Raw genomic sequence first — 72089 nt, 5'->3', positions numbered from 1 at the left:
ATTAGCAAGTGAAATATTTCTAAACATTTCTGGAAAAGGAAAAAGCAAATGAGAGGTTCTGAATCTGGGCAAAGGAAACCTGGAATATATGAGGAAGGAGAAGGGAGCTACAGAGCATAGGAGAGTCTATCCAGGAGAGTCTAGAAAAACGCCAGCCTGACTTCAAGACTCTGAGAACCACAGAACTAAAGCCTGAAAACTGTTAACAGCATCACCCCTAACTATCCCTTCCATATGGTTTGACCAGAATACTAGGCAGATAAGTATTTGGCCAAAAATCAATACATAAACAATGGGCACTTTTCTAAAAGAAACTGACCAAAATAGAACAAAGGGAGCTAGTCATGGCCCTGGGGTCCCAAAGGTCTGGAAGCCCTTTAGCATCCTACTTAAGGATCCCCAGGCTAATGACTGGCTCCCCACTCACTCACCCGAAAAAAGAAAGTCCACCAGTGAACACACACACACACACACACACACAACTTTTTCTATGGTCTTAATTTTAACTATGATGCATAAAAAGTATTATTATGTACTTGGAAAAGAATGCAGCATGAAAATAAAGATTGAGATAATGAAGGAGAAAAGCAACACTGGAGGCAGCACAGATTATTTAGGGAGCAGAAGAGAACTTAAAAAGGAAACTCAAATATTCTCAGACATTATAATCTCATAGAATGAGAATGGGGGCATTGGTTCCCAACCCCCAGAATTCCCCAGGTGAAATCCAAATCTGACCCCTGCATGCAGAGGGCAAGGAGAGACTGAAGAAAGAGGCAGACCACTCCAAGTTGGTAGGTGGCAGATTTAATAAGCAAGAGAATTTACATAGAGGCTTGTCTTTGGTGTCCACAAGATGAGTAGATCTCCACACCTGCCCACCAGAATCTTGAAAGTTTATATAGAGGCCTTAACAGGGTTCATTTGCATATGTAGTCCAAATGCTCTCAGCAACACTTTGCCCTCTCCAGGCGGCATCCTTGAAAATGACTCCTAGTATGGGAAGGAGGGCTGAAGGTATTTACATTCCAAGGACAAGGGAGGGGTAAGAAGCCTCCAATTGCCCGGGGCCAGCTACTGGATCAAATGGTGGTCACATCCTCTCGATGACCTCCTCCAACAGGGGTGTTATGGAAAAGGAGCAATCAGAGAACCCAAAAAAAAAGCACTTAGAAATAAAAATACATAATTGCCAAATTTAAAAATATTAACAAAAAATTTGAATATAAAATAAAGAAACTGTCTCTGAAAATAGAATCTGAACACAAGGAGACAGAAAGCAAAGTCATAAAAACATCAACCCAGAAGTTCCAATATCCAGCCAATGTGAATTCTAGAAAGAGAAAATGCAGAGTGGGTAATTATTAAAGAAATAATGTAAGAAATTCCCAGAGTTAGGTAAACAACTTTCCAGACTAAAATGGTGCACTAATTGTGCAATAAAATAAATGAATAGAAAAATACCCACATCCAGTCCCACATTCTTGAAATTTTAGAACACCAAGTGTCAAGAGACTATCCTAAAATTTCCTGAAAGGAAAAAACAGTTTGCTCAATAATGAGAAGCTAATTGACATCAAACGTGGCAAATCAACATGTATTTTAAAACTTAAACCCTCCAAAGTAATAAAGCAAAAATTATTTTCAATTTAGAATTTGATAGTCAATCTATCAATTTAGTATGAGAAAACAATAATGACTTTTTTTCAGACATGTAGAGACCCAGGGCATTTATCTCCCTCGTATCATACTCTTTCTTGAGAAATTACCTTAAGACATGCTCCAACAACTTTAAGATGTAAACCAAAAAAACAAAAGGTATACAATCAAAAAACTGGGACTCCAGCCAAGGAAAGTAACAAGAGTAGGAAGATGCAAAATGACATCTCCTCAGCCAACCTAGAGTGTAATCAGCCCAGATGAGAAAAAAAGGATAGTTGGCTCCAAAAAAAGAGGTATCAATAGATCGGCGTGGGGTGGTAATGATAAAAAGATACCTTTGGTTTGGCAGTATCATTACTGCTGCAAAGACAGACAATATAAGAAAAAAGGCAATTAGAAATTCAAAAAAAAAAAGCCAGAAGGGAAATATAATCATAGCATATAATTTGGCTCTGCAGTGAACAATATTCACAAAATCATAATCATATAAACACTCCTGAGTTTCAGCTTTTGGAATCAATCTGTAGACAAAGCTCATAACTTTTATTATGTTAATAGATTAGAAGTACTATTAAAATTTAGTAACGTAAAAATGCAGAAGAGAGAGGGAAGTGAAGAGGGGAGGAGAGAAGTAAAAGAAAGTGTAGGGATATTAATGTTTTCATCCAGTAAAATGTAAAGTGAGGAGTAAAAAGATAACTAGGTATAAGAGTGTCTATGATGACTAGAATTTCTAAAGTAAATGTTACAGAGTAGTCAATAGACTAACTAACATGGTGATGTACCTTCACTTGGGGGAAGTGGTGAATATGCGCTGACTCTACTTCTATCATTAAAGGATGTCTATACCTCTGGGACAGCATTAAACACACCAACATTCGATTTTAGGGGTCCCAGAAGGAGAAGAGAAAAAGAAAGTTACTGAGAAAATACTTGAAGGGATTATAGTTGAAAACTTCGCTAATGTGGGAAAGTAAATAGTTAATCAAGTCCAGGAAGCACAGAGAGTCCCATACAGGATAAATCCAAGGAGAAACATGCCAAGACACATATTAATCAAACTATCAAAATTAAATACAAAGAACAAGTATTAAAAGCAGCAAAGGAAAAACAACAAATAACATACAAGGAAATCCCAATAAGGTTGACAGCTGATCTTTCAGTAGAAACTCTGCAAGCCAGAAGTGAGTGGCAGGACATTTAAAGTGATGAAAAGGAAAAACCTACAATCAAGATTTCTCTATCCAGCAAGGATCTCATTCAGATTTGACAGAGAAATTAAAACCTTTACAAACAAGCAAAAGCTAAGAGAATTCAGGACCACCCACCAGCTATACAAAAATGCTAAAGGAACTTCTCTAGGCAGTAAACACAAGACAAGGAAAAGACCTACAATAACAAACCCTAAACAATTAAGAAAATAGTAATAGGAACATACATATTGATAACTCCCTTAAAGGTAAATGGATTAAATACTCCAACCAAAAGTTATAGACTGGCTGAATGGATACAAAACAAAACCTGTAAATATGCTGTCTACAAGAGACCCACTTCAGACCTAGGGACACATACAGACTGAAAGTGAGGGGATGGAAGAAGATATCCCATGAAAATGGAAATCAAAAGAGAGTTGGAGTAGCAATTCTCATATCAGACAAAATAGACTTTAAAATAAAGACTATTACAAGAGACAAAGAAGGACACTACATAATGATCAAGGGATCGATCCAAGAAGAAGATATAACAATTGTAAATATTTATGCACCCAACATAGGAACACCTCAATACATAAGGCAAATACTAACAGCCATAAAAGGGGAAATCGACAGTAACACAGTCATAGTAGGGGAATTTAACACCCCACTTTCACCAATGGATGGATCATCCAAAATGAAAATAAATAAGGAAACACAAGTTTTAAATGATACATTAAACAAGATGGACTTAATTGATATTTACAGGATATTCCATCCAAAAACAACAAAATACACTTTCTTCTCAAGTGCTTATGGAACATTCTCCAGGATACATCATGTCTTGAGTCACAAATCAAGCCTTGGTAAATTTAAGAAAAGTGAAATCGTATCAAGTACCTTTTCTGACCACAATGCTATGAGATTAGATATCAATTACAGGAAAAAGTCTGTAAAAAATACAAACACATGGAGGCTAAACAATACACTACTTAATAACCAAGAGATCACTGAAGAAATCAAAGAGGAAATCAAAAAAATACCTAGAAACAAATGACAATGAAAACATGATGACCCAAAACCTATGGGATGCAGCAAAAGCAGTTCTAAGAGGGAAGTCTATAGCAATACAATCCTACCTTAAGAAACAAGAAACATCTCAAATAAACAACCTAACCTTACACCTAAAGCAATTAGAGAAAGAAGAATAAAGAAAGCCCAAAGTTACCAGAAGGAAAGAAATCATAAAGGTCAGATCAGAAATAAATGAAAAAAGAAATGAAGGAAACAGTACCAAAGATCAATAAAGCTAAAAGCTGGTTCTTTGAGAAGATAAACAAAACTGATAAACCATTTGCCAGACTCATCAAGAAAAAATGGGGGAAGACTCAAATGAACAGAATTAGAAATGAAAAAGGAGAAATAACAACTGACACTGCAGAAATACAGAGGATCATGAGAGATTACTACAAGCAACTATACTCCAATAAAATGAACAACCTGGAAGAAATGGACCAATTCTTAGAAAAGCACAACGTTCCGAGACTGAATCAGGAAGAGAAAGGAAATATGAACAGACCAATCACAAGCACTGAAATTGAAACTGTGATTAAAAATCTTCTCACAAACAAAAGCCCAGGATCAGATGGCTTCACAGGCAAATGCTAGCAAATATTTACAGAAGAGCTAGCACCTATCCTTCTCAAACTCTTCCAAAATATAGCAGAGGAAGGAACACTCCCAAGCTCATTCTACGAAGCCACCATCACCTTGATACCAAAACCAGACAAAGATGTCACAAAGAAAGAAAATTACAGGGCAATATCACTGATGACATAGATGCAAAAATGCTCAACAAAATACTAGCAAACAGAATCCAACAACACATTAAAAGGGTCATACACCATGATCAAGTGGGTTTTATCCCAGGAATGCAAGGATTCTTCAATATATACAAATCAATCAATGTGATAAACCATATAAACAAATTGAAGGAGAAAAACCATATGATCATCTCAATAGATGCAGAGAAAGCTTTGGACAAAATTCAACACCCATTTATGATAAAAACAATGCAGAAAGTAGGCATACAGGGAACTTTGCTTAACATAATAAAGGCCATTTATGACAAACCCACAGCCGACATCGTTCTCAATGGTGAAAAACTGAAACCATTTCCGCTAAGATCAGGAGCAAGACAAAGTTGCCCACTCTCACCAATCTTATTCAACATAGTTTTGGAAATTTTAGCCACAGCAATCAGAGAAGAAAAAGAAATAAAAGGAATCCAAATCAGAGAAGAAGAAGTAAAGTTGTTACTGTTTGCAGAAGACATGATGCTATACATAGAGGATCCTAAAGATGCTACCAGAAAACTGCTAGAGCTAATCAATGAATTTGGTAAAGTAGCAGGAGACAAAATTAATGCACAGAAATCTGTTGCATTCCTATACACTAATGTTGAAAATTCTGAAAGTGAAATTAAGAAAACACTCCCATTTACCATTGCAACAAAAAGAATAAAATATCTAGGAATAAACCTACCTAAGGAGACAAAAGACCTGTATGCAGATAGTTATAAGACACTGATGAAAGAAATTAAAGATGATACAAATAGATGGAGAGATATACCATGTTCTTGGATTGGAAGAATCAACATTGTGAAAATGACTCTACTACCCAAAGCAAGCTACAGATTCAATGCAATCCCTATCAAATTACCACTGGCATTTTTCACAGAACTAGAACAAAACATTTCACAATTTGTATGGAAACACAGAAGACCCTGAATAGCCAAAGCAATCTTGAGAAAGAAAAACAGAGCTAGAGGAATCAGGCTCCCAGACTCCAGACTATACTACAAAGCTACAGTAATCAAGACAGTATGGTACTGGCACAAAAACAGAAATATAGATCAATGGAACAGGATAGAAAACCCAGAGATAAACCCACGCATATATGGTCACATTATCTTTGATAAAGGAGGCAAGAATATCCAATGGAGAAAAGACAGCTTCTTCAATAAGTGGTGCTGGGAAAACTGGACAGCTACGTGTAAAAGAATGAAATTAGAACACTCCCTAACACCTGGTTTAAGCTCAAAATGGATTAAAGACCTAAATGTAAGACCAGACACTATAAAACTCTTAGAGGAAAACATAGGCAGAACACTCTATGACATAAATCACAGCAAGATCCTTTTTGACCCACCTCCTAGAGAAATGGAAATAAAAACAAAAATAAACAAATGGGGGCTTCCCTGGTGGCGCAGTGGTTGAGAGTCCGCCTGCTGATGCAGGGGACACAGGTTCATGCCCCGGTCCGGGAAGATCCCACATACTGCGGAGCGGCTGGGCCCGTGAGCCATGGCCGCTAAGCCTGCGCGTCCGAAGTCTGTGCTCCGAAACGGGAGAGGCCACAGCAGTGAGGGGCCCACGTACTTCAAAAAAAAAAATTAAAAAAATAAAAATTAAATAAACAAATGGGACCTAATGAAACTTTAAAGCTTTTGCACAGCGGAGGAAACCATAAACAAGACCAAAAGACAACCCTCATAATGGGAGAAAATATTTGCAAATGAAGCAACGGACAAAGGATTAATCTCCCGAATTTACAAGCAGCTAATGCAGCTCAATATCAAAAAAACAAACAACCCAATCCAAAAATAGGCAGAAGACCTAAATAGACATTTCTCCAAAGAAGATGTACAGATTGCCAACAAACACGTGAAAGAATGCTCAACATCATTAATCATTAGAGAAATGCAAGTCAAAACTACAATGAGATGTCATCTCACACGGGCCAGAATGTCCATCATCAAAAAATCTACAAATAATCAATGCTGGAGAGGGTGTGGAGAAAAGGGAACCCTTTTGCACTGTTGGTGGGAATGTAAATTGATATAGCCACTATGGAGAATAGTATGGAGGTTCCTTAAAGATCTAAAATTAGGACTACCATTTGACCCAGCAGTCCCACTCCTGGGCATATACCCTGAGAAAACCATAATTCAAAAAGAGTCAGGTACCACAATGTTCATTGCTGCTTTATTTACAATAGCCAGGACATGGAAGCAACCTAAGTGTCCATTGACAGATGAATGGTTAAAGAAGATGTGGCACATGTAGACAATGGAATATTACTCAGCCATAAAAAGAAATGAAATTGAGTTATTTGTAGTGAGGTGGATCAACCTAGAGTCTGTCATACAGAGTGAAGTAAGAGAAAAACAAATACCGTATGCTAACACATATATATGGAATCTAAAAAAAAAAACATGGTTATGAAGAACCTAGGGGCAAGCCGGGAATAAAGACAGAGACCTACTAGAGAATGGACTTGAGGACACAGGGAGAGGGAAGGGTAAGCTGGGACAAAGTGAGAGAGTGGCATGGACATATATACTCTACCAAATGTGAAAGAGATAGCTAATGGGAAACAGCCGCACAGTACGGGGAGATCAGCTCAGTGCTTTGTGACCACCTAGAGGGGTGGGATAGGGAGGGTGCGAGGGAGGGAGACGCAAGAGGGAAGAGATATGGGAACATATGTATGTGTATAACTGATTCACTTTGTTATAAAGCAGAAACTAATACACCATTGTAAAGTATTATATTCCAATAAAGATGTTTAAAAAAATAAATAAATAATAAAAAAATTTTAAAAAGGAGGTCTATAGATAATGTCTAAAATTGACAAAGAAATAACAACGTAAGACTTTTAGAGAAATCTATAGATAATGTCTAAAATTGACAAAGTAAGAAATAACAACGTAAGACTTTTAGAGAAATGGAGGCTACCTCCATAAAAACATAAATAATTGGAAAATTTCAAAGTGATTGCCTGTGTGGAGTGGGACTGGGGGTAGAATGGTGAGGCAAGAGACTTGCTTTTCTTTAAAACTCTTCATCGTTAAAGCTATTTTCTTTAAAACTATTTCATCTTTTAATTGTGAGCATATATTAGTTGGATAAAATGCATATACATCCATTAAATTTTGAAGGTAGTGTTACTTCACATATTTGTAAGGTTTTGGACATTAGGGTTTCATATAGATGGGGGAAATGTGAACAGGACCAGTAAATATCTTATGAGATCATTTAAACCGAACTAATAATCTTTAGTTTTCTAGTTTAGTTTTTCAACCATTTTCTTCAAGGATCTCAATAAAAAGAATGGAGCATTTGAAAACTCTACTAAATTTCCTAGCAACTCACAAATAAAGCTGTTCCTTCAATTCCCAAAATGTTGGTGGGTTAAGATAGGAAAAAAAAACACTGAATAAGATATGAGACCTGGATTTAGACCCCACTTCTGAATCTGACTCGCCATATGGCTTTTAGAAAAGCCATCCTCCTACCTTAACCTTGGTAAGCTCCTCTGCAAAGTGAGAAGATCGCTCTAGATTATTGGATCTCAAAGGAGGTGCTGTATTGTGGGTAAGTGGATAAAAGAGTGAAGGATTTCCTGAAAAATTCAAAACGCATTCCAGTTTGCATTGCTCTCATTCTTAGTATTTCCTCGTAGGCACATCATATCCTTTTACTCATCTGTAACTTACAAAGCCTTTTTTGTATTGGGTGTGCAGGACACATTTACAGTGGGGATTCCCACCACAGTAATCTCCTGTAGGCAGCTGCTTATCTCCTCTGTACTACAAATGTCAGAGAAAGCAACCCACTGTCAGTATCCCCTCATGTCTCGTACTGATGCCTCTAGGAACTGCTACCTTTCTCTCGCCCTCCTTTAAGTGCCCCTGTGTTTTTCATAGTGGATAGAGCTGAAATGGCACTAGGCATCTTCCACACTAATATTCACCATCATCATTCTTCCTTTTTTGTTCTTTATTGCCATTCTCTTTTCTTTCTCTCACTCTTCTGTTGCTTCCTACAGCTTGACCCTAGTTCAGCTCCTACTGGGTGCCACTGACTGAAGGTCATTCTGCCCTTGACACCAAGTGTGTATAATTCTATACTCCCTCCTGCAAAAACTAGGAGAGTGGCTGCTTCTAGTGTTTTTCTATCTCCTACAAGGTCTCTCTTTGGTTGACTCATCCTGGGTCCCCTTCCTCAGTCCTAGGACCTCCTCCAGACATTGACCTCCTGCATCCTTTCAAGTGAGGCCACAGCACACACTATTTACCTCTCAGCAAAAGCCACATTTAACTTTCTGTCAGAGAAAATACAGGCTTATTATTTTTTTAATAAGTTTTTTAATTTTTATTTATTTATTTTTGGCTGCGTTTGGTCTTCGTTGCTGTGCGCGGGCTTCCTCCACTTGCGGTGAGCAGGGGCTACTCTTCATTTTGGTGCGCAGGCTTCTCATTGCAGTGTCTTCTCTTGTTGTGGAGCATGGGCTCTAGGGGTGCGGGCTTCAGTAGTTGAAGCACATGGGCTTAGTAGTTGCGGCTCACGGGCTCCAGAGCACAGGCTCAGTAGTTGTGGTGCACAAGCTTAGTTGCTCCGTGGCATGTGGGATCTTCCCGGACCAGGGCTTGAACCCATGTCCCCTGCAATGGCAGGCGGATTCTTAACCACTGTGCCACCGGGGAAGCCCTACAGGCTTACTATTGATGAACACCCTAGACCCGAATCCTAATCCCAAACATTCTCCCAATGCTGTATTTTCTCTTTCTTCAAGCATAAGGCCCCTATACCCTCCTGGGTACAATTTTGAACTGACAATACATAAAATGCCACTATAAGCTGGTGCTCCTGAAGTGCCTTTAGTCCACTGAACTCAACATCCCAAGAGAAAGAATACTACTGAAGCCTTTCTCTTGATGCACAGGGACAGAATCAAAAGATGTTCTGAAAAAAAAGTAAAAGATGTTCTGGGCTTACTTTTTTTCTTTTAACTAAATAGCAAGTATGGATAAACTCACCTCTATTCAGAAGAAAGAGAAAAAGAAAAAGGAGAAAATAAGTTCTAAGAAAAATATTGAACACAAAAGAAGGAATAAAAACATAAACAGACACTTCTAAACATTTGCCCCAGGATATATTAAACTATTTGAAAACAGCTTATTTGCCCTCTGGTAGAAGCAAGAGAAAATTAGGTCCCTGGCTTGATGAAAGACAATCTTTAAACCTTCCCAGGTTTTCTTCTCTTTTTATTCAAGTGGGGACCTCAACTTCCTTTGTTGTCCTAATTATAAACTTTTATGATTAATAATATCTTTTCCTACACCCTACACTTTTATCCCTTTAACTCAAGGAAAGAGTCTAGATCAGTGCTGTCCAATACAGTAGCCACAAGCCACATGTGGCTATTTAAATTTAAATCAATTAAAATTAAATAAAATGTAGAACGCAATTCCTCAGTCACACTAGCCACATTTCAGGGACTCAGTAACTACATATGTCTAGTCGCTACCATATTGGACAGCACAAATTAGAATATTCCCATCATTGCAGAAAGTTCTACTGGACAGTGCTGGTTTAGGGGAATTCTCATTTCAGTCAAGGCTGATTAAAGCCCCTTTGTAATAATGGTATAGAAAGGTAACATCGCTGCAGAGGATTTAAAAAACTCGGAGCCAAAATGGCTTGCCCTTTTAGATGAGGTTAAAACTCTTAGTGCTATAAAGCAAGATGCAAGCAGTCCACATATAAAAGATAGGAGCACTGACTTGGATGTACATGTTTATGGACACTGTGAGATGGAACAGGAAGAGGATTATTGAAATATTATTGATAAATAATAAGTCTGGCATATATAAGCTGAATGGACAGTACTCATGTTACCGACCAGGGTTCTTGGCCTGCTTAATCAATAGAAATTTATCATAGGACAGACAAGGAATTCCGGCAAGGCTTTATTGGGACTTGTGCTGTAGCATGAGGGAGCGAAAACAAGTACCAGGTTTCCTTGCTTGCTCCCTGAGTAGGGGGCGAGCTAGTTCCTTATATGGGGTGAGGGTAGGGGTGGGTCTAGGGGTTGGGCCAGAGGCGTGGCTTAGGAGGTGTGCCCACCCCCTTGGTGGTGCTGTGTGCAGGGGGCTATGTGCATGCACAGTACCCTGCTTTTGCTCCTGGCTCCTCAGAAGTGGCAGTTGCGTTTTTGTATCTTGTTGTTCATAATTTGCCCTGACTGCACATGCATGCAGTTATTTTTAGTCCCTTACAGTTTCTTTGTATTTCGTTGCTCGAGGAGATGTTTGTCCAGGTACAAGCACTGCAGCAAAGGGTCCCACGTCCCAGGTCCCAGCCTGTCTCACTCAGAGGCAGGGTTGAAAGGCAGTATGGACTGACCACTGTAGGAATACAGTACATCGTACAGTACTGAATTCCCTAAGCCAGTTTTTTTGAGATCAGCCCTGGACTCAGAGAGTGACAGCTATGAAAGGGTGAAGAGCAGAGGGGAATTGGAGTAGGATATTGTAAGACCAGCATTCTGTTTCCACTATAGAAACTCACCAGCCCCAGGGCCACTGTGTATGGTGTGCAGGCTGTTCACTACACATGGGTATCTAGCTGAGGGAGGGAGTGGGAGCTGTTATCTCCCCACACTCCACTCACCAAGCCGTTCACCCAGTACAGAGTTAGTCCCCCATTCACACAGAAATACCACATGGACTAGCAGCAGTCCAGACGAGCCCTGTGAGGTTCTTTTTCATTCCTCTTCTTTAGGATCTCCGTTGTATCTTCTGTAAATGAATGTGATAGGCTGAAGAGCCTGTCTATGTATGTCCTAATCCCTGAAACCTGTGAATATGTTACCTTTACAAATAAGGATGTTGAGATGGATAGATTATGCTGGTAACCAGATGGGCTCGATATAATGACAAGGGTCCTTCTAAGAGGAAGGCAGGAGGTCAGACAGAAGAGAAAATGCTATGCCATTGCTTTTGGAGATGGAAGAAGGAGCCACAAGCCAAGGAATGTAGGCAGCCTCTAGGTGCTAGAAAAGGCAAGGAAATCAATTCACCCCTAGAATCTCTAGAAAGAACACAGCCCTGTGGATACACCCATTTTAGACTTCTGACCTCCAGAGCTGTAAGATATTAAATTTGTGTTGGTGCTGTGTTAAGCCAATAGATTTGTGATAATTTGTTACAGCAGTGATAGAAAACCAATACAATAAGGATGCTGGATTATGTCTAAAGTCCTTTTCCATGTAAAACATAAATTCCATAATTTTGATTCCTTCTGAGAAAAGCACAACATATAGATTGCCTTTCACTTAAGAAAAAATGTTCATTCATTGATGTTAATGAAGAGCAGAGAGGGGAAGTCCAGTGTCCACTCTGCAGCACTCCAGGGTATAAAGGCAAAACCAGGGTATAAAGGCAAAAATTCCTCAGAGTCTGAGACACGATGCTGGTGAGGTGTCATCTCCAGTGGGCATGCTCAGGACTGCTGCAGTGGGACAGGGTCACAGCCCCAGGATGGCAGCTGGGGCTTGGTGAAGACTCCACCGTGAACCCCATACATTGGCACGCCCCCCCAACCCAGGACATCAGGACTGAAGGTCCACCTTCAGTGGCGGACCTTAACAATGATAGACCTTGTTAATCTCTTCTGGTGACATCACAAATTCCCACATGTTCACATCTCCAGTGTCTCCCACCAAGGACTGGTTCTTATCAAAGATCACTCTTCCCCCGATAAAGAGATCTGCTTCTGCCCCAGAATGATGCTTGCCTCTGTCCCCATAAAGTGCCCCTTCTCCAGACTCCTCCTCAGCATGGGCTTCCCATCCACCCAGAGCTCAACAATTCCCAAAGCTACTCTCAACTCCCAGATGTGCAGCAAAGCAAGAATGGCCTGGAGACCCAGAAGAGGGCTGCCACCCCACTCAATGAGTGCCATAGACATCAGTCTTTCCCTTATGAGGGAGTCTTATTAGCTTGGGCCCAGGCATCACAGAAAGAGGCTGCACCCCCAGGCAGGCAGTGTAGACCTGGATTAACTGATGAAGACCATTGGTTTCTTTATCTGTGCTTATCTGGTTACATAGGATCTCTCTCTCTCTCTCGCTCTCTCTCTCTCTCTCTCTCTCTCTCTCTCTCTCTCTCTCCCTCTCTCTCTCCCTCTCTCTCTCTGGAAAACACAAAAGCCTTTTGTGCCTATGTCTGTGGAAGTAAAAAATAAGGAAGAAATAAGAAATTGAATTATCAAAAAAAAGTTGAATTATATTATATATATATTATTATATATATCAAGGAAAATATTGGAAACTAGAAACTCTGCTTCTTCTCCACAATTCTGTGTATTCTCAGCTCCATTCACCCTCTCCTGAGCCCACACAAAGCTTTTTAAAGTCACAGCCCAGTAGACCAGAGCTCAGGCATAGGCTGGGGCTGCAAACAGACTGCTGGGCAGCGGCCCAGGGGGCTGATGAGATGAAGAAAACTGAGAGCTTTGCCAGCTTCACTCTTCCTGTTGTTGTTCTGGACGGTGAGGATGTTCGTGGCTGAGTTCTTAGGACCTAGATGTCTTAGACAACCTCAACTCCAGATATTAGCTAATGTGTGAAACATTTTCCAAAACTACCTCTGAAGGCTTTGTTTGGGGGCAAAGGGAACAGGATCATTCCCAAGTTGGGAAAATAACAAGCAATTTGTTAGAGATCTCAGGCATTCCTGCAGCTTCAAATCTCTATAGTCATGCTTGAAAACTTGGGGAAAATTCATTCTTTCTACCAGTTTAAGGAAATTATTCAAAATATGAAAAAGTTTTTCTTAACACCAGTATTATTTAGAGAGTTAAACACTTAGAAATAGACCAAATATTCATTCTGCTCACTGATTCAAGCCAGAAACCTCTCAAATGCTTTGTGTTTCTAACCTCCAGTTAACATTTCCCCTTAAGCACTACTCAGATCTACCTGGGTCTCTCCAACATGACTACCTTAGACCTACGCCAGCTGCCATCACCTCCCACCTGGATTTCCAACAACCCTCTTATTGTCCTCACAGCTATTCTCATCCGCCTCCAAAGCAGTCTTCACAAAGGATCTGGAACAATCATTCTAAAACAAAAACATCAACTCTCACAATTAAAACATATTATTAGCTCCCTGTATTTTAATTTTCCAGTCATAATAGAAAAATAAGGCAAGAAAAAATGAGCTTGGGATGGGTGTTAAGTGAGCCAACCCCCTTAACTCTAAGAAGCTTAGCATGCATTACAAGCTCCTTACCAATCAGAGCTCTCTTTAATCCTCTAGCTCCATTTCTCTCCACAACCCACCTTGAACCCCAGCATCCAAGGCCGGTTGGCCTTTCAGTTCTTAAAACATGCTGGTACCTCTCTCTTTTTTTTTTTAAAGGAACATTTATTTATTTATTTATTTATTTATTGAGGCTGCATTGGGTCTTCGTTGCTGCACATGGGCTTCTTCTAGTTGCGGTGAGTGGGGTCTACTCTTTGCGGTGCGCGCGTTTCTCATTGTGGTGGATTCTCTTGTTGCGGAGCATGGGCTCTAGGCCCGCAGGCTTCAGTAGTTGTGGCACATGGGCTCAGTAGTTGTGGTTCGCGGGCTCTAGAGCAAAGGCTCTGTAGTTGTGGAGCACGGGCTTAGCTGCCCTGCGGCATGTGGGATCTTCCCGGGCCAGGAATCAAACCCTTGTCCCCTGCATTGGCAGGTGGATTCTTAACCACTGTGCCACCAGGGAAGTCCACTGGTGTCTCTCTTAACCCAGATGTTTGCATATGTTGTTCGTTCTGATCACAACCTCATTTGACCAGCTAATGCTTGCTCTTTTTCCATTTTCAACTTAAGTGAAACATCCTCCAAGAATGATTTCTGCACCTCCCAACTCTCAATAAGGTGACTCTCCCAAATTTATCAGCTGTGTTGTCTTTGGCTGTTGACTTGTTCATGTTGTCCACTATGACAACGTCCTTGAAGATGGTGATAAGGCTCTGTCATGAGCACTATTATGTTCTCAGTGCCTAGTCCAGAGTCTGTCACATAGTTAGGGGTAGATCACTATTGAATAAATAATGCAGGGATACCCTCTGAGGTAGTAATTTGCTATTGTTGTTGCTCAATATATCCTATTCTAAGCAAGTAGCATAAAGCTTCCTCATGTCAGGGGAAGGTTCGTAACGGCAAGCAACCAACCAACACTGTTGGAGATAGTCTTCTATTGAACATGTGTTCATCAAAACCCTGAGCTGTTGCAGAGCTTGTACTGGGAGCTGAGAGAGGTAGACACATGGAGGCATCCAAGGAGAATGAAGAGAACCCCAGGCTAGGAGAAGGGTAGAAACTGGCAGGTCTTGTGTGTATCAGGGATCCTGGCTCCACTATCTTCCAGCCCTCTGGGGAGGGAGCAGAGTCTTTGAGGGGATGGATGCAAAGTGTACATCTAGATCCTTAGGACTCCCAACCTAGACCAAGGTGCCTATGATCTATTTGGCAGAAGTAGCAGAGCTGCAGACCTCAAGGATCCAGGCAAGCTTGAACAATAGGCATCTCTGCAGTACTCAGTGGATCTTCCTGACATTTGAGTGTTAATGTTAGACTCTTGGAACCTTTAGCTGACCTTGGGTCATTGGAAAGGGAGCCCCAATAATGACTAAGTTAGAGTGTTCAATAACTCTATGGGACATAAGCCCAGAGACATTTTTTTTTTTTTTTGGCTGAGTTGGGTCTTTGTTGCTGCGTGTGGGGGCTACTCTTCCTTATGGTGCACAGACTTCTCATTGCAGTGGCTTCTCTTGTTGCAGAGCACGGGCTCTAGGCGCACAGGCTTCAATAGTTGTGGCTCATGGGCTTTAGGGCGCAGGCTAAGTAGTTGTGGTGCATGGGCTTATTTGCTCCGCGGCATGTGAGATCTTCCTGGCCCAGGGCTTGAACTCACGTCCCCTGCATTGGCAGGTGGATTCTTAACCACTGCGCCACCAGGGAAGCCCCCAGAGACTTATTTAACTTTATTTAAGGCAAACAGAGATGTGGCATTTCTTACTCACTTGAGTTTATTGAATAAGATTTATATTCCCTACATAAATGAATGGCTTGTTGATTTATACTACATACATGTGATGGATGAAAAAACAAGCAGTCATTCAAACTAACAGTGGCATACCCAGAGAGAAATAAGCCTCACAGTGACAAAGTTCTATACATGGTGTTTATTACCTGGTTTTATTCTCTCTGGACACCATTATTTTAACCTAAAAATCTGAATCCATTCTGTCAAGCTCTCTCAATACAAGAATACCTGAAAGATCTTTATCAAAAATCTTCAGAAAAATAGCAGATGGATCCATTGAGAGTGACTGAACTTTCATTCTGTAATGAGAACAATAAGTTTATTGGTTATAACTACTTGGCCTTTCAGGTTAGACCACGTGTAATGATTTGCCTCTTCTGTTTCACCTCATAGAAGAATAAGAGAACCCTTAATCCCTGAAAGATAATGAACTAGTGTCTGTTCTGGTCACATCTAGATGCTCTTTCTTGAGTCCCCTGGTATTCCAAAACCCCATACAATTTGACCTACTTCTTTGTTCTGATGACTTGATTATCAAGTCTCAGTATGTGCTTATGCACCTGCTCAAAATAAAGCCTGGGAGTGCTTGTTCTCTATTGATTTTTCTGAAACATCTGACCTTTCCCAGACCTCATCAATCTGGGAAAGAGAATTGAATCACGTTAACTGAAAGCTCTTCGTGACCCTTTCCCTAACCCCAGGTACACTCAGTTATTTCTGAGGGTCCTAGTGGTGCTTATAGGAATTTAGTCCCCTCTTGGACTTTTACTGTCTTTCACTATTCTGAAGCTCACAAAACCTCTCTTCTTCTCGCTGCAAACACTGTCCTCTGTGAGAAGCTCTATATTTATTCCAGGGATGCTTGGGCTTTCAAAGCTGCCCTCACCAGGTGCCAAGGCTGGGTGCTCTCTCTTCAGTCCTCAAGGCAGCAAAGTTTTGCTACCTTTCCTCATGAAGTAGGGGAAATTGATATCTCCCCAGCTCAATAGAGAATCAAATCTACTTTCATTGTCCTCTCTATGTGTCTGAGTCTTTCAAACCTACAGCTTATTTTGTTTCTACCTATCACCCCAAATCTCCAAAATGCTCAAGAATGGATCAGTGGGGCCCAACAAGGAAAAGAATCTAAGATACACACCTTAAGCTATCCTCCCATCTCCAGTTTTTCCCCAAATGTCCCAAACAAATACCATCTCTTCTCTGTAGGACCAAAAGTCCTTAGGCAAATTAACTCCTCCTGGTTCTGCCTCTATTTCATTAGACATGTCCTAATCCAATTTTACAGTCTCTGCTATATAAGAAAGCTATAACTCACTCTAATTTTATAGTAGACCACTTGTTTTTATTTCCCTAGTCCCAACCATCTATCCCTGCCTATTTCTAAACCATAGACACAAAAGCAAGATGTCTTCTCTGACAACCAGGATCCCCTAAGATTTACATAAATCTTTAGTTAAGATTTGCAGAGTGTGTGTGGTTTTCTATCATCTCATCTTCCTGTGGAAAATTCTAAAGCTGTCAAATGGGCCTTTCTCTTGTCCTCTATACACAACCGGACAAGTGAAGTGATCTAAAAATTACGTCTCAGAGCCTCAAAACTTTCACTGTAAATTGATCACAAAATATTGACTCATTTATTTTAAAAAGTCATGTCCTGCTCATTATAACTTTTTCTCAAATATTCCCCTCCAGGAAAAAATGTGTTTGTCCTCAAATTCCATTCAGAATCTCACCACCCTTGAATAGTTTCCTGACCCTTATTCCATCCACAATCTTCCCCTCCCTCATTTCAAAGGAAAAATAAATCACTCTATTAGTTCTTAACTCCTGTAGTTCATTCTTTATTAATCTGTTACAATACATATCTCATCGGAATATAGTTGTTTATGTTTTCGTCATCTGTGAGCTACAAAAACTGAGGCTACATCATCTTCATTCATTCATTTATTCAATCATTCATGTATTCAACATATATCTTGTTTCACTATGTGACATTCACTGTACTAGCCCTCTAGCTCAAGAGACATTAAATGACTAGTTTTTGCCTGAGAAAAGAGGAAGAAATGTTCAAATGAGAAATAAATAATTTCCCAAAGCCTCCAAAAAACGACTTTCCATTCTTTGGTTGCTTCTTTCTAGTACTTCTGCTGTGACACTTTAGGTTGTTCCGCCAGTCTATCATGCTTCTCATCACTTCAAATCCCTTAGAGTAAAAGACTACAAAAACAAAAACAAACGAAAAAAAGATTTATACAAAAGGACACTGTATTTGGTACCTCCAACTCTGGTTCCCTGAAATTCACATTCCCGAGACGCTCTCCGTCATCACTGCCTAATGGTCTCAGAGGTTCCTCTCTCCCCCTTTTGAGCGAACTCCTCAAAATGGACATAAATCCTTCCCCCAATTCTCCATAGCACAACTAAACCCATACTGTTATATTTCTTAGATATGTTTCTGATATAACAATTCTCAGAGCCTAAGGCTCTGGCTTATGCTCCTTGGACGGTCTCAGCCTACTTCTCTCCTGTGATACTGTGATTTATAATAAGTATATATTTGGTTTCATCCTGTTTCCGGAACAGAGCTCCTAAGACCATTGGAATTTCCTGACAAGAGCAGTAAATGTTCTTTTGTTATGTTAATGAGGTGACTTTTGGACCCCACCCAGTGACGGGGACTGGTTGCCAATGGAGCCATGGGTGTCATTGGAGGGTTGTAACTTCCAGTCCCACACCCTGAGCAGGGGAGTGGAAAGGGGCTTGGGCTTCAGTTCAGTCACCAATGGCCAATGATTTAGTCAATCATGCCTATGTAATGAAGCCTCCATAAAATCCCAAAAGGACTGGGTTTAGAGAGCTTCTGGGTTGGTGAGCACATGGAGATTGGGGACAGTGTCATGCCTGGTGCTCCATGCCCCTTCCGCATACCCTGCCCTGTGCATCTCTTCCAATTGGCTGTTCCTGAGTTATATCCTTTTACCAGTGAACTGGTAATTAAAATCTTTCTTTGAGTTCTGTCAGCCACTCTAACAAATTAATCAAATTCAAGGAGGTGGACATGGGAACCTCTGATTTATAGCCAATTGGTCAGAAACACAGGTAATAGCCTGTGTTTGGCATCTGAAGGGAGTGGGGGAAGTCTTGTAGGACTCTTCCCCTAACCTGTAGTATCTTTTGCTATCTCCAGGTAGATAAAGTTCAGACTTGAGCAGAATTGGGTTGAATTGTGGGACACCCAGCTGGAGTCCAGAGCATTGCTTGTTGGTGTGGGAACCGCCCATCAACCTCCCACCCACCCCCCCACACACACACGCACACTGGAATGGGGTCTAGGAACCCAGAAAGATCTCCCAACTCAAGGGATGCCCTGAGGCAAGAGCTGAGGAATACCCTGACACTTTTCTATCCTCCCCCAAGTCTAGGCCCTGTGAGCAAGGGCCTAACACAGGAATGAGTTCCCTCTCCTTCCTGCTAAGCTCCACCTTGATCTTCCTGTGAATTAAGATATCCTCTTCCCATAATAATCAACACTGGAAATATCTAGACATCTTGTGAGAGAATCAAGATCCTACTTTTGTGTGATCCTTATCTATGGGCCCAAACTCCCAATATAATAATAGCCCAAACTTAGGATAAGAAATAAGCACATGGGGAGGGCAATAGGGGAGGATATTTTCCTTACACTGTTAGCTCCTGTGGGCCACTTCTCCATCCCAGCATGTTATTCTATTTCCCTTCTTTTGGCCATTAATCTTACTTCTTATATGTCCCTTGCCCCTTGACTGTGGACTCGCCTCAGACTAGTTTTCTCAGCTTTGACTTCAGAACACCTAACCCAGAGCACTTTGCTAGTACATGCACACAAACTTTAAAATAGATAAAAGTAAACATCCCTCAGGAGACGATGGATTGCATCATGAAGCAAGCCTGCTGCAAACATGAAATGCCATACCAGTTTTGTTTCCTTGTAAAATGAGCGCATATTTTGCACTCTAATTTCTATTATTTTTTTCATATTCATTTTAGGTTTAAAATTACTCAGAATCACATTAAACAACCCAACCATGTCCCACCTGTCTTACTGCCCTGCAGGTAAGGAGTTGATGTACTAAGCATGTCACTTTTAATATCTGGACTGAATTGAACTGAACTGGCACTTGTTAAATCAAATTCAGCAACCAGGTGATTGCTCTTGTCTGTCTGGGTATCATAATATTTCAAGAGTCTGGGCTCACTCATATAGATACAAATAGAATCAGCTTTTGGTGGTGGTGGTTTTGTGAGGACAGAGGCTGTTTGTTTGTTTGTTTTAATGTTTGATTATCATGTCAGAGTGATCACCTAGATGAGATACCAGAAAACTGCCAATAATGTGCCAACATGTACAACTTGTAATTGGTGGAAATTTTGATCAGCATATTTTCTTTTTTTTTTAACATCTTTATTGGAGTATAATTGCTTTACAGTGGTGTGTTAGTTTCTGCTTTATAACAAAGTGAATCAGTTATACATATACATATGTTCCCATATCTCTTCCCTCTTGCATCTCCCTCCCTCCCACCCTCTCTATCCCACCCCTCTAGGTGGTCACAAAGCACTGAGCTGATCTCCCTGTGCTATGCAGCTGCTTCCCACTAGCTATCTATTTTACGTTTGGTAGTGTATATATGTCCATGCCACTCTCTCGCTTTGTCACAGCTTACCCTTCCCCCTCCCCATATCCTCAAGTCCATTCTCTAGTAGGTCTGTGTCTTTATTCCTGTCTTACCCCTAGGTTCTTCATGACATTTTTTTTTCTTAAATTCCATATATATGTATTAGCATACAGTATTTGTCTTGCTCTTTCTGACTTACTTCACTCTGTATGACGGACTCTAGGTCCATCCACCTCATTACAAATAGCTCAATTTTGTTTCTTTTTATGGCTGAGTAATATTCCATTGTATATATGTGCCACATCTTCTTTATCCATTCATCCAATGATGGGCATTTAGGTTGTTTCCATCTCCAGTCTATTTTAAATAGAGCTGCCATGAACATTTTGGTACATGACTCTTTTTGAATTATGGTTTTCTGCTGGGTCATATGGTAGTTCTATTTGTAGTTTTTTAAGGAACCTCCATACTGTTCTCCATAGTGGCTGTACCAATTCACATTCCTACCAGCAGTGCAAGAGTGTTCCCTTTTCTCCACACCCTCTCCAGCATTTATTGTTTCTAGATTTTTTGATGATGGCCATTCTGACTGGTGTGAGATGATATCTCATTGTAGTTTTGATTTGCATTTCTCTAATGATTAATGATGTTGAGCATCCTTTCATGTGTTTGTTGGCAGTCTGTATATCTTCTTTGGAGAAATGTCTGTTTAGGTCTTCTGCCCATTTCTGGATTGGGTTGTTTGTTTTTTTGTTATTGAGCTGCACGAGCTGCTTATAAATTTTGGAGATTAATCCTTTGTCAGTTCAGCATATTTTCTTACTGAGAAATCAAGTAGCTTTTGTCATTTGTTCAGTTAAAACACCTGCTGGTCCACTGGACAGTTTATTTTACCATTTTGGGAAAATACTTGCCAAAGGAATTTGTCTCCAACAAAGAAAGATGGTAATGATGCTGCTCCTTATTTTACCACCAAAGTTGTCATTTTCATCACATACACATGAATAAAGAATTTCAAATGATTCAGACTCCACATTCAACTTTCTTCAATCAATCTCAAAGTTCATCTTCATTTCAGTATGTTTGTTATATGTCATAAAAACCTTAATAGTTTTGCCTTACACTTATTTATTAAGAGTATTCAGGCTCTTACAAATTGCTAAATAAGTCAAATTTGTGGCCCCTCTGTCAATGATTAAGATAAGAATTTAATGAGTTCACCTTGTCTAGATACTTATCCATTCTGAGGACATCATTTTTCTATACAGTTAAGTAATAAATCAATCTTCAATTTGTAATTTATCCATTCTGAGGATATCTTTTTTCTGTTCAGTTAAGTAATAAATCAGTCTTCAATTTGTAAACTCTCACCAACATCTTCTCCAAATTGAATTGGGAGATTGGGATTGACATATATACACTAATGTGTTTAAAATGGATAACTAATAAGAACCTCCGGTATAGAAAAAATAAATAAAATTAAGTCTTGGAGAAAAAAAGAATTTAGTATGAATCTATATGGTTGGCAGGAAAAAGTATACTTTCAAAACTATTTCCCTCTTCATAATAAATTTCCCTTAGAATATAACTTTTATTAAAAACTGAAAATTTAACTATATTTTAAAAATTTAAGTTAATTATTTGGAGGGATAATTTTTCCCTTCCAAAAATTTCCCAAGTACCACAAATGACTGTGCAAAAAATATAGCCAAACCTAAATTAAATAAGTTACTTTTAGTTAAATAATTTTGAAAGAAAAATTATACAAATTATTTCAAATTTTTACAGGAAAAAAATTATATTTAGGGAGGTGAATACATGTGAATATTCTTCCTAAGATTTTGAATGGAACCTCCAAAAGTTAAGAGGGTACAAATTTTATCATATAAGAAAAAAAAGTTTTATGCTCATTCACAGCTTTTTTCTTTTTTTTTTCTTTATTTCTTTCATTCACATTTAAACATAATAAAACCTGTGTTTGAATAGGTTTCCAAGAACATCCTAAAGCTTTTAATTTGGATGCTGCTGTTTAGTAACAGTTCACTCATTATGACAACGGGTAGTTCTGTCATCTTCTCTGTTTAGTTCATATTTAATGTTTATTTCACTTTTTTAAAAGCAAGATAAAACTTAAATGCATATTATGAAGTAAAAGATACCAGTATGAAAAGGCTACATATTGGATGATTCCAACTGTATGACATTCTGGAAAAGGGAAAACTATGAAGACAGTAAAAAGATCATTGGTTGCCAGAGACTGGAGTTTGGAGGGAGGGATGAGTAAGCAGAGCACAGAGGATTTTTAAGGCAGTGAAACTATTCTGTATAATACTATAATGATAGATACATATCATACATTTATCCAAAGCCATAGAATGTACACCACCAAGAGTAACTTTAATGTAAACTACACACTGTGAGTGATAATGATATGTTAATGTAGGTTCATCACTTATAACAAACGTACCACTCTGATTCAGGATATTAATAGTGGAGGAGGTTGCTCACGTGTGGGGCATGGAATAAATGGAAACTCTGTACTTTTGGCTCAGTTTTGCTACAAATCTAAAGCTGCTGTTAAGAAATAAAGATTATTGGGCTTCCCTGGTGGCGCAGTGGTTGAGAGTCCGCCTGCTGATGCAGGAGACACGGGTTCGTTCCCTGGTCCGGGAAGGTCCCACATGCCGCGGAGCGGCTGGGCCCATGAGCCATGGCCGCTGAGCCTGTGCGTCCGGGGCCTGTGCTCCGCAGCGGGAGAGGCCACAACAGTGAGAGGCCTGCGTACCGCAAAAAAAAAAAACAAAAAAACTAAAGATTAATAATTTTTAGAAAGCAGGATATATTTATTCTAGAAAATGCCAATGATTTTTTCAACTACCTGTAATCTCTTCCCCTCCAAGAAAACCACTTTGAACACCTTAGTTTGAATCCCTGTTGTATTTTTCTAAGCCTACACACACATATGTGTGGATGTGTGTGCTTTCCTTATTAAAAAATGGGAAAATATGGGTATCAATATTCATTCTTTTAAATTAAGATGCATTGTGGGCATATGTTCATATCAAAACATTTTAAAACACAATAAAGTAAGCTTTATGCATAATCCCCTTGGTGGATCCTGTGCATTTATCCAGTCAGTCTCTCTTTGTAATGATGATAAGGTTCACACTACATTTCCCAGGCTCCCTTGCAGCTCAGATTCTGGATGTGAATAAGGTTCTGCCAGTTCAGTGAACTTACATGAAATTTGAAGATGGGACTCAGAAGGAAGCCCTTTTGCTCCCCTCTTTCAGGTAGTTTTTGCTGTCTAACAAAATCATGGAGACATGAGATTTCCTTGGGGACCGTGTTCCAGTGCCCATTATTCAGCAATCTGGGCATTGAGAAACAGCTGCCACTATGTCTTGATTCTAACTCTCTGACCCTGGGATGGTAACTATGGGATTGTGGGGGGTTTGTTTGGTTTTTGCTTAGTTGGTTTTCCAATTTTATTGAGTTATTTTTGACATATAATGTTGTATTAGTCTAAGTTGCTCAACATAATGATTTGATATATGTATATACTGAGAAATGATTTCACAATGTTTCATTAATATCTATCACCTCACATAGTTATAATTTTATTTTCTTATGATGAGAACTTTTAAGGTCTACTCTCCGGGCAACTTTCAAATATACAATGCAGTATTCTTAAGTATAGTTACCATGCTGTACATCCCCAGAGCTTAATTATCTTATAACTAGAAGCTTATACCCTTTAGCTACCTTCATCCATTTCCCTCAAATCCCCACTTCTGACAATCACCAATCTGTTCTGTTTCTATGAGTTTGGGGTTTTTTTAGATTCCACATATAAGTGAAATTATACCTTTCTCTGTCTGATTTATTTCACTTAATATAGAGGTCCATCCATGTTGTTGCAAATGGCAGGATTCCCTTCTTTTTATGGCTGCATAATATTTCACTATTTTTTTTTCTATTTATAATTTATCTCCTTTAGATATATAACCAGAAGTGGAATTGCTGGATCATATGGTGGTTCTATTTTTAGTTTTTTGAGGAACCTGCATATTGTGTTCCAATTGCCTGCACCAATTTACGTTCCCACCAACAGTGTACAAGTGTTCTTGTGCATGTTCTTGCCAACATTTCCATGTTCCTGCCAACATTTGTTATCTCTTGTCTTTTTGATGATAGCCATTCTAACAGGTGTTGGGAGGGATTGAGTTCTTGAACTTGGAGTTCCAGTGGTGGCCTCAAAGGAGATCTCGGTATGTCACTTTTTGATTGATCTAGGAGTCATTCCATTCCCAAAATCCATCTAAGAACCTACTTTTTCAGTTCTTCCAATGATTTTGCAAACACTTAATTCCCTGTATTAAATCACTCCCCACTTAAAATATTTAGAATAGTTTCTCTTTCCTACATGGAACTCTGGCTGACACAATCTCAACACACTAAAAATTTTATAATAAAGTAATAGAGAATTCCCACCTCTGCTTATTTATTGTAACATGAACATAATCTTTACCAATATATCTGCCTACCTTTGATCTATCTATCTGCTTATGTACCTATCATCTGTATATCCATACACATAAAAATGTTTTGTGTTGAATGGAAATATGCTGCACGTGCTGGTCTGCAACTTGCTTTTTTTCCCCCTGAACCGTTTTCCTGAATGGTACATGTGGATATATCTCATTATTTGTTAATAGCTATACAATGTTCTATAGTATGGTTGTAGCATAATTACTCAACAAATCCAAAAATTCCCCCACTGATGAACATGTGTGATTTTCCAAATGTTTGCTGTGAGAATGCTGTAATGAATATCTTTTTACATATTTCCTTGGGAGCTTTGATTTTACTGATGTAGGATAGATTTCTATAAGCAGAATTACTGGGTCAAAGAATATAAGCATTTCAAAATTTAAATAGATACTGTCAAATTAAATTCCAATAAGCTTCTACAAATTTACACTCCCAGCACAAATGCATGAAACTGCTCATATCTCCATAACCTGGCTATAACTGGATATTAATGACTTTTTCTAGCCAATCTAATAACATTTAAAAAGTAGCATACTATCATCTTTAAATCGCATTTCTTGGATTACAAGTAAAATTGAGTGTCATTTCAGATTTTTACTGGCTATCTGCAATTTATGCGCTATGATTGTCCTTTCACATGTACCCTTTGCCCATTGAATTAATTTTCGTATCTATTTGTAAGTATTTTTAGTATATTAAAGATATTATCCCTTTGTCTGTCTGCCTCTCTCTGTCTCTCACACACACACACAGAAAGAGAGGAAAGAGACTATTCTCCCAGTTTGTTGTTTGCTATTTGTTGTAATTTTTTTTTTTTTTTTTTTTTTGCTGTACACGGGCCTCTCACTCTTGTGGCCTCTCCCGTTGCGGAGCACAGGCTCCGGACGCGCAGGCTTAGCGGCCATGGCTCACGGGCCTAGCCACTCCGCAGCATGTGGGATCTCCCGGACAGGGGCACGAACGCGTGTCCCCTGCATCGGCAGGCGGACTCTCAACCACTGCGCCACCAGAGAAGCCCGATTTGTTGTAATTTATATTGACTCTTGCTGTAGCAAGTTTTTCATGTAGCCATTGGTTTACTGTGTTGCTCAGAAAAGGCTCTGTGACCTTGATATTTTACAAATATTTTTCTAAATTTTTAAATAATATTTGGGTTTTGTTGTTTATAGTTAAAGGGTTAACCCACCAAATTTTTAATTAATTGTACTGTATAAAATTAACATTTAACTTTATTTTAGTTCGAATGGATAGATAATTGTCCCAATACCAACAATTGTCTAAACCATCCTTTCCTCCATTGAACTTAATTGTTTTACTCCGCATATACCTGGATCCGTCTCTGAGTTTTTATTTGTGTTTCACTGGTCTATTGTCCAATTCCTATTCAAATGCCATATTGATTTGATTATGCTGCTTTATAGATAGTAAGCTCTGGAATCTACTAAAAAAGCAGTTCCCCTTACTATTTTTTTCATTTTGAAACATTTCTTGCCATTTGTAACATATTTATTCTTCAAGGTCAATTTCAGATTTATTTCCTTTTATTAAATAAGCTGGAAATTTTATTCAAATTAAATTAAATTTACCTATTGATTTAGTGATTAATTTAATGATTGACATCCTTGGAATGATTGAGAGTTTATAATATATATGGAATATATATATGACATGTCTTTCCAATTTATTCATGTCTTGTACTTCAATAACACCTCTTTTCCTTCATATAGACCTTGTGGCTTCTATTAAGGTTCTTCCTTAAGAGATTGACAGTTCTTACAGAATACAACAAACTAGCATGGATTCATGCTTCCTTCCCTTGAACCAAACTCTGGAGAAGCCACTGAAGTGAGAGGGAGGTTGCTGGATCCCAGTACAAAAAATAATGGAAGAAATGGTTGGGAAGATGAGTTGACTGAGCCCCAATGTGAAAGGGAAGAAGGTTCAGGCAAAAAGAAGCCATGCCCCATGACTGGGGGAGTGATGGGAAGCAGTTGTCTAATTGGACCTTTTATTCTCTGGCCCACATTGCCTTGGGAGGACTATTGCTCATCCCTTCACAATGGCTTGGTGAGAAAGCACACCACCAGCCCAGTAATAGCACCAGCCCTAAGTGGCAGACTCACAGCAGGATGACTCTGAGTGCAGAGTTGATAACCAGAAGTGCACTTAGTCTGGTCAATCACTAAGCATTCCCTTCCACATCCTCCCACTCTATCTCACTCTATGATAGCATCAGTCACGAAAGAAGAAGACAGCCTCTGGAAAACAGAAGTACTTGGGGCAGAGATATTAAGTGGGTGGGATTCATGAAAGACAAGGTCGTCTGGTGAGTTGGATGAAGTAAATAGGAAATGGTTGAGACCATATTACAGAACTAGAAGCTCTCTACTCTGGGATACACCCCATTCCCCCTCTCAAACTCACCAATAGGACAACAAGCCAGGGCAGAGGATCTTATCCTTCCATCAAAGTACATGTTACCTGTCAAGATAGTTGATAGCTCCAAAAGAATATGAGCTTGCACAGAAAAATGTTAGCATAATAGGTCTGAGACTGTTATACTTAGAACGGTCTGTTTGCAAGGCTGGACATTCTCTTTAGCCATAAGAAGATTCAAGGATATTTAAACACATACACACACACACACACACACACACACACACACACACACACAGAGCAAACATCATACTTAATCACAAATTATCAGAAACATTCCCCTTGAGGTTAGGAAAAAAATGGATGGTGACAATTACCATTTTCATTCAAGTGAAAGTGCTACACAGTAGAATGAAACCAAAAATAATATATGAGTCTATACTGATATAAAAAAAGGAATGAATTAATGAAGAGAAGAGAGACTTTTTCCTTTTCAGTAGAATGTCATTAATAAACTAGAAGGAATGATGGAATTAGAAAATCACCATTTGTTAAATTATCACAGTAATAATTAATTCAACTAAGAAACATTGATGGATGCTAAAACTAGTGAGTGAAAGTTTGATGGGGAAAGGTATATTTACATAGTCTTGAAGTATTTCCTCACAATGTTATTTATGAAATGAAAAGAGAAAAAGAGTAACTTTAAATGGAGAAAACCAAACGAAACCACTTTAACCAAATGATCAAGTAATGAGACAAATCAAAATGTGTTCCTCTTGTTGGAATGCAGTGAGAAGTATACAGCCTCAATTCTGAGATACTTCTGCCAAAAGTTTATAACCTGAATCTAATCATTGGAAAATACCACGTAAACCCAAATTAAGAAATACTCTGGCCTGTAACCTTCAAGTGTTAAGGTTATGAAAGTTTAAAAAAGGCTGAAAAGAATAGGAAATGCTCCAGATATTGAAGGAGACTAAAGAGACAGGACAACAAATGCAACACTGATCCTGGACTGGAACGGTTTGCTATTGTTAACAAAAACAAACAAACAAACAAAGACTGTCACTCATCATCCAGTTATTCAAAGGGTTAAGTTGCAACCCTCTGCCAATGCCCACTGACAGTCAGCCCTGAGAGGAATTCAGGATGGAAAAAAACAGGATGAGGCCCTCTGTGCTTTGGATAAACAGGCCCTTAGATAGTTAGATGCACATTGCAGGAAGAATTTCAATGACCCCAGATTCTTGCATCTTCCCATACATAGAAAAGCACTAAAACCATGAACTTGAGATGTCTGTTCTTTGTGATGAGCAGTAATCTTTTACCAAGATGTATGCTTGACTGCACTATTCCCTAGCCAAAAAAATAAATAAATCATACCTAAGCTGACTCCTCCCCTACCTCTTCAGAGCAGTTTCTCAGAGCTAGTGAGAGGCTGTCTCCCAGGCCATAGTCCCCAGTAAGGTCCCTGAATAAAATTTAATTCACAATTTTCATGTTGTGTGTTTTTCCTTCAGTCAATCCTATACAGGACATGATTGGGACAATTGGTGAAACTTGAAAGGGATCGGTAAATTAGATAATAGTAATACATCAGTATTTCCTGATTTTGATCGTTGCATTGTGGTTATGTAAGAGGTCTTTGTTTGCATGAATTTTACTTTGAAGTATTCCAGAGTGACAGGGCATCATGTTGTCAGGGAGGAAGACACCTTCCTTTACCTTTCTAGGTTCTTCTGGCTGGTCTAAGAATTAAATTGACATGAGACAGATTAACAGGAGAAAATCAGACAAACGTATAAATAACAGGGATACATGGGAGAGACCCATGAAAATTGAGTCAAAATGGTCACCAAAATGGTCCAAGCCACCACCTTGAATACCATCTTCAGCTAAGGACAAAAGAAAGATGTTGGGAGCAGGGGAGAGTTGTGGGAAGTTGCCAGGAAAAGCACAGTAAACAAGAGTAAATCTGTGATGCAGATTTAAGTCATTCCCTTCTCCATTGATAAGAAGTTTCTAGAGATTTAGAGTCATCCTTCTCTCCCTGGTACAGAGGAGACACCCTTACACATGGAGATTTCCCTTATACAGGTAAGTGTCTCTTAAGAAAGGGTAACTTCTACTCAGTTTTCAGAGCTCCTCTGCTATTTCTTAAAAGTAGCTAAATGAAAATAATTAAGTTGCCAAAGAGGCATATTGTGGGGTGGCATATTCTGTTCCCCTCCCCAAAGTGATTTCAGGTGCCCTCAGCCTGCAGTGGCTTAAAGCAGGGTTTTGGTTCCCAGCCAGAGATTGAGGTTGTGTCACGGCAGTGAAAGCACCAAATCCTAGCCGCTAGACCAGTGGTCAGAGACAAGGCCCTGACTCTTCCGCTTTGCAGAAGAGAATTCCCCAAAGACAAAAAGTAGTGAAACAAGTAAAGTGTTTATTAGGAGAAAAAGAAGAGTACAGTATTTCTGGATATACACACAGGCGGACTCAGAGAGAGAGAAAGTCACACCCCCATCGTAGTTTAAATCACTTATATGGGGCATTTCTTCTGGGTTTCCAGTGGCCAATCATTTTGATTTGCCTGGTTCAGAGTCTGTATTTGGTATACCTCAGTATCCTCCCATGTGTGCATGCATCTCTCAGCCAAGATGGATTCCACCAAAGAGGCCTATGGGTAGTTGACATCACCTACTATGGGGTTGGCGCCCTCTCCCTTTTTTGACCTCCAAAGAGCTTTCTAGTTGGGAAGGTTTCCTTGACTTCGAGCATGAGAAATATGTGGTCTCTTATCTTCCATCTGGGCAGAGCCCAACCTCCTCTCTCACTTGTCCTTCTGTTCTAATCTTGGAGTATCAGTCCACAGGGAATGAATCTCCAGTTGTTTATCCTGGGGGGGCCCAGCTACCTCTGGCCTCAAAAGACAGTTAAACATCAATAAGTCAGCACAAGCCTTAAATACACACACACACACACACACACACACACACACACACACACTTGGGAGAAATCTCCCTCCTATCAAGAAGTTCATTGTACTACAATAGTTTCCATATCCTTGAGAAAAATTCACTAGTATGTATCCTGCCTCTTGTTATGGAGACTAGCATTTGGAATACTTCTGTCTCTGAAAAATTTAGAGATATGAGATGGTTTGCAATTGGCAGATTTCTCCTGAAGTTACTTGATCCCTCTGTCTACTCCATTTATTGTTAGTAATTTTTAAATTTCCATTTCCTTTCCTGTTTTATTCCCAGAAGCGTATTGCTGAATCAAATGCATACTCGGTGGCCATTCCCTCCCTCCTCTAAGAAGCAAGCTATCATACATTTATAACAGGCCATTCTGTGAGCAAAATTACAGTTTTACAATTTCTCGCTCTTTAAGTATCTCTTCATCCTCAGCAGCATCCAAAACATTTCTTCGCTGCTGCTGCCTCCTCCAGAATTAATTAATTCATCAAATATTTATTAAGAAAATACTATGAGCCATACCATTCTAGAAACTGGGAATACAATAGGGAATAATGTCTCAGATCTCATGGAATTTACAATCTACTAGGGGAGGAAACAATAAAAAAGAACTCCCCCCCTTTTTTTTTTCAGATAATGGTATCTGCTTAGAAAACAATAACAGTTGCTAAAAATGACTGGGGAAGGTCCTTTCTAAGGAGAGGACATCTGATCAGAGACAAAATGATGTGGAACCAGCCACGTGAGGATCTGGAAAAAGGGCAAATGCAGAAGCTTTGTGGAAACAAATCAAGCATAGTTAAACTCACTATAACGTAAGTCCCAGGTGACCGTGATTTTGTCTATTGCGTGTGTGGTTGTGGTCATTTCAGTGGTTTTACTGCTTATCCCAAGCCCATGTCTGTCACATCACAGGCATTTGATGTATATTTGTGGAAGAAATGAACAGACAACATGGCCGAAGGCCTGGGATCCCAGAGTGAGGGAGAGATGTGTAAGGCTGTGACTGAGGGGAGCGGAAGTCAGAAATCACAGAGCCCTGAGCACCAGGTAAAGGGTTGTAAATTATTCTAAGTGCAATGGGAAACCTTTGCAGGTTTTTCTCAGAAGGGGACTTGGTCTTATATACATTTGAAGAGATCATTCTCGCAGCTTCCACCTGTGTAGCAATGCTTCCTCTTTGAGCCTGACCTCCCAGCAAGAGGTTGGAGGACTCTGAATTTGTGCTGTGTAGTTAGTGCTTGCAAAGTCTCGCTCACACAGAAGTTCAGTGGTGACCCCCTTGTCCTCCAGCCCGGCTCCTCCCCAGCCACCACCTTCCTTCAGATTTAGAGTGTCCAGGCCCCAAGTGACTTGAGCTATTCAATGGTACAAAAACCTTTCTTTCTACCTTCTTTTCCTCAGAACTTTGATCTGATGCTTCTTCCTCTAACATCCCACTTCCTTTCTCTCTGTTCTTTTGAAGCCATCCCGTTGCTGAGCTGTGAAAGCTGCAGCCAACTGCCCACACTGATCCCGTTCCTTTCATTCCCTGTAGGACCAACACGGACCAGATCACAGTATCTCCTGTTCCTTTCCCACTTCCTGTTGTTTTGACTGTAGAATAAAGCCTGCCCTTTAAGTTGATTTCATTCTCTCTGAGTTTCTGATACTCTCCTAAAAATCCAACATTTCTGACCACATGCCAAATTCTGAAGCCTCCTCACCCTTCACTGTCATCCTCATTCTGCGGTAGAGCAAACCTGTTCCCTGTAGCCACAAGCGTCCCAGGCACAGACCTTTCAAATGGTCCCCTTGTTCCTTAAGTTTGTGATAATTTCCATATTTTTTTTCTCCGCCACAAGCTAACACACTGTTCACAGAGTCAGAGTCTTCATTTGATGATGAATACCTTCAACCTATTGGGTCTCTGATCCAGAGGCTGGGTCTTTGAAATCCACAGCTGTGATCCAGCTTGAAAGTGAGCAGGACCCTGTGTGGCTCCTGGGCACAGAAGTGTTTCAAACAGTTGCTAATCAGGGAAGGGAGGGGATGCAGAGACAACGGAGGAGCAGGCAAGAAACAGTAGTGCAGCCTTGGGGCAGGGTCCTGGTTCTGCCTCAAGGGATACATATAAAGATATCTTTGAGCTCTTTACAGAACTAAAACCACCAACAAATGGAAGATGTTACCATTCTTCATTCCAGAGGATATCACAATTTGATAACTTTGAGAAGCTCATCAAAAGACCACCTGAGGCCAGATTAAAAGAGTGCAAGCCCTGCACACTGCCTAATTCTTATCAGCAGCTCTGCCCTTGAACCATTGCTATAAAACTCCTCACCAAATCCTCCTGGGTTGGACACACAGTCTTGAGGGACACAGCCCACCGTGTCCCTCTTTGCCTGGCAAAACAATAAAGCTATTCTTTTCTACTTCACCCAAAACTCTGTCTCTGAGATTTAATTCAGTGTCGGGGTACAGAGGCCAGATTCAGCTTCAGCCCTGTCCCTAATAATAGCAGACCCTCTGTGCTGTCTGTGAGAGGTTGTCCACTACTCTGTTGTTGCACTAACATGCCTGAAGTCTGCTCAGCCCTCCTTCCTGCTGCTTGTAGGTGGGGAACCTCAAAATATAGATCTCTCAATACAGAAGCTTCTGTCTGTCTTCATGCTCCGGTTAGAGCTCTGAAGAGACAATCTCACCTCTTCACCTCTGAAGGGACAGTCTCACCCTGTGGGTTCTAAAGGAACTGAGCAATAGACATAGGACTTAGGAAAGATCACAACATCAGCCTTGTGCCTGGTGCTGGGAAAGGGAAAAAATTTCCCTCTACCCTTTTTAGGTTCTTCTGGCTGGTCTAAGAATTAAATTGACATGAGACAGATTAACAGGAGAAAACCAAATTTAATTACATATGAATGGAGGTCCCATAAGAAAAATTGAGGCAGGAGATAGATGGGCTCCAGGCTAGGCATTTAAAACTGGCCTCCTGTTTGCACTTCTTGGGGTGAAAAAAATATGGGTTCAGGCCGGACACTTACAACTAGCCTCCTGTTTGCATTTCCTGGGACAGGAGATATGTGGGCTCCAGGTTAGATATTTACAGCCAGCTTCCTGTTTGCTCTCCAAAATGGAAGCAATGACCGAGACAGGGTAAATAGCCAGACTTTGTCTCCTGTGGGCACCTTAAGGTAACAGTCATGACAAGCACAGAGAGGGGCTAATCCTTGTTTGAGTAAAGGCTCAAGAGGTCACATATTTCCCCTCCTTGGGGCAAGGGAGAAATTGCACATGTGCAGAAAGGCTCCTGGGGGGTCAAAAAAGAGGGGGAACCACCTCATAATATGTGATGCTAAGGCCACCCCACAGGGCTCTAGGCTGGAGTCCATCTTCCAAAAAAGTAACGCACGCATGTTGGGGAGGGTCCTAGGGCAGGTCAGGTGTGGAAAAAGAAACCAGATAATTGGCCAAAGGTAAACAAAGACCTGGAAGAACTGCCCTTTATAAATTATTTAACCACCTCTTTTCTGCTCTCCTCCTCATTAGGGAGGATGCCCACACTCTTTCTCTCTGGGTGTGCATCTCTGCCTTGCTAAACAAACTATTTCTCTGTGTGCTGTCCCACTTGTTGTTGTGCTATGTCTCTCATAATAAACTTTGTACCTGTTTTTATATTTTATATACCTCCATGAGAAATACATTTTTCACTGGGAGCTAGAGCCAGGGAAAAGTAGCTTCTAGCCTCTAGCTGTTGCTTGTCTGGTGGCTAGGATTCCTGGTTTTTACCCAGGCTACCCAGGTTCAATTCCTGGGCAGGGAATTAATATCTTGCTTCACGCCACCACTCACTGCTGCCTCTCCGAGATCAACGTGAGACACAAGGATAAGTTAGGGAATTGAGACTTATATGCCACTGAAAGAAGGAGAATGGGGTAGGGGTTTGAACCTTCAAAGGGGAGAAAGGCAATTCACATAGAAATGGAAAAACAAATGTTTGGTAAACAAATGTTTGCTATGCCATACAGAGACAAGGGGAGACAGAGAGGGCTTTGGTCTCCAGGCCCTGCCAAGTTCCCCCTACCACACCTAGCTCATATTCTTTGCAGTTTTCTCTGGTGAGAGTGCTCTTCCTGGACCAGGTCCTTTATCTAAATTCTTTTAGGCAGTTAAGGGGGAGGTAAAAAGAAACACTTTCTGAGTCTTCAATTTCTTAAAAATAATCACCCTAAAATAATCCTCCTGCCAAAGATATAAACTTTGGGGAGGAAAATTTTGATCCACTAGAGAATCCAGCTTAGATCTAAAGTAAGAAAGGTCTTCCTGAAACTTTCCCTCTCCAGATCTAAGTTTTAGGACAGAACATGTCATTGAAAATTAATCAGTCAATCTAAGAAAGAAATGGAACATTTTATTCAAGCCAAATTTGAGGATTATAATCAAGGAAGAGCATCTCAGAAAGCTCTGAGGACTATTCCACTCATTAGAAGTCAAGGCACAGTTATATAAGTTTTTTGAGACAGAGGGCTGAACATCAAATGACGTCTTATTATCGACAGTCTACATAGTCCATATCTAAGTGTCATTGTGGTAGGTCACATGATCCCTTACAAGATCAAGAAGGAATATTATCTTTTAAGGAGTTGTCTTGTTGATGCTAAGAGAATGGTGCTCTTTATGGTTGAGCAGGTATTCCTGCTGATGGGGGAGGTTTGGTCAATGCATGATGCAGATACACCATGCAGAGTGGGGGAAGGGAGAAGGCCAACAGACAGAGAAGAACTTTTTATATTTAAATTTTTCTTGCCTTGTCATAAAATATGAATTTTATTTCACAAGCAGCAACAAGAATCTCCACACATGGCGGAGAGCAAAGGATCCCAGAGCCCCAGAGGTTATCATATGCATATGAAATTTGACCCCTGAGCTGTGGACCCATGGATGTTAGACTTGGGAAATGGTACCAGCATGATGAGTCTTTCTTCATTCCAAGGGGAGGAGCCAGTCAGAGGGATGTAAAATTTTCCCTAGCCTATGACCCTCTCCAAAAGAACCAAAGACCTCCTCTTGCCTGTTATGATGCTATTATCAAAGGTGTCCTCTTCAGCACTCCAGGTCATTCCACTGAGAGAGAAATGAAGACACAAATACCTTAAAAAGTGCACCTATGTGAGTCTGGAACAGTTGGCAGAAATTGGTAGAGGTGAGGGTCATTTAAAATGGGAGTTGCAGGATGTCAGGGCTGGGAATGCATGACTAGAAACTACTAATATAAGCATCAGTCCACCAGCTAGCTAGTTTAAATTATTAGGGAATCTAATTGTGTCCAGGTAAGCAGGAAGGGGGATCCAGAGAACTCACTTCTCACGCTATATTAGAACAAATAGGAGGACTGAAAATTACTAAAGTATAAAAGAAAATTATTTAAAGCATGTAAAAGATTTACTTCATAAAAGATTAACCACAGGAAATTTAGAAAATTTTAGGCAGCGACTGCATTAAACTCTCAAGCAAATGGAAGAAAAACAGAGACTTGATGAAAGATGAAAGTTGAAGAAGAAAAATACGCTAAATCCAAGAAAGAATGTAAGACAACTCAAAGCATTGTAGAATTTTAAATGACATTAGAAATAGTAAGGATCCCAATACGCTAAAGAGAAAAACAAATCACTTGTAGGGGAGCAAAATCTGCCACCCCAAAATGTTTCTTTGGCATGTGGATTATTTCAGGCTAAAACAATCAAGGCCCAAAAGACTCAGGAAGAAACTTTGACCTTCCCCCTAACTGCCTAAAAGTATTTAGATACAAGGACTGTTTCCAGAATATAGCTATCACTGGAGATACTTGCAAAGAATATGGGCTAGGAGAGGTGGGGGAAACTCTGCAGGTCCTAGAAGTCAGAGTCCACTCTGTGTCCCATTGTCTCTGGTGGTCCAGCAAACATTTATTTATCAAACGTTTGCTTTTCCATCTCCGTGTGAATTGTCTTCCTCCCTTCTGAAGTCCCAAACCACTACCCCCAACATCCTCTTTTGTCTTTAACTGAAGATGATAAAGTGAGGATTTTGGCAAGTTACTCAATTTTTCTGAGTTCCTCCCATGTATACATGTTATTAAATTTTGTTTGATTTTCTCCTGTTAATCTGTCTCATGTCAATTTAATTCTTAGATCAGCCAAAAGAACTTAGAAGGGTAGAGGAAAAATTCTTCCTCCCTAACACTAATATGAAGGTTAGGTTTGAAAAAATAAAAGCTCAAAATATAAGGATAAAGGACACTGATAAAAGTGATCTGGATGATGATAAATGAGAAGAAAAAATAATGGAAATTTCACACAATGAAAACTGGTGATCCTGAAGAAAAAAATAGAACAAATTAAACAAACAACAAAACACTTCTTTTCAATTTTTGAATATTCAAATTGAAAGGATTAAAGAATTAAAGATAATTCTAATATGTAATGACCTCATCCTGATGGTGGGGGAAGAATGCTGGAAAAATTCTATTCCTGTATTCTTTTTCTTTTCATTAATTAATTAATTATTTTTGGTTGCATTGGGTAGGTTGCTGTGCATGGGCTTTCTCTAGTTGCAATGAGTGGGGGCTACTCTTCTTTGCCGTGAGTGGGCTTCTCGTTGCGGTGGCTTCTCTTGTTGTGGAGCACGGGCTCTAGGTGCACAGGCTTCAGTAGTTGTGGCACGTGGGCTCAGTAGTTGTGGCTCACAGGCTCTAGAGCGTAGGCTCAGTAGTTGTGGCGCATGGGCTTAGTTGCTCTGCGGCATGTGAGATCTTCCTGGACCAGGGCTTGAACCCATGTCCCCTACATTGGCAGGTGGGTTCTTAACCACTGTGCCACCAGGGAAGCCCTATTCCTGTATTCTTTAGATAATTCAATAAAACACAGTAAATGGGGTGGGTGTTCCTATAAAGGGAAATGAAAATGTTGGCAGGACTACAGTTAGACACATGCAGTCTTTTAGGTGAAAAAAATTCGGCTCACTTTTTCTTAAACACTCAGTAAAAGGCAATGGCTCTCAACCTCAGCTGAACGCTGGAATTACTTGGAGAGCTTTAAAAAACATTGATGCTTGGGTCCCACGCCCCCAAAATCAGATTTAATTGGCTTGGGGTGTGAACTGGTAATTCTAATGTAGAGAAACGTATAGGACCCTCTGATTGGCACTGTCCCATGGAAAAAGAGTGGTGAAAGGAGGGGGAAATACACTCCTCCCAGGGCACAAGAGCCCAGTGTGTAGGGCAGTAAAACATCAGAGCCAGAGACAAGGGAAATGTAAGGTGTAATCCCCAAAAGGCAACTTCAGGATTCACAAAAGGGCCTCAGGGCCATAGCTGTCGTTTGATGAACACCTCACCATGTGTTTTATTTTTTTATTTTTTATAAATTTATTTATTTATTTGTTGGTTTGCTTTGGCTGCATTTGGTCTTTGTTGCTGCGCATGGGCTTTCTCTAGTGGCGAGAAAGGGCTACTCTTCGTTGCGGTGCACGGGCTTCTCATTGTGGTGGCTTCTCTTGTTGAGGAGCACAGGCTTTAGGCACGTGGGCTTCAGTAGTTTTGGCACGCGGGCTCAGTAGTTGTGGCACATGGGCTCAGTAGTTGTGGCTCACGGGCTGAGTTGCTCCGCAGCATGTGGGATCTTCCCAGACCAGGGCTCGAACCCATGTCCCCTGCACTGGCAGGTGGATACTTAACCACTGCGCCACCAGGGAAGTCCCTCACCATGTGTTTTATACTTCAGTGCCCACCAGTCCAGGACATTAGGACTGAAGGTCCCACCAGCATAGACAGTGCTAATCTCTTCTGGTGATAACACATAGTCCCACATGTTCACATCTCCAATGTCTCCCACCAGAGGCTGGTTTTTATCAAAGCCCCCAGCAAATGCATCCTGCTCCTGCCCCAGGACGATGCTTGCCTCTGTCCCCAAAGAGTATTCCCTCTTCATACTCCTCCTCACCATGGGCTTCCCATCCACCCAGAGCTCTGTAATGCCTGAGGTAGACTCCCAGGTCACACAGAAGTGCATTGGTGCAGAACTCTCAGGAGGCTTGAAAAAGACATCAGCTCCACTCACGGATACACTGTATACAACAGTCTTTCCCTTGAAGAGGAGGATCTCATTATATTGTTAACTTGTGGCATAAGAGAAGAGGCTATAGTCGTGGGTCAGATCGGTATACACATGCAGGCACACAGTCAAGGCCTTAAGTGGCTTTGTTAGCTGTGCAGTCAGCATCACAACGGAATTATCCGACTCTTTGGGGAACACAAAGACCTTTGTGTGCATATCTGTAGCGTGAAAAAACAGAGAGGGGAAATGTCAGCTGCAGAGTTTTTTTAAAAAACAAAACTCAACTGAGTAAATTAAAGATCTAATTGTCGTTATTCAATGACTCATGAAATGGGCAGCATCCCGTCTAGCAGATAGAAAGGAACTTTGAAGAGCTGTACAAAATGAAAGACTTTTATAGACAGAAGAGGGTGGGAAGAGGAAGTTCCTAGAAAAGAGTGGATTATTTCAGGCAAGGTCACCTTCCTCTAGGGAAAGAAAGGGGTCTTATCGGGTGAATTACCTCATTAGAGAGGCCAGGTAATTCCGCACTGACAGCTTAAAAGTCACATTCCTGGGAGAGGTGAAACTGCAATTAGGTTAGGTATTGCATCTTGACTTGCTAACATGGGACTTGACACAAGTGACTCCATTTTAGGTCAGTTGTCTCTTTTTTTAAACGATTCCCCCCTTTTGATCAACCTGAGGTATCTCCAGCTGGTGTGCAGGACCAGAAGCCAAATGGAGTCTTCTTTGACTGTGAGATGTGTACCTAAGGTTCAAGTCCCTGGATTTTGGCTGCCATTTGGGTAGTGAGGAGGACCATGGGTCCCTTCCAAAGAGATTCAAGGGCAGTCTTTGTTCTTAGTGATTCCAAGTCAGGATGGGAGAAAATTGAAACATTCATTTGCAGATTCATAGCCAAATTCTTAAGGAAAATAGAAGAATTCAGCACCCAGTCCAATTTGCAGATATGTAACAAAACCTCAAGGACAATCAACAGGATTAGATTTTAATATCTACAAAGGTGCACACATAACTTTTCTCTCTAAAATCACCCCATTTTTAAAAATCAAAGATAACCACAGTGAAACTAATTTATTTGCATTAAACTTGGCCTGATTATTTACATAAATGCAGCAAGAATAGTGATTGACCATATAAGCTCTTTGGAAGACTGCTCCATTGGAACCTTGTAAGTAAAGTACCAAGCCAATTTTTCCAAGGGGCTTTACTGACTCCAGAAAGTCAACCTTAGTTCCTTAAAAGTGTCTGGTCATATCCAAGTCTATGCACATCTCCCTCAAATATGACATTTCTGTCAAAGCCTCAGTAGTATAACCAGTGTTTCCAATTGTATACTGTTACAAGGAGAACAGATTCTTATTGAATTTATGTAAATGACTAACTATGATGCCATGAAAAGAATATTTAAGAATTTTCAAATTTGGGAGAAATCAGGTAGAGAAAAAAGTAAATGTTTCATCTTTGTTTACAAAGGTATACTTGGCCAAATTGCTTTAAGTCATAGATAGCTTAAGAAAAAAAGGTTTCCTGAAATCTGGAGAAAAAAATATTAAGAAAACTGCAATATTTCAAACAAAACAATTATAATCATCTTCCTTAATTCCTTCCATCCCGTGTAATTAATATTTGTTTGCTTGAATCCAGTTTTTCCATTAGCTCTGTAAATTTTTACTCAACTTAGTTTTATGATGTTAAAGCTACAAGAAACCTGCACTTGTCAAAGTCCTTTCCAATAATCTTTTTGAGGACGAAGCACACTTGCAGAAACACTTTTGCAAAAGCATCTGAGTAAAAAAATAACTGTCTGGGGGCTTCCCTGGTGGCACAGTTGTTGGGAGTCTGCCTGCCGATGCAGGGGACGCGGGTTCGTGCCCCGGTCCAGGAGGATCCCACATGCTGCAGAGCGGCTGGACCCGTGAGCCATGGCCGCTGGGCCTGCGCGTCCAGAGCCTGTACTCTGCAACGGGAGAGGCCACAGCAGGGAGAGGCCCGCGTACCTCAAAAAATATATATATATATATATAAAAAATAAAATAACTGTCTGTAAATGACAAAAAACTTTAAAATGCCCATTGTTAAAGATCTGTTGAGGGCTTCCCTGGTGGCGCAGTAGTTGAGAGTCGGCCTGGCGATGCAGGGGACACAGGTTCATGCCCCGGTCCGGGAAGATCCCACATGCCACGGAACGGCTGGGCCCGTGAGCCATGGCCGCTGGGCCTGTGCGTCCGGAGCCTGTGCTCCGCAACAGGAGAGGCCACAACAGTGAGAGACCTGCGTACCGCAAAAAAAAAAAAAAAAAAGATCTGTTGAGAGCTCATTATAATGGAACTGACAAGGAAATTTGGTTATTTCTGTGACATACAATGTTTTAAGATAAGACTGGAATTATGACTGATAATCATTACACCAGGGTATGTCAGATTTCTAGGAATTCTCAAAATTTTATAAAATTTATAGTATATGCAAATACAACATAAAGAAGGCTTAGTATTACTTCTTCTTTGACAATGCTTCCAATATAATTTAATATATCAAATAAGCCTAATTTGTTTAACATCTCCTTTTTATAAGGGGAGAGAACAAGTGTTTTGAGATTTTCCAGGGGTCCTCTGGAATATCTCAAAGTTACTTTGAGGTCAAAATGACTTCATTTAGAATTTGATTTGCAGGAAGTTTGTCAAAAATATTAAAAGATTGTAAAGCCCTTGGTCAAATAGGATCATAGGTCATTGCAAAACAATACTTAGTTATACATTTAACCATAATGACAATTAAAGACTTCAAAGGCAAATACAGAAAGTTAAACAGTTGTAAAGGAAAATGTAGCTCTTTTAATAGAGAAGACTCAGCTTTCTTAACTAATCAAAAGACACGATAAGGAGAGCACAGGAGGGCTTCCCTGGTGGTGCAGTGGTTGAGAGTCCGCCTGCCGATGCAGGGGGCATGGGTTCGTGCCCCGGTCTGGGAAGATCCCACATGCCGCGGAGCGCCTAGGCAGCTGAGCCTGCGCGTCTGGAACCTGTGCTCTGCAAAAAAAAGATAGCACAGGAAGTTATTTTGACAAGACACAAAATCTTTGCTTTCTAGGCAAATTACTTGAGGTAAGAAAAAAAACTTTTACAAAACTTTTACAATCTCTTATCAAGAGCACACAAATAGTTCAATAAAACTTTATTGTTTTCACAGAGAGAAAAGCAGATTCTAATTTTATGCCTGCTTCCTTTTAATATTAAAATTTATTCACTCAATTAAATTCATTTCCATTTTAGCCAGTCTTGGCCATGCATAAAACCCCTTACCAAAGATTCCTTTTCCACAAACCTTCTACAACTTTCTTCTTTACATTCATATTTTGTCCTGTGTTTTTTCCCTCTCCCATTCTGAAATAAGCAGTCTCTCTTTAGGACAAAATTACTTTATTTTCATTCAACAAAATGCTTTTTCATTCCTCATACCTTCTTTTACTGAAAACACACATCTTATTTTCTTTACATATGGAGATATTCATCTCATTATTTCTGTTTTTAACCCTTAGAAAATTTAAGATTTAGTGAAATAAAGAAGTAAATAGTTGTGAACTGTCTTTTACTTTAGCATTTTGTGGCTTGGCAAATGTATAAATACTTTTTATTGTTTTTAGAAATATCTGCTTTTTCATAGTAAATTTCTCAGTGTGGCACAAAACATGTTTAATAGAACCAAACATATTTAGCTCCTCTGTAAAAGGAAGCCAAAAGTGGATAAACCTATGTTCAGTAATTAATGTTTCAGTATTTTATCTTATTTGGAAATGATCTAAATATTTAATGACTGTCCATAATTTAGTTTAACCTAGCAAAACTTTAAGGTGTTAGTTTACCAAAAAGATTTGGGGAAATGATTTTATTTTTCTTAAAAAAATTTTTTTTGGTATTTTTAAATTTTTTTATTTTTAAAAAATTTTTTGTGGGAAAACTATTTTAAAAGTTCACCTAAAAACTTTTTTCCCACTTACATCTATTTAATTCACTTGTTCTCAACAGTTTGTTTACTCACGAAAATTTCATCATACCAAGTTATTTCTCTTGCTGACAAATTTTGAAACAGAGATGACATGAACTTATTTGACTAGTAAACCCAGGTAGAATAAAAGTTGTATGTTTGCATTATTTTTAATGTTGGTAACTCTAAAGATATAACTCTGTAGACATTTTAATTAAACCAACAAGCTCAAATTATCATTAATATTCAATATTTTCCCAGATTGTGTGAACTTGAAAAGCATTTGGGTCAGTTTCTATTATATTACTGAAAATTTTAGAAACACTTTATTTAAGTGCCTAATTTTCTTTAAGCCAATTAAATAGTGCTCTTTTACAGATTAATTTTTGGCAATATTATCCATAGGTAGAAAAATACCATACATCTACAACACAAATATATAGAGAGACACACATAAGTGACAGAGGCAAACAGAGATTTTATAGCTTTCATTTTAATATTACTGCCACTATACAGGTACAATAATACACAGCTCACTAGTTATAAAAAAGCTGGATTTAAGTTGTTATGGTAGATAGAATAAGTTAAGGTTACCTGCTCAGATGGCTAAAACTTTTTAATAATATTTGTTATTATTATTATATATAATATAATGTTATTTGAGAAGACACTTAAAAGATTATTGTATATTATAATATATATTATATAATATATAATATATTATATTATAATATATAATATAATGTTATTTGAGAAGACACTTAAAAGATTTTTCATTCACCTAAGTTTTAAATGACCTCTTCCTCTTTTGTTTTCCCCCTAATAAGAATTACCTCCCTGGAGTTTGTAGTTTAAAGAGATTGGCCTAGAAAATAATTCCTGGAGAAGACCAGGTAGGACATTTACACCTCAAAGGTACAGGGAAGGAATGCAAGTTCCTCTGAGAAGAACTTTGCTTCTTAAAGCCAGAATTTTTACAATATTTATTTGAGATAAATATGGGAAGTTTCAGGATTGGTAAAAAGAACAGGTGGGCTTTTAACTGTTTCTAGAGAAGATAAGGGCAATTGTTCTTAATTCCTCAAAGAATTGGGTTGCAGCCTAAAAAATACCAAGGGGCTAATCCTCCCATCTAGCCATATTATCTTCTGTTTGCTCTCCTTCCCTCCCAGGTACATAGTTTTATTTCTGGCAATATTGAACACCTCTTGGATGTGTCCAAGAGGTGTCCCCCAAAGAGGTTGCAAAAGATATTTTATTCCCCTCTCCACAGAGATCCAGGAGAGCTGGCTCCGATAAGAATTTTTACCTTTTGCTGGCTTCTGCCAGTTTTCCCAAGATCCCCTCTGCAAGCTCCGGTATCTATCAGAATTTGGCAAAGTTTTTAATTAATTTTAATTTAGTTTCCCTTTGGATGTTTAAGGGAATAACACAGCAGTTTACCAGAAAAATCCCTCAGAGTCTCATCAACTCTGGGAGGGGCCCATATGGGGCCCTCCACTGAAGGTAGACATGGGGTCTGTAAGGCCACTTTGGTTTACAGTAATGTAAAGACAATTCAGACAGAGGATCAGTAGACTCTGAGACTCAATTAAAGGAGCTAAAGAGGAATAGTAGGAATCACATCAGACTTTTGTATTAGGTACTTCTTGTATCTTTTTCATTAGCCTTTTGCAATGCATTTTTCAATGAAGCTAGTTTGGAATTTTGAAGCCTTTTGGAGACTTCTGCATGCTGATTAAAACTGGTATCTTATTCTATTTGTTTGATTTGGGAACCCTTACTTTCAGGTGCACTTCTTAAATAATCATATCTAATTGGAACATTCCCCATAATGGCCACTGTAATTCTAGATTGTTTTTAGTAAGGTTTAGCCATTTTTGTAGGTATTTATATCTTTTAGCAGTATAGTTCATAGACATAAAGTAAGCACGTGTGCTGGAAGGCAGCGTGCTCAACTCTTTTGAATTCAAGGATTCGCTTTTTTTTTTTTTTTTTTTTTTTTTAGTTAAGACTTTGGGTCTCTCAGAGGCAAACTAATATCTAAGAGGGATGTGCCACTGGGTTGGGGATTGTGTGGTGTTTTACAGTGTACCTTCTAGCATGGAAATTTTCTTGAGGTTGTCAGGTAATCTAGTGTCAATATAAACTGTCCCATGACCAACTTATCCTAACACGGGAGTTATGTGGTGAGCACTCTAACAGCTTTTAAGTGCCTTAGCCATGCTCACCAATTCTGTGGGTTTTTTTTTTTTTTACTTCTATGAATCCCATTAGCAATAACCTTTATTTACTAGACCCAGTCTAGCTTAAGTTGGACCCAGTATGATCTGAAACCCAGTCCAGTTTTTCAGCTGGTAACAGCCAGCAGTTCCCAATATGGAATTTGGGGGTTGGGGAAAGGACTGAATCAGCAGACCCCCAAGAACAGGGACTGCAGACTGGGGTTCCACACAACAGAGAACTCCAGACTGAGCCATCGGTCATTACCAACATGGAATCTGGGGACAGAACCAAGGGCTGTTTCCAATCAAATAGGGAACTGACTGGCAAGCCAATTAGATCAGGAGCTTGATGCAAAGAGAGCAGAGCTCAGAACATAGAGCAACTTACCCAGGGCCCTTCTGAAAAGGACAGAACTCCAAAAGGTCTGAGGGTACAATGCCCGTGTTTCTTGTTTTAGAAGATCTTGGAAGGGCTCTGTGGATTCCATCGCTGACACCAAATCTGCTAAATTAAGTCAGATTCAACTGAGTACATTTAAAGATCTAATTGGCTTTAATTCAATGATTCATGAAGCAGGCAGCCAGCCATCTAGCAGACAGAAAGGAATTTCAAAGAGCTGTACCAAATGAAAGGGGTAGGAAGAGGAAGTTTCTAATGAAGAGTAGATTATTTCAGGCAAGGTCACCTTTCTATGGGGGAAGGAAAGAGTCTTATCAGGTGGGTTACCTCTAGTCTTAACCAAGTAATTTCATATTGACTGGTGAAAGGTCACATTTTGGGGAGAGGCTGAAGCTGCAATTAGGTTAGGTATTAGGTCTTGGTTTGCTGACATGGGGCTTAACACAAGTGACTCCGTTTGGGGCCTGTTGTCTCTTTTCTAACCTTGTTAGGTCTCTCACTATGTATAGAGAGATTGGATTTAGAAACCACAGACTGCCCTCTTTCCCAGAACACAACCCCTCCCCCACTCTGACTATTTTCCCTAACTTGGCTTTGCATAGGTAGCCCTGATACAAGAGCCCAGCGCCCACCTGAAGCAGTGCGTACCTGTCTGGGAAAAAGCATTAGGGAGGCTAATGATGATCAGGAAACACAGTGACAGCTTCTCCATGTTCCCTCCCTGCAGTCACTGTGCCCAGAATCTAGGATATTCTCCTGGAAAGAGTAGCAGCGGCTGGGCTATCCGGGGCTTTGACGCCTGAAATCCCTCTGACTCAGGTCTTTTCCACTTTGACCTTATAAGTGCAATAGTCAGATTGTCTCAGCTGATGGTTAAATGATTTTCCAAAATCGCTCCTTGGAGCCATAAATCAAAGCTCTAAGAGCAAACAAACCAAGACAAATCACAAAACAAGAGATCAATATGGGTCATTTATTAGAGACTCCATGGTGCCTACTGGTGCTCCAACAGCTCTGTGTGGCAGTGCTTTGTGAATTAAAACAGTCACACCCTGTGAATCCATTCTGGAGAAATGTTGTTAAAAGTTTGGGGGTGAGGGAGACATTTTACTCACAAAGACAACCATAACACCCCTTAGGATAGTGAAAAATTAGAAAACTGGGGCATGTTTAAGGAAACTGGATACATCTACATCCACTAAATAGAATGGATAGTCCTTTAAACTATTGGTTGGTTGTGAATTTTATGCTACAACATGTAAAAATGCTTATAATAGTATAATATGGGAAAAAATAGCATAAATTTGTTTATACACTATTTTTTAAATGAAGTAACTAGCTTAGAAAAAAATCTATTAGGGATACCCCCCAAAAAGTAAGTGTCCTTATCACGGTAATGAAATTATTGTATGAAGGATACTTTTCTCTCATTAACAACATTTCCATAATGTAGTTATATTGCTTATAAAATAAAGTGTGTGTGTGTGTGTGTGTGTGTGTGTGTGTGTGTAATTAAGAAGCAAGGAAAGAGAGAATAGAATAAAGATAAGTAGTCCTTGAAGCTCCAAAAGCTACTGTTTCGTTTTATGAATAGGACACCCAGTCTGTGGCTATTTGGCTTTAATCCCAAAACATTATAATTTCATGTAAAAAGAATCTTGAGCTTATTCATTATGAGTTTTCCCATTGACATTCAATGAGAAATTGATAATAGACATTATTTATTATTTGACTGGAAGAACTAACTGACATGCAGATAGCATATTCTAAACACAAGAGAGAAAAGAACTATTGCAAATTATAGTATTGATACATTTCTGGAAAGGTTTGTTTTGTTAACTATATAATGGTATATAGTTAAATTTTCTTTTAAATTACCTTTCCCAAACTCTTTGCATCTTATTTTTTAAAAGACTGACTTAAAGTAATTGCTGCAAAATTTTTTCTCTTCTTACTGTAACCATTTACCCAATTAAAGATATATGCATAATTTGAACACAACAAAATATATATAATAGGTAAAAGATTGGGACAAAGAAGGAAGGTGTTTTCCCAGTACCCAAACTGCCTTCTCATTAGCATTGGGCTCCCCAGGTAAGTCAAAAGAAGGCACCTACGAGTATGATGGGTGGACTCTTTGGAAATGTTATTGATTTCAAGGAGCCCATCACATTATCAGATCTATGTCCATAATGGATATTCTGAACACAGCTTAAAATTGAAAAAGGGAGAGAGGCAGAGAGACATAGAGATAGGGAGAGTGAGAGCTAAAGCAATAGAAAGAGAAGACAGAGAAAAAGGAAAAGAGAATTTGAAAGACCTTCCGGGTGAACCGTTTCACAAGCCACCCCTGGTTCCAGTAATCTGCCAAGACAGCACTGTAACCACTCATGCCATATGACAGAGTCTTGGGTGAACTTTACCAGAAGAGAGGTGTAATAGATCAGTTTGCCATGTGACGTTTTCCCTGCTCACATATGTTTGTTTGGGAGGCTTCTCCTCTCTTCCTTTTACAGTTCATGATGTCCCTGTAAAAATACTTAAATATTTCAGCTTTTCTAGACATCTTGGCACTTTGGTTTCTCCCTGATTTAAAGTCCCAGTAGATCAGAAAAACATTTCAATTGTAGAGACACCAAGTACTGACTGGGGATAAAGAAAAACATTGCAAGACAATGTTTGTTATCTTGTTATCACAGTGCAGTTTTAATGAATAAATAAGAGCATGGTACATATAGAGCTATCATTTTATTTAATCCTCAAGTACCTACAACTCTAGACTCCAGTGCCTAAAGAGCAAGTTTGATATGCTCTCACAGTTCAATCTGGAACCACTATAACATGGGGAAAAGAGGAAGCAACGGACATGTCGGTCAGAAACAACACATCCAGTCAGAGACAACAGTAGTCTTTTCAAAGCTATCACTCAGCCTAGAACAGTGGTTCTCCAGCCCCCACTGTTGGAGACTCGGCTGCACATTGTAATCAACTAAGGAGCTTTAAAAATACTGATGCCCGTATACCCAGACAAAACAATAATTCAAAAAGATACGTGCACCCCTATATTCATAGCAGCACTATTCACAGAAGCCAAAACATGGAAACAACCTAAATGTCCATCAACAGATGAATGGATGAAGAAGATGTGGTACGTATATACAATGGAATATTACTCAGCCATGAAAAAGAATGAAATAATGCCATTTGCAGCAACATGGATGCAACTAGAGATTATCATACTAAGCGAAGTAAGTCAGAAAGAGAAAGACAAATACCATATGATATCACTTATATGTGGAATCTAAACTATGCCACAAATGAACCTATCTACAAAACAGAAACAGACTCAGACACAGAGAACACACTTGTGGTTGCCAAAGGAGAGGGAAGGACTGGAGATTTGGGATTACCAGATGTAAACTATTATATATAGGATGAATAAAGAACAAGGTCCTTCTGTATAGCACAGAAAACTATATTCAATATTCTGTGATAAACCATAATGGAAAATTATAATTAAAAAAAAGCATGTCTCTATGTGTATAACTGAGTCACTTTGCTGTACAGGAGAGATTTGCATAACATTGTAAATCAACTATACTGCAATTAAAAAAAATTAAATTAAAAAAAAAATACTGATGCCTGGATCTCACGAGCAAAGAATCTGCTGTAATAATCTGGTGTGTGACCTGGAAAACTGGATTTTTAAAAGCTCCCCAAGTGATGATAATATTAGCATCTAAATTTGAGAATCATTGTCCTAAAGAATTTCTCATATGATTCCGTACCCTTGATGAATGCTTCCTAGAATATGAAATGATGTCTAAGGGCACACCTAACAGTGGAAAAGGTAGGGGCTTCCAAGTCAAAGAACTTCGATAGTGTGTCAAGGGCATAGCTTGCCTAATGTTATGTTGATGCCAAAGCTGAATAGGATTTTTATGTGCAATCCATTCTCCCAAACATAAAACAACAAAATGAAAAGTTGGGAGATTGCCAGTGCCCCAAAAAAGGTAGTTTACATGCTGGATATATGGCATCCTGGAATGGCTTCTCCATGAGAAAACATGCATGCATCTCCATACCCTCCCTACTCCACTAGGGGTGTAAGTACAGCCTATGAACTTTTACTGCATGCGGCAGTAGAAAACAGTGGTTAGAAGCATGGGGCTCTGTAGTCAGACTGCCTAGGTTCAATCCCAACTCTGGGCAAGTTAATTAACCCCTATGGACCTCAGTTTCCTCATCTGTAAAATGAGGACTATAAAATAGTACTTGCCTCATAGGTTGTCATTAAACAAATAAATATACCTAAAGGACTTTAGAGCAGTGAGTGCATGGAATATGGTAAGAGCTCAGTATGTGTTTTTAAGGTGTTTTTAAGACTGTCTGTGATCTGCCCTGTGTGCTTAAGCAATTACCATCCTGGGAGTGGTGGTGGAAACTTACAAGATTACTTATCTGTGTGTATTAAAGGACATGGGGTAGAGGGATGAAACTGAATGAGTCTTCAGATAATGTACCAGAGGCAGGGGAAGGGGATAGATAACCTGACTCAAGATGTGCTAGATCTTTCTTTAAAGATCACCACCTGCCTTCAAGCTTATTGGGAGCCAGGCATGTCTTCCAGATAAGACATCTGAGCTGCCAGGAAGACACTAAAGTGATGGTTCTAAAAACATATTGGGCAAAAGAGCTTGTGAATTGCAGATTTCTGGGCTCTATAGCCAGAGACTCTAATCTGGTAGGTCTGAGGTCAATGAATCTACAATAAACACCTTAGGTGATGATGATGCTTGTATTAAGCAGCCCACAATTTAAGAATCACTGGACCAGGCAATCTAGGAAATTTGAGCTAGGAATCTGAATTTTCTGAAGAAGAAGCTTGCAAGGCCACTTAATCCACTTTCTGTTACAGGAGAAATGAAAAGATGCATAGATAAGATGGAGACGGAGCACAGCAAGGAAGGCATACAGGCAAGTTTTGCCAATCCACCTGAGACTAGAGGTTGGTTATCTTAGGATAAAGTTATTTAGAAATCAACACAGCACTTCTCTTCTTTCCCTGGGAGTCTAAGGATCAGAAATCTATGCTTTTGAAACCTGATTTGCGTTTTCTTTTTTTATCTTTTTGGCCACATGGCTCGCAGGATCTTAGTTCCCCAACTAGGAATTGAACCCAGGTCAACCACCAGGAAATTCCCTGGGTATTTATATTGTTGGTGTTGTTGTTTTAATGATCTGGAGTTGTTTGCTTTTTTTTTTTTTTTTTGGTCAATCCTTGCTTCCGTGGAGATCAAACTTAGCGATAGTGAAAGACATAGGGAAAAAAATCGCAGACTTACCATCCTACCTAATTTGTCAACTGGTACTCCAAATCCATTTCCATCAGGCTCAGTCCCATTTCTGAGGAGGCTTGTAGTCTTTCCTCCAGGCCCTGGATGGACCACAGGGAAGGGTCCTCAACCACTCATCTGGCTGGAGACATGCAAGGCTTATCATTATACCCAATGATCTAATATTTCTTCCCAACACAGGGAGATTTTAGGTGCCTGATCTGCACATCACCATCTTGCATCCTCTGCTAAGGTGCTCACACTTGGGTCACTTCAGGTCTGGACCTGAAGGCCTGGCTCATATTCTTATACCAGCATGGCTATTTTCAGTCTTCAAAGGAAAGTGTCCTATCAGGTAGCAGCCTCCAGCATCTGCCTATGGTTTTACATTTATAATCTCTGACATATGCAATTGGTCTACCCCCAATGTTTGGCTGTAAATGTACTAAAGTATCTCTTTATGCTACTTCCCTTGTCACACCTAAGCTTCATTTCATTGATAGAAGTGTATAAATCCATTCTCCTACCCCCTTTGAAGGAAAGAAATGTTTATTGTCTACTGTGCATGTGGCCTCCGTATAGTTTATTTTTCTCAAGGCAGCCCTATACAGTAGTTTTTATTGTAAGTTTTATATATCATTTGGTCCTCTTTTTTTTTTATGTCAAGTTGAATTTAGGCTTTATAGCTTTATTTTTTTTAATTCATTTTTTGGCCACGTTGGGTCTTTGTTGCTGTGCGCAGCCTTTCTCTAGTTGCAGCGAGTGGGGGCTACTCTTCATTGCAGTGCACAGGCTCTAGGTGCACAGGCTTCAGTAGTTGTGGCACATGGGCTTCAGTAGCTGTGGCTGACGGGCTCTAGAGCGCAGGCTCAGTAGTTGTGGTGCACAGGCTCTGTGGCATGTGGGATCTTCCCGGACCAGAGCTCGAACCCATATCCCCTGCACTGGCAGGTGGATTCTTAACCACTGCACCACCAGGGAAGTCCCTCTGTCTTTTTAACTTGAGCCTTAATACCTGATTTTACTTCTGGACAAACTGGATGCATGATCCCTGCTATAAAGGAAAACCAGTGCTAATGACATGGCTTCATTGACATCAGCTAGAAGTGGCCTTCCTGGATAATTGATCTTACTCTCCATTTACTGTGACAAAGAATTGCTTAGAGCTAACTCACCTAAACCAAAATCATCCTCTTCAGTAGATGTCATCTAATATTTAATTGGATTATGTCAAACTACTCTGTATAGTACAACAATACACCAGTCACCTTGAGATTTATTCTCTAACAAGATTACTATGAAGTATTTACCAGTAAGCCAAATTTCTTAAACATTCTAGGAATGCTTTATTGAGATTTGTTAATGTTCACCAAATGCAAATACCAGCTTTAAAATTTTTTCTGGCTAAAATTATCAGGGCCGGAGGTTGTCCACTAAACTACGTGTAGTAAGGTACCAGTAATTGAATTCTGAGAAAAATATTAGCTCAGCCCACATCCCTGGGGAGTTGGGATGGTCTTCTATAATTAAGACATATCTCCTGACTGGATTCTTTAACTAGAAAACAAGTGTCAACCCTTCCTTCTGCTTAGCTGAATGTCAGGGTGTATGGGTCTGCCCTAATTAGACAACAGAGAACATCTGCACTCACATATTTGCCCAAGAATGTATCCTTACTTCTATGCTTCCAAATGGTTATGAAAAGTCAATTGGGGAATCAATATTCATAATACAGTATTCATAAATTTATCCTCCTAATATTCTGAACTTAATTTTTGGCAAATCATACTCTTCACTTGCTGTCAACCCAGACCACTTCCACCAAGTTGTATTTCGGTGGTATATAATGAACCTATGTTTAGGGATATCATACAAAACAGCCTAATAATAATAATAGCAGATAACTGTTTTGAGAGCTTACTATGTGCCGGCACTACCTTAAGTGCTCTATATGCATGATCTTACTTGATCCTTTCAACAACTCTTTGAACTAATTACTATTATTTCTCCCCACTTTATAGATGAGATAACTGAGACATATAGAGGGTTATGTTACCTAAAGCCCCATAGCCAGTAGGTTGTAAAGTCAGGATTTAAACCTAGGCAAGCTGATTCCAGAACCTCTATGCTTAACTAGTCTACTATATGCCTTCCCTAAAGTAACTGCTTGATGTATAATCACAGGGAACCCCATCCTTCATACTTGGATGTGACCTCTGTGGAATAACTTCAACAGCTCACTTAGTACTGAAAGGCCAAGATGAAGGACACCTCTGGAAGGAACCAGCAGCCATCATCCTTGAGGGGTCCTTTTCTACCAGGGACCCAAGCAGCCAGGAAAAGTGCATTCCAGCCATTAAACCTAAAAGCAGATTCTTGGATCTCAATGATCTTTAGTTTCTGTTCCTCAAATTGGAGTAATGATAGAGTGAGAATTCTTTTTAATTGAAATATAGTTGCAGTACAATATTATATGTTACAGGTGTATGATGTGGTGACTCACAATGTTTAAAGGTTATACTCCATTTATAGTTATTATAAAATATTGGCTATATTCCCCGTGTTGTACAGTATATCTTTGTAGCTTATTTTGTATATAATAGTTTGTACCTCTTACTCTATCAAGTGAGAGTTTTAAACCCCCATAACTGACCTCATATGAATTACCAGCTATCAAAAGAGGGGCTGTGCTCGTCAGAGAGAATCCCTATAGGAGGTTAGAGGGCCATAGGTATGTTGTTGCAGAAGAGGTAATGGTCATTCTGAACTCACAGGAACTTGGTTTCAGAGGATCTTTAGAAAAGTTAGTCTCCACTTCAAATGCAAGCATCAGACAACAGCTCAGACTCGCTAATATAAATAGAGGCTTTATTGGTTTGTGAACTTAGGAAGTCCAGCTATCCCCCTAGATGTCTGCATTTCAAAAAGATGGCTTCTGGGGCTTCCCTGGTGGCGCAGTGGTTGAGAGTCCGCCAGCCGATGCAGGGGACAGGGGTTCGTGCCCCAGTCCAGGAAGATCCCACGTGCCACGGAGCAGCTGGGCCCGTGAGCCATGGCCGCTGAGCCTGCGCATCCGGAGCCTGTGCTCTGCAACGGGAGAGGCCACAACAGTGAGAGGCCCGCGTACCGCAAAAAAGAAAAAAAAAAAAAAAAAAACTAGGGCAGAAGCATTAAGACTGCAGAGAAGGGGAGAGATTTGAGAAGCAGGTCAGCAGGAAAATTGATAGGAATGAAAAACTGATAAAATTTGAAGCTATAGAGAGCAGTGTTCAAAGATATTTAGCTAATTCTCTTATGGCAAACGCTCTGTGAATGAGGTCAAGGTGGCTTGATTGTTAGTACATGGACCAGTTGGTTTCACTTACTCAGGGGTCAAACACTACAATTTTAACCTTGGTAGGCATCTAAGAAAGATGATCCCAAGGTCAAGAAAAATTGTGCACATAGATTGGTACAGCCGCAGCATCTCTGTTAGGAAAATGAGAGAAAGTTCATACTCTATTATTTATGGGCAATGGCATCACCTTCTTGAAAGGCAGCCTATTGCAGAGCCTGACACAGAGTTGGAGCTCAGTAGTGTTGTGGGGTAATAGATGAAGAAATAATGAGGGAATGTCGGAAGGAACTGCAGGGAAAAAAGGCTAGATGCTAAATGTAATCAATGGTGGACAGAACTCAAGCACAAATATCTTCTTCCCATCTGAATTCCTACAAATGATAGAGAACATTTTTAAAAGAATAAAAGAAAGAGTTCCATGGGCAGAAAGAAATGTGGGAGATGTCTGAAAGACAAAAAACAGGTAAATCACGTAGATAGAAGAAAAGTATAAGCCAAAATATATGCTGGGGAGGGCTGTTCTGAAAATTTGAGGTGTTTCTGAGAGCACTCCAAAGTAAAGGACAATGGAAGCAAGTGGTAGAACAAAGTAGTGGAGAGATTGGTTGAGTCACTGTCACCATCCCTTGCCTTCTTAGTCAAGCATTAAGTATCAGAGGTCATTGACCTCAACCTGGGCAGTGAGAATACTTTTACCTGGGAAGTAAGGCATCCATGAGGCTGGAGACACCTACAAGGAAACTCTAAACTCCCACATCCAGAAGAGAAATTACTGGTACACCTTGACAGCACTTCTTGCTCATTCCTCAAAATCCCTGGAGACAAGCTACAGAAAACAGTAACAGCATCTACAGACAAGCTGGAAGAATTAATGCCATGAAAAGGGGGCACCCCATTCCACAAGCATAGGAACACTCACCTTAGGAAACAGAATTTAAGAGCAGTTGAGAAGTTATTTGTTGAGAAATATAATTAAGACACTTAGAGCAGGGCTTCCCTGGTGGCACAGTGGTTAAGAATCTACCTGCCAATGCAAGGGACGCAGATTTGAGCCCTGGTCCAGGAAGGTCCCACATGCCATGGAGCAACTAAGCCCATGTGCTACAACTACTGAGCCTGCGCTCTAGAGCCCGTGAGCCACAACTACTGAAGTCCACACACCTAGAGCCCGTGCTCCACAACAAGAGAAGCCACCACAATGAGAAGCCTGCACACCACAACAAAGAGTAGCACCCACTCGCCACAACTGGAGAAAGCCTGCACGCAGCAATGAAGACCCAACACAGCCAAAAAATAAATAAATAAGATAAATTAAAATAAAAATAAAAGTACAATTAAAAAATATACATATACTCAGAGCATATAAAGCATAGATGGAAAGAAAGAAGAAAGGAAGAAAGGAAGGAAGGAAGGAAGGAAGGAAGGAAGGAAGAAAGAAAGAAAGAAAGAAAGAAAGAAAGAAAGAAAGAAAGAAAGAAAGAAAGAAAGAAAGAAAGAAAGAAAGAAAGCGGACTGGAGGGAGGGAGGGAGGAAGGGAGAGAGGGAGGAAGGGAGAAAACTATGAAGAAAAAGATAGAGAATTTTGAAAAAGAGAAAGCTACCTGACTTATTTTAACAAGTTAACATGACAACCCAAATAAAAATAGTTCAAGAAAAGAAAATGAGAAGTTAATCTCATCTATGAACATAGATGCAAAAACCTTACATAAAATTTATGCAAGTCAAATTAAACTACATAAAAAATGTTTTAGGGTTTCCCTGGTGGCACAGTGGTTAAGAATCCACCTGCCAATGCAGGGGACATGGGTTCGAACCCTGGTCTGGGAATATACCACATGCCGCAGAGCAACTAAGCCCATGTGCCACAGCTACTGAGCCTGCGCTCTAGAGCCTGCGAGCCACAACTACTGAAACCTGTGTGCCACAACTACTGAAATCTGTGCACCTAGGGCCTGTGCTCTGCAACAAGAGAAGCCACCACAATGAGAAGGCCATGCACCTCAATGAAGGGTAGACCCACTCGCCACAACTAAAAAAGCCCACACAGCAACAAAGACCCAATGCAGCCAAAAATAAATAAATAAACTTTAAAAATTTAAAAGAAAGTTTTAAACATCATGACTAAGTAGAGTTGGTAAGCAAACAAGAGCAAATGGCAAATATTCCCGCTTGCTGAAGCACCATTTACTGGGGACATTCACCATCACAGCTGTGTGCTCATAAACAATCACATTCTAGAGCAATGCTCAGAGACCTAATAGGGCAAAACATCAGACTCTAAAGAGGGACCCCCTACCCTTGGGTTGTGAGGCTGCATGATTACAGAAGTACTGGCTTCTCCCCTGTGCAATAAGAGTCAGTGACACAATGGCAATATGGCATGACAACTGAGCATTCATGGCTGGGGTGGGCCTCACTTTTCCCCTGGTGTGGTTGGGGGCTGAGGTCCAAGCCTTGTAGTCATAGCTAAGCAACTCTAACTCAAGCTTAGAAAGGATGAGCCATATATACATTCACGGTGAGACCATGGTGGTATGACTAAAAGGTAGGTGTTCAAGCCTTGCAGCTGACAAGGATTGGTGCCTGAGTTGTTTCCATGGGGATTTACATTGGCCAGCACCTTTTCTGGGTAGCCAGCTGCAGAGGGTCATCTTGAACACGGTAAATAATTAACACTTACCTCTCAGAGGTTTTCTTCAGAAATTCAGGGATAGTTTGAAATTAGGACAACCAATCAATATAATTTATACCACCTTGACAGACTTAAATGATGACATCATAAGATTATTTCAATAGATACCAGAAAATTTAGAAAAATTATCATTTATCCATCGTAAGTAAGAGTAAAAAGAGTAGATACTAAAAACCTAGAGCAAATATCACTCTTAAAAATGAAATTTTAGAAGCTTCCCTTTAGGGTCAGTGACATGGCAAGTTGCCTACTATCAACTTACTGCACTGTCCAATCCAAAGCAGCAAGACAAGAAAAAAAAAATGATCTGATGATCAGAAAAGAAAGATGTACAGTGATTTACACATATGATTGTTTATATTTAAAATCCTGCAAAACCTGCACATAAACTATTAGAATCAATAGGAGTCCAACATTTGTGCTGATATAGGATAACCATTAAATGCATTAAAAATGGTTCCCACAGCAGAAATCAATTAGAAAATATGACTTATAAAAGGTCCCAGTCACAATAACAATAAAACCCATACAATACCTGGAAGTAACCACAATGGAAATGTGCAACTCTTTTATTTAAAAAATTATAAAATATTATTAAAGGACATAAAAATGAATAAATTGATAGTTAAATTATACCCATCAATTAACCCAATACCACGATGGTGCTAATGCTCCCCGAATTACTGTATATGTTCCATTAAATATGTTCATGTACTATGACCCAATAATACTTCTAGGAACATAACCTATAAAAACTTTCTCAGAGACATGTGCAAGGAAATTTTTTGCAGCATTGCTTGTAATTGGGGAAAAAAATAGAAGGAATCCAAATGTCCACCAGTTGGGAAATGCATATTCATATGAAGAAGCGGTATACGTCAGTTAAAAAGGATGAAATAGATAAGTATACACTCTTCTCTGCAAAAAATAGAAGTGTCTGGCTGCAAATTAGGACATATATGATTGGTAACTGAAAAAACAGTGTCAGAATAATATAGAAGTTATATCCATTCGTATGCCATCTTCCCTAACAGGTTAATGTTGTGAAGCAATAAAGACCACACTTTCACACCATTAAAGAAAATACTTAGTAAGATATGGAGATCTTAATGAAAAGGCTGCAAGTTCTTTCTAAGTGCCATTAGTGCATGCAGTAGATGGTTTAGTGGCTTCAAAAATTGCCGTGCATTTCATAGCATTAAGTTATATTGTGGTGCTGCTTGTGCTGATGAACAAGCTGCCAAGATATTTCTCTCCAACCTTTAAAAATAACCATTTTTGATGATTAAAACTACACTAGGGATCAGATTTTAAATTTTGATGAAGCCAACATCTATTGGAGGTGATTGCCCTCAAAACATGCATCTAAAAGGAGGTCGTGTGAGTACTGGGCTGAAGGCTGCAAAAGCGTGACTAATTGTGAGACTGGTAAAAGTGTATGAAAAGCCTTCACCATGCTAATAATTTGATTGGGATTGTTACTGTTCATGTTAGTGCTCTGGTGTGTTAGTGTATAGGTTTTTCTTTTTTTTTTTCTTTTTAACATCTTTTTTGGAGTATAATTTCTTTACAATGTTGTGTTAGTTGCTGCTGTATAACAAAGTGTATCAGCTATATATATACATATATCCCCATATCTCCTCCCTCTTGTGTCTCCCTCCCACCATCCCTATCCCACCCCTCTAGGTGATCACAAAGCACCAAGCTGATCTCCCTGTGCTAGGCAGCTGCTTCCCACTACCTATCTATTTTACATCTGGTAGTGTATATATGTCCATGCCACTCTCTCACTTCAGCCCAGCTAACCCTTCCCCCTCCCTGTGTCCTCAAGTCCATTCTCTATGTCTGTGTCTTTATTCCTGTCCTGACCCTAGGTTCTTCAGAACCATTTTTTTCTTTTTTTTTTTTTAGATTCCATGTATATATGTTAGCATACAGTATTTGTTTTTCTCTTTCTGACTTATTTCACTCTGTATGACAGATTCTAGGTCCAACCACCTCACTACAAATAACTCAATTTTGTTTCTTTTTATGGCTGAGTAATATTCCATTATATATATGTGCCACATCTTCTTTAACCATTCATCTGTCGATGGACACTTAGGTTGCTTCCATGTCCTGGCTACTGCAAATAAAGCTGAAATGAACATTGTAGTACATGACTCTTTTTGAATTATGGTTTTCTCACGGTATATGCCCAGTAGGAGGATTGCTGGGTTATATGGTACTTCTATTTTTACTTTTTTAAGGAACCTCCATACTGTTCTCCATAGTGGCTGTATCAATTTACATTCCCACCAACAGTGCAAGAGTGTTCCCTTTTCTCCACACCCTCTCCAGCATTTATTGTTTCTAGATTTTTTGATGATGCCCATTCTCACGAGTGTGAGGTGATACCTCATTGTAGTTTTGATTTGCATTTCTCTAATGATTAGTGATGTTGAGCATCCTTTCATGTGTTTGTTGGCAATCTGTATATCTTTGGAGAAATGTCTATTTAGGTCTTCTGCCCATTTTTGGATTGGGTTGTTTGTTTTTTTTATATTGAGCTGTGTGAGTGGCTTGTAAATTTTGGAGATTAATCCTTTGTCAGTTGCTTCATTTGCAAATATTTTCTCCATTCTGAGGGTTGTCTTTTTGTCTTGTTTATGGTTATGGTTATGTGCAAAAGCTTTTAAGTTTCCTTAGGTTCCATTTGTTTATTTTTGTTTTTATTTCCATTTCTCTAGGAGGTGGGTCAAAAAGGATCTTGCTGTGATTTATGTCATAGAGTGCTCTGCCTATGTTTTCCTCTAAGAGTTTTATAGTGTCTGGCCTTACATTTAGGTCTTTAATCCATTTTGAGTTTATTTTTGTGTATGGTGTTAGGGAGTGTTCTAATTTCATTCTTTTAGATGTAGCTGTCCAGTTTTCCCAGCAGCACTTATTGAAGAGGCTGTCTTTTCTCCATTGTATATTCTTGCCTCCTTTGTCATAGATTAGGTGACCATAGGTGCATGAATTTATCTCTGGGCTTTCTATTCTGTTTCATTGATCCATATTTCTGTTTTTGTGACAGTACCATACTGTCTTGATTACTGTAACTTTGTAGTATAGTCTGAAGTCAGGAAGCCTGACTCCTCCAGCTCCATTTTTCTTTCTCAAGATTGCTTTGGCTATTCGGGGTCTTTTGTGTTTCCATACAAATAGTGATTTTTTTTCTTCTAGTTCTGTGGAAAATGCCATTGGTAGTTTCATAGGGATTACACTGAATCTGTAGATTGCTTTGGGTAGCATAGTCATTTTCACAATGTTGATTCTTCCAATCCAAGAACATGGTATATCTCTCCATCTGTTTCTATCATCTTTGATTTCTTTCATCAGTGTCTTATAGTTTTATGCATACAGGTCTTTTGTCTCCTTAGGTAGGTTTATTCCTAGGTATTTTATTCTTTTTGTTGCAATGGTAAATGAGAGTGTTTTCTTAATTTCTCTTTCAGATTTTTCATCATTAGTGTATAGGCATGCAAGAGATTTTTGTGTATTATTTTTGTATCCTACTACGTTACCAAATTCATTGATTCACTCTAGTAGTTTTCTGGTAGCATCTTTAGTATTCTCTATGTATAGTATCATATCATCTGCAAACAGTGACAGCTTTACTTCTTCTTTTCTGATTTGGATTCCTTTTACTTCTTTTTCTTCTCTGATTGCTGTGGCTAAAACTTCCAACACCATGTTGAATAACAGTGGTGAGAGTGGGCAACCTTGTCTTGTTCCTGATCTTAGTGGAAACGGTTTAAGTTTTTCACCATTGAGGACGATGTTGGCTGTGGGTTTGTCATTACGGCCTTTATTATGTTGAGGAAAGTTCCCTCTATGCCTACTTTCTGCAGGGTTTTTATCATAAATGGGTGTTGAATTTTGTTGAAAGCTTTCTCTGCATCTATTGAGATGATCATATGGTTTTTCTCCTTCAATTTGTTAATATGGTGTATCACATTGATTGATTTGCATATATTGAAGAATGCTTGCATTCCTGGGATAAACCCCACTTGATCATGGTGTATGACCCTTTTAATGTGTTGTTGGATTCTGTTTGCTAGTATTTTGTTGAGCATTTTTGCATCTATGTTCATCAGTGATATTGACCTGTAGTTTTCTTTCTTTGTGACATCTTTGTCTGGTTTTGGTATCAGGGTGATGGTGGCCTCGTAGAATGAGTTTGGGAGTGTTCCTCCCTCTGCTATATTTTGGAAGAGTTTGAGAAGGGTAGGTGTTAGCTCTTCTGTAAATGTTTGATAGAATTTGCCTGTTAAGCCATCTGGTCCTGGGCTTTTGTTTGTTGGAAGATTTTTAATCACAGTCTCAATTTCAGTGCTTGTGATTTGTCAGTTTATATTCTATTTCTTTCTGGTTCAGTCTCAGAAGGTTGTGCTTTTCTAAGAATTGGTCCATTTCTTCCAGGTTGTCCATTTGATTGGCATATAGTTGCTTGTAGTAATCTCTCATGATCCTTTTTATTTCTGTGGTGTCAGTTGTTACTTCTCCTTTTTCATTTCTAATTCTGTTGATTTGAGTCTTCTCCCTTTTTTTCTTGATGAATCTGGCTAATGGTTTATCAGTTTTGTTTATCTATCTTCTCGAAGACTCAGCTTTTAGTTTTACTGACCTTTGCTATTGTTTCCTTCATTTCTTTTTCATTTATTTCTGATCTCATTTTTATGCTATGATTTCTTTCCTTCTGCTAACTTTGGGTTTTTTTGTTGTTCTTCTTCATTCTCTAATTGCTTTAGGTGTAAGGTTAGGTTGTTTATTTGAGATGTTTCTTGTTTCTTGAGGTAGGATTGATTTGCTATAAACTTCCCTCTTAGAACTTCTTTTGCTGCATCCCATAGGTTTTGGGTCATTGTGTTTTCATTGTCATTTGTTTATAGATATTTTTTGATTTCTCTTTGATTTCTCTCATGATCTCTTGGTTATTTAGTAGTGTGTAGTTTAACCTCCATGTATTTGTATTTTTTACAGATTTTTTTTCCTGTAATTGATACCTAGTCTCTTAGGGTTGTGGTCAGAAAAGATACTTGATACGATTTCAGTTTTCTTAAATTTACCAAGGCTTGATTTGTGACCCATGATATGATCTATCCTGGGGAATGTTCCATAAGCATTTGAGAAGATAGTGTATTCTGTTGTTTTTGGATGGAATGTCCTATAAATATCAATTAAGTTCCTCTTGTTTAATGTATCATTTAAAGCTTGTGTTTCCTTATTCATTTTCATTTTGGATGATGTGTCCATTGGTGAAAGTGGAGTGTTAAAGTCCCCTACTATGATTGTGCTACTGTCAATTTCCCCTTTTATGGCTGTTAACATTTGCCTTATGTATTGAGGTGCTCCTCTGTTGGGTGCATAAATATTTACAATTTTTATATCTTCTTCTTGGATTGATCCCTTGATCATTATGTAGTGTCCTTCTTTGTCTCTTGCAATAGTCTTTATTTTAAAGTCTATTTTGTCTGATATGAGAATTGCTGCTCCAGCTTTCTTTTGATTTCCATATGCATGGAATATCTTTTTCCATCCTCTCACTTTCAGTCTGTTTGTGTCCCTAGGTCTGAAGTGGGTCTCTTGTAGACAGCATATATATGGGTCTTTTTTTTGTATCCCTTCAGCAGTCTATGTCTTTTGGTTGGAGCATTTAAGCCATTTACATTCAGGTAGTTATTGATATGTATGTTCTTATTACCATTTTCTTAATTATTTTGGGTTTGTTATTGTAGGTCTTTTCCTTCTCTTGTGTTTCCTGCCTAGACAAGTTCCTTTAGCAGTTGTTGTAAAGCTGACTTGGTGGTCCTGAATTCTCTTAGCTTTTGCTTGTCTGTAAAGGTTATAATTTCTCTGTCAAATCTGAATGAGATCCTTGCTGGGTAGAGTAATCTTGGTTGTAGGTTTTACCCTTTCATCACTTTAAATATGTCCTGCCACTCCCTTCTGGCTTGCAGAGTTTCTGCTGAAAGATCAGCTGTTAACCTTATGGGGATTCCCTTGTACGTTATTGGTTGTTTTTCCCTTGCTGCTTCTAATATTTTTTCTTTGTATTTAATTTTTGACAGTTTGATTAATATGTGTCTTGGCATGTTTCTCCTTGGATTTATCCAGTATGGGACTCTGCACTTCCTGGACTTGATTGACTATTTCCTTTCCCATATTAGGGAAGTTTTCAACTATAGTCTCTTCAAATATTTTCTCAATCCCTTTCTTTTTCTCTTCTTCTTCTGGGACCCTTATAATTTGAATGTTGGTGCATTTAATATTGGCCCAGAGGTCTCTGAGACTGTCCTCAAATCTTTTCATTCTTTTTTCTTTATTCTGCTCTGTGGTGGTTATTTCCACTATTTTATATTCCAGGTCACTTATCTGCTCTTCTGCCTCAGTTATTCTGCTATTGACTCCTTCTAGAGAATTTTTAATTTCATTTATTATGTTGTTCATCATTGTTTGTTGTTCTTTAGTTCTTCTAGGTCGTTATTAAACATTTCTTTTATTTTTTCCATTTTATTTCCAAAATTTTGGATCATCTTTAGTATCTTTAATCTGAATTACTTTTCAGGTAGACTACCTATTTCCTCTTCATTTATTGGTCTGGTGGGTTTTTACCTTGCTCCTTCATCAGCTATGTGTCTCTCTGTCTTCTCATTTTCCTTAACTTACTGTGTTTAGGGTTTCCTTTTGCAGGCTGCAGGCTGGTCTTTCCCATTGTTTTTGGTGTCTTCCCCCAGTGGCTAAGGTTGGTTCAGTGAGCTGTGTAGGCTTCCTGGTGGGGCAGGCTGGTGTCTGTGTTCTGGTGGATGAGGCTGGATCTTGTCTTTCTGGTGGGCAGGACTGCATCTGGTGGTGTGTTTTGGGGTGTCTGTGACTTTATTATGAATTTAGGGAGCCTCTCTGCTGATGAGTGGGGTTCTGTTCCTGTCTTGTTAGTTGTTTGGCATAGTGTGTCCAGCACTGTAGCTTGTTGGTCATTGAGTGGAGCTGGGTCTTAGCATTGAGGTGGAGATCTCTGCGAGAGCTTTTGCCATTATATATTACATGGAGCCAGGAGGTCTCTCATGGACCAGTGTCCTGAACTTGGCTCTCTCACCTGAGAGGCACAGGCCTGACACCCGGCTGGAGCACAAAGACCCTGTCAGCCACATGGCTCAGAAGAAAGGGGAGAAAGAAGAAAGAAGGAAGGAAAAAATAAGAAGATAAAATAAAGTTATTAAAATAAAAAAAAAATTAAAGTAATAAAGAGAAAAAAATGAAAAAAGAAAAGAAATGAGAGTAACCAAACCAAAAAACAAATCCACCAGTGATAACAAGTGCTAAAAAATATATTTAAAAAAAAAATTGGCAGACAGAACCCTAGGACAAATGGTAAAAGTAAAGCTATGCAGACAAAATCACACAAAGAAGCATACACATACACATTCACAAAAAGAGAAAAAATGAAAAAAATATATATATATATATATTTACAAAAAAGGAAGAGAGCAACCAAATCAATAAACAAATCTACCAATGAAAATAAACTCTAAATACTAAACTAAGATAAGCATAAGACCAGAAACAACTTAGATGCAGAAAAGAAAACCCAAATTTACAGTTGCTCCCAACGTCCACCACCTCAATCTTGGTATGATTCGTTGTCTATTCAGCTATTCCACAGATACAGGGTACATCAAGTTGACTGTGGAGATTTAATCCGCTGCTCCTGAGGCTGCTGGGAGAAATTGCCCTTTCTCTTCCTTGTTCGCACAGCTCCTGGGGTTCAGCTTTGGATTTGGCCCTGCCTCGGCCTGTAGGTTGCCTGAGGGCGTCTGTTCTTCGCTCAGACAGGACGGGGTTAAAGTAGCAGCTGATTCGGGGGTTCTGGCTCACTCAGGCCGGGGGTGGGGGGTATGGATGTGGGGCGAGCCTGCGGTGGCAGAGGCCGGTGTGATGTTGCAATAGCCTGAGGCGCACCATGTGTTCTCCTGGGGAAGTTGTCCCTGGATCACCACACAGGCTTCTTGGTGGCTGCAGCAGCAGCCTTAGCGTTTCATGCCAGTCTCTGGTGTCTGCGCTGACAGCCGCAGCTCGCGTCCATCTCTGGAGCTCGTTTAGGCGGTGCTCTGAATCCCCTGTCCTCCTGCACCCCCAAACAATTGTCTCTTGCCTCTTAGGCAGTTCCATACTTTTTCCTGGACTCCCTCACAGTTAGCTGTGGCGCACTAGCCCCTTCAGGCTTTGTTCATGCAGCCAACTCCAGTCCTCTCCCTGGGATCTGACCTCCAAAGCCCAAGCCTCAGCTCCCAGCCCAACCCTGTACCGGAGGGTAGCAGACAAGCCTCTCTGGCTGGTGAGTGCTGGTCGGCACCAATCCTCTGTGCGGGAATCTCTCTGCTTTGCCTTCTGTAACCCTGTTGCTGCGCTCTCCTCTGTGGCTCCAAAGCTTCCCCTCCGCCACCCCCTCATCTCCGCAAGTGAAGGGGCTTTGTAGTGTGTGGAAACCTTTCCTCCTTCACAGCTCCCTCCCAGAGGTGCAGGTCCTGTCCCTATTCTTTTGTCTCTGTTTTTTTTTTTTTCTTTTGCCCTACCCAGGCACTTGGGGAGGTTCTTGCCTTTTGGGAGGTCTGAGGTCCTCTGCCAACGTTCGGTAGGTGTTCTGTAGGAGTTGTTCCACATGTAGATGTATTTCTGATGTATTTGTGGGGAAGAAGGTGATCTCCGTGTCTTACTCCTCTGCCATCTTGAAGGTCTCCCATGCGTAGGTTTTGAGTGGTCTGTCCCTAATTACCTATGGTCTAGTTATCCAACAAACCCTGCTATTTTTAGTGCACAATTATGCTGAACATGAGGATTTTCAGAAATGCACATATCACATTATAGCAAAAAAAAAAAAAAGCCTGTATTTCAAAAGGGCTGACTCTTAAGACAAAGTTGAATAAAAAAGGCAAGTTATAAAAGCTACTTAAATGTTATCTATTACTCAGCTTTTAGAATTCAAGATAATATTATATAATGTATATAAATATCTACATATGTATTGTGTTTATAAAGTATTTTTTAATAAATCATTTATGCTAAAAACCCACAACTCCAGTCTAATAAGGAGGGAAACATAAGATAATCTCAAATTGAGGGACTTCCTACGAAATACCTGACCAGTACTCTTCAGAACTGTCAAGGTTGTGAAACACAAGGAAAGACCCAAAAATTGTCACAGACCAGTGAGGCTCAGGACACATGATGACTGAAGGTAACGTCATGTCCTGGATGGAATCCTTGAACAGAAAAAGGACGTTAGTATAAAAACCAGGGAAATCTGAATGAAAACTGGAGTTCAATTTATAGTAATGGACCAATGCTGATTTTCTTAGTTTTGACAAATGTACCACTGTAATTCAAGATGTTAAAATTAAAGGAAATTGGGTAAAGGGCATAAAGGAACTCTCTGCCTTATTTTCGCAACTTATCTATAAATATAAAATTATTTCAAAATTAAAAGTTTATTTTAAAAATGTCAACTTATTGAAAAAATATGTAAGAAAGACAGCACTGGGACAGAGGGTAAAGTTTTCTTTAAATTATTTGAGTTTTAGTTTTAAAAATTCTGATGCAAATTTCCAGTTCTTGGTAGGATCATTTCTCAAAATAAAAAATATAATTTAGAAAAAAAATGGAATATTTTTAAGTTAAAAATAACCAGTAGAAGAATGTATATACATACAACTTCCAAAAAACTCAAGAGAGAAAATGCAAGTGTTGAGGTATAAGGATGCTTATAAATTCTACTCTCCTTTCCAACTGAGTTTTGAACCAATTGAGAGAAATTAAGAAGGCAGACAGAGTTCAAAGCATTGACTTTAAAACTGAAGGGGCTGGGGGACTTGGTTGGTGAAGATGACTTAATACCAATCCCCAGATATAAAAAGCTTTACTCACCCAGTCCCAGGTGGTGCTAGACCAGACAGATTACTCCTCATAGGTGAAGAGTATTTACTGTCAAAGTCACCAAATAGCTGAGAGTAGACCCAAACAAGTGCTATTTGCAGACAGGTAGGTCCCAACACACACACACACACACACACACACACACACACACACACACACGGAGGGGAGAGAAAAGGACTGACATACATATGCTCAGTTCCTTATCCCAAAGTCAATAATAGGACAAGTTATTCCTTTCAGAGTAAATGACAGATATACTGCTGGTAAACTGGTTATCTGGAACAAAAAGCCCTGATTTGTAGTGTTTGCTGGTTCTATGCTTTAAATACTCCCACTAGGGCTGATTTCAAACTACCAATGTGATGTCACTGAATGTAGAGTTGGGAAGAAGTGTACCAAGCCTGTGTTAGCCAGCTGCAGGACATGACTGACTTCTCCCCTGGAGATGAATGAGGATAAGGGAAGTGAGGTCAGGGACATTCCTCTAATGCTGCTTTCATCCTGTGGAAGGAAACAACAGGAATGGGGAGCAAATATTTCATTCAAAAATACCTCTATCTTTTGTTCTTTTAATCTAAAATGGCTCAATTAATATACCTGTGACCAGCCAGAGATGTAACTATCCCCAGTGCTCCTTTATAAATTCTCCTATGACTGCTGGCAGAATAATAGTCAGAATAATAGAATAATTAAATTAACTCTGAGGCCATGCTACAACCAAGTCTAAAATTAACTCCCTACTGTTCCCAGTTCAAATTATTTCTAGTCATATCATCCAAATATGGTTCCGTCAAATGTTCTGCAATGAAATTAAATGACAGTATTAATGTGTTTCAGTAATAATTGCCCACAACATATAATGCCGCAAATCTAAATACAAAACTCTTCATCATTAAATTTCCAGGGAGAGATTAAAGTCTAAAAATTACATTCCCTCGTAAGTAAAGTCCAAAGTCAAATTTTCTCACCTTGTGAGTTAAAAATCCAAAGAAATTAGCCTTTAAATTCATTCTCCCCAACTTCTAATTCTGCTTTGTCTAAGCCAGCATCACACTGCAGAGACACATTCCATTAGTATCTGCAGCCTGGGCTTCTTCCACCAAGAGGAGCATGGCTCCTACAAGCCCTGCAAAGTTGAATGAGCTCTTTCTTCAAACAGTTCAAAGAGTTCAACAGAGCATACAAGATTACCACAGCATTGACTCCCACCTACAAAATGTAGAAAACAAGCTACTACCACAGCTACTAAATCAGATATCCCAGACAAAATTATTTTCTCCAAACCCAGGACTCAATGTTGCCAAAGACAATAATAGAAACCTGTAATGGTTGAGAGAATGAAAATAGTTGAAGAAAATTTTGGTTTAGCTTCACAAGACACAAGTGAACTGATGTCGATTGTCCTGAGTCAATATATAAACTCATTTGGGAGCAATCGCTTGAGAGATTAATCTGAAGTCCATGGATTTACCCCTGCTGGGAGAGAATTCTACTTCTGCTCACTCTGAGAGCAGCACTGGGGACATTGGAAACCTTTTGAACAGTTTAGTAATCTAGGATGTTGGCAATGCCCATCACCATGTCTCATTTGATACATCTTCCTTTTTCTTTCTGTGTGATCAAATACTATTGATTCCCATCCATTCCTTTGAGCCTTATGTTTTTGACATCTCCTGTTTCTGACACCCCCTGGGAGCTCCCACCTAATGGCACAGCCTCAGAAGTACATTCAGGGCAGGAATGTTTGGTTCTGGGCCCCAGAAGCTGCTGCCATGGCCTCTTCCTGAAGAACTGTTCAGGCTGGTAAAGTACATTTGGGAAAGGTCTCTCTCCTGTCCTCCCTTTTGTTTCATCTTGGTCATCACCCTAAGCAGATCTCTGAACTGAAATGGTTGTTGATGCTTCTGAATCTCAGCCCGTAGGGCCAAATACACTACTTAAGAAATCACATCGGGACTTCCCTGGTGGGTCAGTGGTTAAGAATCTGCCTGCCAATGCAGGGGACATGGGTTCGATCCCTGGTCCAGGAAGATCCCACATGCCATGGAGCAACTAAGCCCATGTGCCACAATTACTGAGCCTGTGCTCTACAGCCAGTGAGCCACGACTACTGAGCCAGCGAGCCACAACTACTGGGCCCTCATGCCACAACTACTGAAGCCCACGCACCTAGAGCCTGTGCTCTGCAACAAGAGAAGCTACGTAATGAGAAGCCTGCGCACCACAACGAAGAATAGCCCCCGCTCGCCGCAACTAGAGAAAGCCCGCGTGCAGCAGCAAAGGCTCAACACAGCCAAAACTAAATAAATTAAAAAAAAAAAAAATCACTTCATGAGCTTTCGATGCTCCAGGCCATCTCTGAACAGCATTCTTTCTGCCACATCACTTTCTTATGTAATTAACAAAGCCAGAGCCAAATTTGGAGGGGATGATGTGACTTAGGTAAAAAATAAATAATAAAATATACTTGCTATTCAAATGTAGCTTCAATATAGTACCCCCTAGTACCCCTTTTCAACCAGACTGCCACTCCTAAGCCCCTTGAATACAGAAATTCCAGCACCACCACCACTGGTCTTTAGTACACTCTGTTCAGCTACAGATCTTGCTTTGGGACAAGAACTAATTCAGGTATGACTGATAAGTAAGGGAATGATATCAGTGTAATATAGATGTTGCATCATTGTTTTTTCTCAGCCAGTTACTATTTTCTACCACCAAGTAACAGCAGCTATCATAAAGTACACCAACACAAGGGAATACAGCAAACTGGAGGAATGCGGAACCAAATATTCTTCCTGGGTCCACCTGGGCATGTGCTCTGTCTTAGAAGTACTTTCTGTGCTGTCTCTCATCTTGATGCATTTTGCCTTTATCTCCACTACTCAACCTTTACTTATACACCTCTCTATCAAGTTAGATTTATCTGGGTTTTTTTAAGGTAAAGTCCACTATTTGGTTATTGTAACTTGATATATGAATGATAATAGTTTTATTGGAATAGTCACTGTTTTTGACATTGAGCCAATTACATCATTGCATAAGTTTTTGATGTTATGTCCTAAACCATATTTACCCCCATAATCCCTATTACTTTTTAGGATATAATTCTAAAGAACAAATTTTCTCCATGATATATTGTATTACAGCATAAATGTCAACATTGAGAAATATTCACAGAGAGATTGAATATCATATGAGATCATTTATATGGGATTTTCTATTTTTGAAAGCACTTTTATCAGGAACAAGAACCAGGAATCCAGGAAATTCTCTCTCTCCACCTTTCAACTCTGCTCAAACTGAAGGAGAATCTCTCACTCTTAATTCAAAAGTATGAATAGAGAAATAATCCACCTAGTCCAGTTTGGGTCAGGAGATCACCATGGGTCCAAATCAAATGTAGTCAGTGATTTAAGAGCACATACTGGAAACAACAGTTGCCAAAACCCATCGTTGGATGTGGAGTGGAGGCTTAGTTATGGGAAGAAAGGGGCTGGGACTAAAGCCAGAATACATCCACTATGTAGGGAATCAGAAGACCTGCATTTCATTTCCACTCTGAGCTAGGCTATTACTTTTGCATCCATTCCTTTCCTCTCTAGGTCCTCAAACTCTGTGCCATAAGGGCTTTGGTCTAAAGCATCACTTTTCAAATTGTGTTGCTTGGAAAGAAGGTCTCTGGGAAAGAATTAGGGATTTCACCCACAGCTAACACCTTCCAAAAAATAGTGAAGATTTAAACAGCTTAAAAAGATATACATTGCTTCTACCAGTTTTTGTTTGTTGTTGTTGTTGTTTTTTGAGGGGGGGGTGTTGCCATAAAGTCTTATTTGGTCTCAAGTTTTCAAAAGAAATGTATGAAAACCATGATTCCATGTGGTCTCTAAGGTACCTCTAAGCTCAAAATCTTCCTCAGTTCTGATCCCCAGTGATTACTGCTTCAATAGGCTGCCTACTAACAAACACTCCCGTCAAGTGATGGTGCATTGAAGAGGGACAGGGAATTCCCTGGCGGTCCAGCGGTTAGGACTCTGCTAAGGGCATGGGTTCAATCCCTGGTCGGGGAATTAAGATCCCACAAGCCGTGGGGGTGTGGGGGGAGGGAGAGCAGTCCCAACAGAGCTTAAGCAAGGTTCCAAAACGTTCAGCAAACAATACTGAAGAGCCTGACATATGGGGAGAGAGAGGTTTAATCTCCGAGGTTTGCCCTTCAGGACATGAGCACTGAGAGGATCTGAAAGAACCTTGGGGCCACACCCGGGGCTTGGTGAACACTTCGCCATGCACCTCAGCCATTGGTTCCCTCCAAGGTCAGGACATTAGGACCGAAAGTCTCACCATGATAGACACTGTTAATCTCAACTGGTGACAGCACAGTCCCACAAGTTCACATCTCCAACGTCTCCCACCAAAGACTGATTATCAAAGTTACCACCAAAGGAATACTGCTCCTTCCCCTGGAAATGCTTCCCTTTGTCCCCATGGAGAATCCCTTCCTTCTCCAGACTCCTCCTCACTGTGGGATTACCATCCTCCCAGACTCTGCAATCCCTGGGGCAGACTCCCAGTCCACATAGAGGTGCTTTGGACCAGGAGAGCTCTATGGGATCTTGAAAAATGTATCAGAACCACCCACAAACCCACTACACACTTCAATCTTTTCTTTAAAGAGGAGGACCTCATTTTCTTGCTCCAGGTTGTTATATGCCTAGAGACTATATCATGGGTGAGGTTAGCATAGAATCCGTCATATACTGTGTGCCAGGCCTTGATGGGCTCCACCTCCAGTGCAGCAAAGGAATCATGTGACTCGATGGGGAACACAAAGGCTACCCTTCCCCTCTCTGTTGGAGAGAAAAGGAGATACAGGAAAGAAGTTAGACAACCTGGAACACAAAGATCTCTTGTCTCACTTCTCCACAAAATTAGGAGACCACATACCTCACTCTCTCCCTTAACCCTCCTCCATGCTAAGAGTTCCCTGGACCAGCTTTGAGCAAACTCAGTTCCCTCAGGCCAGACCACAGGCACAGCCTTCACCAAACTCTACCTTCCTGAGCAAAGAACACTGACGGTTGATGAGCACCAGGAAACATGGCAACAGCTTCACCATGTCTGCTCACTGTGCCGGCTGAGTACAATCAGGTCTTGAGGACACGTCCATGGAGAGGATGTGGGAGGCTGATGTCCAGGGCCTTGATGACTCAGATGCCACCTCTCAAGACCTACTCCTTTCTGGGCTTATATCCACAGCATGGGGAGGCATCAATGTTGGTGTGTGAATAATTTCCCAGACTCGCCCCCTTGGGACCAGGAGTCAGGGCTCCAGGGCTAAAGGTAGCAGAATCATTCCAAAGAAGGGACATCGATTAGGGTTGCATTGTGCTGGAGTTCCAACTCTGAGAAAATGATTGGAAACCTGGGTAATTAGGGGAAGCCAGTTGTGTCTTCCCAGGCTTGGCTACACTCTGCCCATGTGGCCCCTCTTGGAGGCCCAGGGAGGGAAAAACTGAGCCAAAAGGAATAAAGTTTTCACTTCCATTTTATGGAATAGACATGTCTCCCTTCACCAAGGGCTGTGACAGGGGCAACCTGGATACAGACCCTGCAGAGGTGTGGAAGGGAACGATTACTAGTGCAAAGAATGCTTCAAAACTGCATTATAGGGCCAAGATTCGAAGCTTTAACAGAAAAGGAAGGAAAATCATCCCCAGCAGGGAAGTCTATG

General features: G+C 39.8%; 2 protein-coding genes across 2 annotated transcripts; both read right to left on the bottom strand.

Moving 5' to 3' along the window:
• Window positions 1-34743: 34743 nt before the first annotated feature.
• On the bottom strand, window positions 34744-45956 carry LOC111167155 (C-reactive protein). Its single transcript, XM_089913074.1, is given in 2 exon segments — window positions 34744-38645; window positions 45688-45956. Coding segments are annotated over 2 exon segments (666 nt in total). The 5' UTR covers window positions 45752-45956; the 3' UTR covers window positions 34744-38043.
• A 14326-nt stretch (window positions 45957-60282) lies between these two features.
• LOC149750594 (C-reactive protein-like) lies at window positions 60283-71474 on the bottom strand. The gene is given in 4 exon segments (XM_089906725.1): window positions 60283-70980; window positions 71013-71083; window positions 71086-71205; window positions 71435-71474. Coding segments are annotated over 4 exon segments (492 nt in total). The 3' UTR covers window positions 60283-70719.
• Window positions 71475-72089: the final 615 nt, after the last annotated feature.

This window comes from Delphinapterus leucas, chromosome 1 (assembly GCF_059928025.1).
Source record: "Delphinapterus leucas isolate spDelLeu-1000000601 "Yukka" chromosome 1, BTC_Dleu_Yukka2, whole genome shotgun sequence".
Taxonomy (NCBI): domain Eukaryota; kingdom Metazoa; phylum Chordata; class Mammalia; order Artiodactyla; family Monodontidae; genus Delphinapterus; species Delphinapterus leucas.
The sequence above is the reverse complement of the archived record's forward strand: the minus strand, read 5'-3'. Positions and strand labels throughout refer to the sequence as shown.